General features: G+C 51.6%; 2 protein-coding genes across 3 annotated transcripts; both read left to right on the top strand.

The window, feature by feature from the left end:
• Positions 1–13,242: 13,242 nt before the first annotated feature.
• LRRC15 (leucine rich repeat containing 15) lies at positions 13,243–18,953 on the top strand. Its single transcript, XM_036114390.2, has one exon. The coding sequence runs from the start codon at positions 13,243–13,245 to the stop codon at positions 14,983–14,985; it is 1,743 nt and encodes a 580-aa protein (XP_035970283.1). The 3' UTR covers positions 14,986–18,953.
• A 2,449-nt stretch (positions 18,954–21,402) lies between these two features.
• CPN2 (carboxypeptidase N subunit 2) lies at positions 21,403–30,037 on the top strand. 2 transcript variants are annotated; one of them, XM_036114388.2, is made up of 2 exons: positions 21,403–21,494; positions 28,114–30,037. In XM_036114388.2, the coding sequence occupies exon 2, from the start codon at positions 28,117–28,119 to the stop codon at positions 29,758–29,760; it is 1,644 nt and encodes a 547-aa protein (XP_035970281.2). In that variant the 5' UTR covers positions 21,403–21,494; positions 28,114–28,116; the 3' UTR covers positions 29,761–30,037. The 2 variants fall into 2 exon arrangements, with proteins under 2 accessions (XP_035970281.2, XP_035970282.2); XM_036114389.2 differs by having other exon boundaries at positions 21,435–21,494; positions 28,117–30,037.
• Positions 30,038–70,459: the final 40,422 nt, after the last annotated feature.

Raw genomic sequence — 70,459 nt, forward strand, 5'->3', positions numbered from 1 at the left:
TCATGTCTGTGTATGTGGCACAGACCCTGGTGAATGGGTTTACACATTTTGAATTTTGATAGTTACTGCTCTACCAGTTTATATTCCCAACAGCAGTGCGTGAGACCACCCACATCCTTAGCAGCCCATCTTCTTTATCCTGCCAATCTACCCAGGGGATTTCACTGTGTGGTCCTGGCTTCCCCATCCCTGAAGTGAATCAAGCAGGGCCACAACTCTGTCTCTCAAGGGTGCCAGGGAGGGATTACATGACCTCCAATTCCCTGGACTCTATGCTTATTAACTAAACTCAAGAAACATGCATGGGTGAGAAAGACTGGACTTCTCTGAAGCCCGGGGGCAACCTGGCCCTTCTGGTTCTCCCAGGAGGGCTGGAAAGTGAGCCCTGAGGTTTACAGGGCCTGTGGTTGGTGAATCAAGGTTTTACTTTCACCAACAGATCTCGCTTCTGGGGACTCACTGGGGCCATCTTGTTTTCTCTGTAGCAGAGAGTGTGCTTCCCTGTGAAAGAGGCGGCCTCAGAGAGCTAAAGCTCAGAGGTTCTGTCGCTGGGGAACTGGTCCTTCCTGCATGGACTGGGTGGCTGTATTGAAGCCCATGTCCCGTCATGAAGCCCAAAGAGGATGGTAGGAGTGCTTTGAGAACCGGATGCCTTGTGGACAGCCAAGGGTCCAACATGAAACCTGGAACTCCTGCCACCCTGTGCTTCCTGTGCTGTGCCTCTACTCTCCTCCAAACCCGCAGGGTCTCCCTGTTGCCGGCAAGGACAATCACGCCCCGCAGGGAGGCGTCCCAGCTCTCTCCAGAGAGATCTGCCCCACCCCCGGGGTTCCTGCCAAACTCAGTGTTGGTGGAAAACCTTCTCTCTTTGGTCTGATTCGATGATTTTCCTTAACTCACTGCCCCCACCCTTCCAGATCCTGCTCATCATTTAAGGCCACCTTCTGCATGAAACTCAAGCCCCATCCCTTCAAATGCACCCACATTTATCCACCTTATTCTGAGGACTTCACTCCCGTGGACTTCTCAAAGTCCCTACTCTACACCAATTTAAACACAGCCACACTTCTATCTGTAGCAGTTAGGTGCATATGAGCACACAGTGCTGGGAAGAGCACACAACCCACAGTCCAGGGTTTGAATTTTGTTTCTGTCACTTAGCATGTGATCTCGAGGAAATTAGTTAACTGCTCTGGGCCTTAGTTTTCCTATTTGTAAAATGGGGGCAATTACTCCCACTCTCAGGATTATTGGTAGATCAGTAGTTCTCAACTGTGTATGTGTGTGTGTGTGTGTGTGTGTGTGTTCACAACTTGTAGAGACATTTTTGGTTGTCACAACTTGGGAGGGATGCCAGTGGTATCTAGTGGGTAGAGCTCAGGGATGCTTTAAGCATCCTACAATACAGGCACACGTCACTTTTTTGCACTTTGCTTTACTGCACTTCACAGATACTGCATTTCTTACAAATTGAAGGTTTATGGCAACCCTGTGTTGAGCAAGTCTATTGGCACCATTTTCCCAACAGCATTTGCTCACGTCATGTCTCTGTGTCACGTTTTGGTAATTCTCACAATATTTCAAATTTTTTCATTATGATTACATTTGTTAAGGAGATCTGTAATCAGTGATCTTTGATGTTACTATGGTAATTGCTTTGGAGCGTCACAAACCACACCCATATAAGACAATAGATCAATGGTCTTGATCCATTAAGTGTCCTGAATGCTCCACTGACCAGCTATTCCCCCGTCTCTCTCCCTCTCCTGGGTCCTCCCTATTCCCTGGCACAGCAATATTGAAATTAGGTCAACTAATAGCCTCCACAATGGCCTCTAAGTGTCCAAGTGAAAGGAAGAGTTACATGTCTCTCTAAATCAAAAGCTAGAAATGATTAAGCTTCATGAGGAAGGCATGTCAAAAACTAAGACAAGCCAAAAGCTAGGCCTCTTGTACCAAACAGTTAGCCAAGTTGTGAATGCAAAGGAAGAGTTCTTGAAGGAAATAAAAAGCGCTACTCCAGTGAACACATGAATAAGATAGTGAAGCAGCCTTACCACTGATACCGAGTAAGTGTTAGCGCTCAGGATAGAAGGTCAAACCAAACACAACACTCCCTTAAACCAAAGCCTAATCCACAGCAAGGCCCTAATTCTCTTCAATTTTATGAAGGCTGAGAGAGGTGAGGAAGCTGCAGAAGAAAAGTTGGAAGCTAGCAGAGGTGGGTTCATGAGGTTTAAGGAAAGAAGCCTTCTCCATAACATAAAAGTGTAAGGGGAAGCAGCAAGTGCTGATGGAGAAGCTGCAGCAAGTCCTCCAGAAGATCTAGCTCAGGTAATTAATAAATGTGGCTACACTAAATAACAGACTTTCAATGTAGACAAAACCACGTTCTGTTGGAAGAAGATGCATCTAGGAAATTCATAGCTAGAGAGGAGAAGCCAGTGCCCAGCTTCAAAGGTTCCAAGGACAGGCTGACTATCTTGGTAGGAGCTAAAGCACCTGGTGACTTGAAGTTGAAGCCAATGCTCATTTACCATTCTGAAAATCCTAGGGCCTTTAAGAATTATGCTAAATCTACTCTGCCAGTGCTCTATAAATGGAATAACAACACCTGGATGACAGCCCATCCATCCATTTACAACATGTTTACTGAATATTTTAAGCCCACTGTTGAGACCTACTGCTCAGAAAAAATGACTCCTTTAAAAATATTACTGATCACTGACAAAGGACCTGGTCCCCCAACAGCTCTGATGGGGATGGACAATGAGGTTTTCCTGCCTGCTAGCATAACATCCATTCCACAGCTCGTGGATCAAAGAGTCATTTCTACTTTCAAGTCTTATTATTTAAGGAATATATTTCATAAGGCTATAGCTACTATAGATAGTAATTCCTCTGATGGCTCTGGGCAAAGTAAAAAGAAAATTTTTTAAGTAGTATTTTTTAAGTAATTTTTAATGTGGGGCTTGAACTCATGACCTTGAGATTAAGAGTCACGTGCTCTACTGACTGAGCCAGCCAGGTACCCCCAGGCAAAGTAAATTGAAAACCTTCTGGAACGGATTCACCATTCTAGGTGCCATTAATAACATTTGTGATTCCACATTCACAGGAGTTTGGAAGAAGTTGATTCCAACCCTTATGGATGACTTTGAGGGTCCAAGACTCCAGGAGAGGCAGTAGGTGCAGATGTGGGGGAAATAGCAAGAGAACTAGAATTAGAAGTGGAGCCTGAAGATGTGGCTGAATTGCTGCAATGGATGAGGAGTTGCTTCTTATGGATGAGCACAGAGAGTTGTTTCTTGAGATGGAAACTACTCCTGGTGCAGATGCTGTGAGGATTGTTGAAAGGACAACAAAGGATTCAGAATATGACATAAACTTAGTTGATAAAGCAGAGGCAGGGTTTGAGAGAATTGGCTCCAGTTTTGAACGAAGTTCTGCTGTGGGTAAAATGCTATCAAACAGCACTGCATGCTGCAGAGGAATTGTCCCTAAAAGGAAGAGTCAATCAATGCGGCAGACTTCATTGTTGCTTTATTTGAAGAAATTGCCACAGCCGGCCCCAACCTGCAGCAGCCACCACCTCATCAGTCAACAGCCACCAACATCCCGAAGCTAGACCTTCCACCAGCAAAAAGATCGTGACTTGCTGAGAGCTCGGATGATGGTTAGTATTTTTTAGCAATAAAGTATTTTTAATTAAGGTCTGTACACTGTTCTAGGCATAATGCTATTGCACACTTAATAGACTACAGTATAGCGTAAACACAACTTTTATATGCACTGGGAGACAAAAACAAATTCATTTGCCTGGCTTTATTGTGAGACTTGCTTTATTGTGGTGGTCTGAAACTGAACCTGCATTATCTTCAAGGAATGCCTGTACCTAGGACAGCTCCCCGCAACCAAGAATCCTCTGGCCCCAAATATCAATAGTGGTGAGGTTGAGAAACTTGGTATAGATAGAATACTGTATAGATGTAACAAGGTGATTGTGGGCTCTCTGATTCACAGCAGGTGCTTCATAAATGTCCATTCTTCCTCTCTCCACCCTGAGTATCAGCTCCTCATGGGCCAAAGAAAGTATGATTCATACCTGCTTTCCACAACTCCCAGTGCAGAGTGGCTGAATGTTAGAATCAGGAAGGAAGGAAAGAAGGTAAAGGGGGTGTGTGTGGTATTCTTATTTGAGCAGGTTCTATGGAAAGGCAATTGACACCCCCATTGTGCAGATGCAGAGGTGCCAGGGTAGTAAGAGGGAGGGAGTGCTCCACGTAGAATATTATTTGGAAGGGAGGCTGGTGGTTGAAGAGCTGGGGCTGGGCATTGTGTGGAGACCCCTCCAAGCAGTGCTTGCCCCTCTTGGGATCATGGTCACTTAATGGACTGGGTGCATTTTGTTGCTGACTCTGAATCATGGTGCCTCCAATGAGGAAGAATGTGCCATGATTCAGGCGGTAGGGCTTGACCACTGCAAGCCACCCAAGTGACTATTTCTGTAATAACACTACGCGCTTTTATGTCTGCCTTTCATCGCAGATCTCAAAGCACAGTGCAAACATTAATTAAAGCTCTTGGCATTCCATGAGGCATGGTGTGTAAATATCACTCTCTCCACTTGGCTGAGAGGGTAAACTGAGCCAGGGAAGGGCAGGTGGCTCAGCCCAGTGCAGCTCTTGCCTTATTGAGGCTGCCTCTTGGAGGACAAGCTGGGGTTTGGCAGCCTCCTCACCCCACCAACTACCACTTCTTCCTCTTCTTCCCCAGGGCCCCTTGGTGATACCAAGAACAGAAATGGTTTCTTGTCCCCCACTAGGGCGGCAGGGAGTGAGCTCCAATGCAGAGGTGAAAGACACAGGGAGCCTCTCATTCTTAAATATGCCCCATGACTGCATCCACCTGTGGGAGGGGGAGGCGAGGGAACAGAGGACCATGTCCGAGGGAATTGAAACATTGTTTTTAGGCAGAACTTGCTTGGGGGGGGGGGTAAACTTATCTTTCTTTGGAACTTAAAATAAGTGCTTTTTGCCAAAATGTTAACAATAGGTAAATTGGGTTAGGCAAACAAGAGCGTTCCTTGTATCATTGTTGTCAATTTTCCGGCAATTACATCCCAATAAAAAGTTTGAATGAAAAAGGAAAGAGTCAATGCTTTTCCACAAGCCACGGCGCTTTCCTAGAGCCAAGATGGCCAGCGCAGCGCCTTTGGGACTGCACTGGAGGAAAGGGGGAAAGAGGAAAATGTGTCGTTGGAAAGCCCCGCGGCGGAAGAGCAGCCGGGCACGCGAGCGGGGCAAGCTGTGGCCCCCCGCCCGGCCGCGCGGCCGCCCCTCCCGCCCCGCGCCGGCTCGGCCCCCGGCGCTGACTCACGCCCGCCCCGGTTAAATACGGCGAGCGCCGGCCCGCCGTACTCATGCTGCAGCCGTGAGCTGGCCGCGTCCTGCTCTCGCGCACCCTCTGGTCCACGGCGGGCGGGCGCCCAGCTGCTGGTAAGTGGGGAGGCCGGCCTCCGCCTCCTCCCTCCCTGCCTCCCATCAGCCCGCCAGCGCTGGCTCGCCCCTCCACCCCGCTGCCCGCGGACCCCGCTGCCCGCGGACCCCGCTGCCCGCGGACCCCGCTGCCCAGGGCTGGTGGGGACCGGGATGCTCTCAGGAGGGGGCCAAGTGGAACGGCGCTGGAGGGGTGCTGGGCCGGGCCTCCCACCGCCCACCCAGCCTGGGGCCACCAGCCCCCCACCCCCTCGGCGGCTGGCTCCCTGACCAGCCTCCTGCCCCATGAGGTCAATCTGGGGGTGCTGCCCAGACGTTCTGCAGGGGGCAAGTTGCCCTGAAAGTTGACTAAGTTAGCACCCCAGTGACCCCTGGAGGTTACCTCTTTCGGGAACTAGCTCCACTGGGGGAAGAGTTTCTCTTGTTCAAAGATTCAGGTTCTTTGACCCCTCCTTTTGCTAGCACTCACTGTGGTGGCCACAGGTGGCCAGCGCTGCGTGTGGGTCTGTCCAGGACCCATGGAGGGGTTCCCAGAAGACAGATCTGTCCTCTTTTTGCGGACTTAAGAGTTGCTGCAAGAGTGAATTCAGCCGACGTACCCTGCCTGGTTGGGATTTCCAGTTTGGACCTCAGCTGTGGACTCAAGAGTTGTTTCGGGTTCTAAATTTGTGTGTGGCTTAGGCGACCCCATTCGGGCAGCTTTGCCCTCTCGCCAGCCGGAAGTGTCCGGTGTGGCCAGGGCTGTCGGTTCTGAGCCGGGGCTCAGGGCCACAGATGGATTTGTGCTGAGGGTGGGGTGCATTTAAAATTGTGACTCTGGTAGCTTTATGGGCATCTCTGCTCAAAGGTGGAGGCAGGGGCAAGGCCCAGGAATGAGCTGTGGAAAACCAGAACTTTCCTAGAGCTTTCCCACCTGTGCCAGAGTGTGAGCAAGCCAGGGCCAAATGTGTTACCTCAGGGCAGGCTGCCGTGCTCTTGGAGAAGGTGTCCCTCAGGCTGAAGGTGCTGGATGCCCGTCTGTCATTTCCGGCTTCCCTGGGATTATCTGGGATTCCATCCCCATCCATTGCCTCCAGAATTTAGAACTCCTCTAACGGCTGTCACGTCTTTCATTCTGCACTGATTGGACATCTGGGGTACATTCGGGGCCAGACAGTCCCATTTGCCTGTGGTCTTGAGTCAGCGGGCGGGCTCGGCCGTGAGAGACCAGCCTGTGAGTGAGGTCGGGGCCAGGGGGAGCGTTCTGAACATGCCCCGCAGAAATTTGGGGCACCCCAGGCTCCCCCAGGGCTGGTGGACGCTTGGTGGGGCTTGCTCTGTAACTGGAGGGGGTGGGGGCTGCAGGTGGGAATAGATCCAGATGTGGAGAAATAGGGAGAGATGGGGGAGAAGCTCAGTCCCAATTCGTCCCAACTCGGTCCTGCCAGCAAACACTCCCAAGGCTGTCATTACACAAGGCAAACTGCTTCCCAGAATCCTGACCACGAAGGAACGACTGTGGCTTCTGGTTTCATGGCTTCTTGGGCTTTGGGGACACAGGATTTAGAAAATGTCTCCAAGATGCTTTGTGGAGAGGTTCATGCATTTCTATTTGAGGTCCCCTAGGTGTCAGCCCGAGGAGAGGGCTGTAGCTTCTTTCATTCAAGCCCTGAGTGGGAGCCTCTCCCAGCTCTGCTGGCAAGTTTGTCCATATCTCCTGCTGCTTTTGCCAAGCTAATTACAGCCCTGCTCTGGCCTCTGCAGGAAGCCCTACCTCCCCAAACCCTGGGGCTGGAAAGGACTTGCTTTTTCTTACTCATTTTCTTTTTTAAACAAATGAACAATATGTTGGCTTTGAAGGTCCAGGAGAGATGGGGTCAGCAACTGAGCTGGGTGGGGAATGACGGTGTGGCCGTGTGGCCAGTCTTCCCTTGGGGCTCCAGGATGCATTGTGTTTGGGGTAGAGCATTCCTAATTCGGGTAAATCCCTGAAGGGGCTGTGTGTTGAGATTACGGGATTAACCTCTTCTGGCAACCCCTTCTGTTCCTTCCTTCGACTCTTCCAGGCCACTCAGGTGAAACTGAGCTCACATGAGCTAGCTGAGGTCGTGGCTCGAAGTTCAGCCTCCCTGATCCTGAGTTCAGGCTCTCTGTTCTTGGCAGTAAATGACACAGGTCAGGAGCATGTGTTTATGCTGGGCTAGACTCCCAGGGGTGCTTCTGAGTGCAGACCATAGGCACCTACATCAGAGTCATTTGGGGAATTTGTTAAACAGTGCAGAGTCCTGGTCCCACCCAGACCTGGGAATCAGGATCTCTGTGCGTGGAGCCTCCGGAGATCCTGATTTTACTCAACAGCAGAAGGAACAGGAATTGTCGTTGACATTTTTCTTTTTAAAGATTTTATTTATTTATTTGAAAGAGAGAGAAAATGAGAGAGAGAGAGAGCACATGAGAGGGGGGAGGGTCAGAGGGAGAAGCAGACTCCCCGCTGAGCAGGGAGCCCGATGCGGGACTCGATCCTGGGACTCCAGGATCATGACCTGAGCCGAAGGCAGTCACTTAACCAACTGAGCCACCCAGGCGCCCCTGTCATTGACATTTATTGGGTAGTCATATTGTGCCAAGAAGGACTCTAAGTGCTTCGAAGGGAGCACTCACTTAATCCTCATGGCTGCAATGCTGTGAGGTCAGGTCTATGAAACAAGCGTCCCAGGATCTTCTAGGTGATTTTTATGTACTGATTTGGGGTATAGGGTGGGTACCCCCTGTTTAGTGAGATGGGCACACGTCTGGATGCACTGAGCCTCTCATTCGGTGACTTCGGACCCGTTGGATCGAGCACTGATGAGCAGCCTGATGGAGGCGGATACTGGCCGGAGGGAGTAGCCGAGGTGCTGCTGTGGGTGGTACAGAAGCCATCAGCAGCTGCAAGCCTGCCACCTCCCTCGGCTGGATGGGGCAACCTGTCACTGCAGACGGCGCCATGTTTAGGGAGAGGGCGCAGGCCAGGGAGGGAGATCGTCTCTCTGGGCCTCAGTTTCCCCAGGTGCACTGGACAGGGGCAGGACCAGACGCTCCCTAATCCCATGAAATGGCTCTTGGCTATTTGAAGATGCACTGATGAACAAGTGGGTTTGCCCTGCCTGGAAAGCCTTTGAAACAAGGTCAATGGGTCTGAGTTCCTCCGGGCTCGGCATGAAGGGGGTGGCCAGGCCAGGTGGCGTTGTCGGCCGTCCGGGGTGACCTATGTGGAAGGGAGGATGAAGAGAATGGTGGGGCTTCAGGCCAGATTTCCTTTCTGTCTCCGGTCAGAAGATGTCAGAGCTATCCAGGGCCTTTGGAAGTCTTTACGGGAGGGGAAATTAAGGTCTGGAGAATTTACCCAAACTCACCCTCCAATTTAGTGTCAAGACCAGAGTAGCACATCTGTCTGCCAGGCTCTTTCCAGAAGCTTTGCTCCGTGGCATGGACATAAGAAGGCATCTCCTTCCCAGGGAGCGTCATGTTTAGGGGATGTGAATGATGGTAATAAACCAAAAAAGCGCCAACCCGCCAACCAACCAACCAAGCCCAGGGTTTCCAGGCTAATTATGTGTTCAGTCATGAATGACAGGTAGTTCTCGCTGAAGAGACTCACAGCCAAGGTGCCTGGGCCAAGTGCTTCTACCCCTGGGGAGGGACCGCGTCAGACTGTCCAGGTGAGCTGTCTGTCTGTCCGCTTGGCTCACTGAATTCCTGGGCCAGTGACAGACCCCGGGCTGGCCCTCCTCCCAGGGCAGCGGCCGGACTGAGTTGCTGCAGTGACGGGGAACGCGTTCGGCCGCCCCGGGGGAGGAGAGTATAATTAGGGTAGCTTTGTGGGTCTTTAACTGGCATTTGTCACGGCTGCCAAGCAGCCCTGGGCAGCGTGGGCTATTAGGCTGCTGTATGCCGGGCTGCTGAGGGCCAGGGGCTGCTGAGTACGCCTGCCTCGCTTGCTCAAGATCCCAGGGCCCGGCTGGCCATCCAGCCCCGCTTCTGCGGGCCCTCCCTCCCCTGAGGGCTCTGCAGCTGCGCTTGAGGTGGGCTCTTTGGAGGTCCTTTGGAGCGGTGAGTGCCTTGTGGCAGTAACAAGTGCCGGAAAACAGGAAACCGCCGCATGTGGTGCTGGGGTAGACTCTGCAGACATAAGGATTTATAAAAAGGAAAATCTGCAAATTCTTGCAATATTTCTCAAGCTGAGTGTGGTCCATTTTAAACAATAGTGGCTCTGTTCCAATAAGGGGATTATCTTTTCGCTCTTTCTCCCAGGCCATGAGGCACCCTCCCCTGGCTCTGAGCCCTTCCTGGGGCTGGCTTGATGCCCCCACCCCAGCTGGGGAGTGCAGACGCAGAGAAGGCTCGGGGTGGGTCATCGGAGGGCACCTCAGCCCACGCCCTCACTGACAGATGGGGCAATTTGACAGAGACTGCCTTGGGCTTGCCACGTTATGGACACTTAATTTAGTCTCTGACATTTGGGCTACAACACCATCTTGAAGCATGCTGGGCATAGGAGTAGACATTAAAGATAAACATGTACTAGCTAGTACATCACCAGGCGCCCCAGAGCTCCACCTTTTGAAAGTCAGTCCAGGGGGTAAGTCTCTCACACATGCATTTACCAAGAGGATGGGCAAACACCCCCACCTACCCACACAGACCCCTGGGAGCACAGGCACGATCGTCTTGGTAGATGGCTCTCATACCCTGGCTCTGGGACTCAGCCTTAGAATCCCGAAGTCTTGGGGATAGACAGGCCATCAGCCATCATCCAGTTCAGTATCGAGCAGGTGTAGGCATCTTCTGTCCAGCTTCTTTTTTAGACAGTTGCTCAGCCTTTGCTTGAACACTTCCAGTGATGGGGAGCTTACTACCTCCATGGGTTGTCCATTCTGACTCAGACAAGCTCTCTTCGGTGGTGAACTGAAATATGCTGCCCCATAGCTTCGGCGCACCACTTTTGACCTCTGGAGCCGCAGTGAGTCCCAGGGCAATCCTTCATGTATCCTTGGAAAGTGCTAGTAGCTTCCTTCACAGATGCTCTTCTTCTAGCTATCCATGCACAGTTCCTTCAACGGATGCTCAGATATTCTGGTTTCTGGGTCCCCTGATGGTCCCCTTACCCTTCTCTACCAGGCCTTCAAGAGACTGGTTTGTTATTAGTCTTCTTTAAGTTCAGGGTGGGACTGGGCCCAGCAGTACAGGCGTGATCTGATCAGGGCAGAGCAGAGGAAGACCATCACTTCCTTTGTTCCACACTTCATGCTTCTACTGGTGGAAGCTAAGATCACATTCATTTTTCTGGGCAGTCTCCTTTCTCTGTTATTAGCAATAAAAAGCCGTAAGTCTTTCTCCTGGGGTGGGTGTTGAGTCACTTTTTCTGTGCTCCCTGTTTAGGCTGTTCATTTTCCACTCTCAAGCTCTGAACCTGACTTTTGTCTATGTAAGTTCGTCCTTCTAGATGTGTCCATAGCTTCATCTGGCCCCATGCCTCTGCATCTAGACTCTGTTGGCCAAGTTATTATTCATTCGTTCCTCCATCATTTTATGTACTTATTCAAGTCCTTAATGCAAAAGTACAACTGGTCAGGGCTTGGATGGCTGTGAATAAATAAAAAATCAAGGTCTCGGTGGGTGGGGATGAACTTGGGTTCTGTCCTCAGAGCAGGCTTGTTGGTGGGGGGTGGGGTGTCAGGAAAAAGGTGCACTGAGTTAAGGCCAGGCTGGGAAGCCTGGATTATTCTGAGTTATGGGCCGGGCCTAGGACGCTGAGTTCAGGAAGAGAGGCCAGAGAAATACCTTCTCCACCCAGCCAGTTTATTATGCCCTATATGCCATCATTTGAAATTCCTTCTTCTGACTCAGGATTTTTGCTTATTAAAAGGAGAGGCATTGCATTAACACTCAAAGTACTCACCCAAGAATCTGGAGCTCCAGGCCTTAAGCTCTGAGCCTCAGTTTCCCTGCTTCGTTCATCCCCATAAAATAGTGGGAATGTATGATCAGCAGTTCTTAGCCCTTTGGAAGTTAGAGACTCCTTTGAACCTCAGATGGAAGTGACAGATGCTGCTCTACACACAGAAATCCTTAGTCCCTGGAGTAAGAATGTCAAGATTAAAATACACTTTGAGGCCTTCCCTACCTCCAAGAGTCTACACAGTCCGTGTTGCGGATGAACTTGAACACTTGCACACATTTAAACGGCACTGTGTGGGACACCCTCAAATCTGTTCTCCTGTTTGCTCTGCTCAGTGGCCTCAAGAGGCGGCAGAAGTTATCATCCCAATTTAACACATGAGGAAGCTGAGCTTGAAGGCTCCAAGTTTCCTTCAAGGTCAAACAGCTAGCTAGTGGTTCTTTTTTTTTTTTTAAAGATTTTATTTATTTATTTGACAGAGAGAGACACAGTGAGAGAGGGAACACAAGCAGGGGGAGTGGGAGAGGGAGAAGCAGGCCTCCCGCAGAGCAGGGAGCCCGATGCAGGGCTCGATCTCAGGACCCTGGGATCATGACCTGAGCCGAAGGCAGACGCTTAACCACTGAGCCACCCAGGCGACCCTAGCTAGTGGTTCTTAACTATTCATGTAGGTAGGGCTCCGTGCATACCTCATGTCCCCACCACATTGTATACGTTATCTGTAATTATGTAGATAGATAATTCTCATCACCCCTGACCTCAAACATCGAACCTTTCGTGAATTTGGCTCCATCCCCAGATCAGCACCATGCCTGCGGGAGCATCTGGCCCTACCACCTTTGAGCTCGAAGGGCATCTTAAGTTTTCTGGGTCTTACTCGAGGTCACTCAATGTTTCTTTGTGGAAACTGGAACTAGGACCCAGAAGGGCCACAACAGCCCCTTCCAGTGAGACAGGAAGTGGCACAGATAATTTTCTTTCATTGGGAAGGTGGTTTGAATTAAGCCTCCATGAAGCACCCGTGAACGGGTTCAGGAAGGGCCAGGTTGTCAGTCACGGTGATGGGGCTGGGCAGGGCGGTGCTGGGCATGGCCCAGGCGGGGGAAGAGCGGAGCTTGCCTTGTAGCCTTTTCCGCCAGATGGGCAGTGCATCCCACCTTTGCTGGCTGCCACTGCTTTCCCAGCTGACCTCCAAGTGCGTGCTCTCAGCATCTTCTCCCAGGCTCAGGCCCCATGTATTTGGTCTCATTTCCTATCTGTTCCTCCTGAGGAGATCATGTTCAACCAGCAAATTCAGGTGCTATGGGGGATACACAGATGTATCTGATCCGGGGGTTTTGTATCCAGACAAGATACTGTTCCTGCCTTAAGAAACCTATAGGGATGAAAGATGAACATCCCTGCCCTTGAAAAGCTTATTGACTAGAGAAGGACACAGACAGGAACACAACAAATGCCATACGGAGCTGGCATGGCCCCAGTGGACGCTGGGAAGACGACCTGCATGGGAGGGCAACTAATGCTGACTCACGGTATCTGGGGAAGCTTCCTAGAGGTGATTGCATTTGAGCTGGACTTGGAAGTATGGGAAAGATTTCGATGAGGACAAAGAGTACTCTGGGTGGGGGGAATTGCTTGGGCAAAGGCATGGGGAGAAGGTGGAAGAGGCTGGCTGACCAGATCATAGTTAGCATAAGTCAGGGTATGTGATGATGGAGTTCAAAGGCAAGCCAGTGTTCAACACCAAAGATGTTGACTTAAATATAACCGCAGTGTCGGTGAGATAACCCTGAATCACGTGTGCTCTCTCCCTTTGCAGAGGCCATGCCACTGAAACATTATCTTCTTTTGCTGGTGGGCTGCCAAGCCTGGAGTGCGGGGCTGGCCTACTATGGCTGCCCAAGTGAGTGTACCTGCTCTAGGGCCTCCCAGGTGGAATGCACCGGGGCACGCATCGTGGCGGTGCCCACTCCCCTGCCCTGGAATGCCATGAGCCTGCAGATCCTCAACACGCACATCACTGAACTCAACGAGTCCCCATTCCTCAACATCTCCGCCCTCATTGCCCTGAGGATTGAGAAGAATGAGCTGTCCCACATCATGCCCGGCGCCTTCCGAAACCTAGGCTCACTGCGTTACCTCAGCCTCGCCAACAACAAGCTTCAGGTTCTGCCTATTGGCCTCTTCCAGGGCCTGAACAACCTCGAGTCGCTCCTTCTGTCTAGCAACCAGCTGGTGCAGATCCAGCCGGCACACTTCTCCCAGTTCAGCAACCTCAGAGAGCTGCAGCTGCACGGCAACCACCTGGAATACATCCCTGACGGTGTCTTCGACCACCTGGTGGGCCTCACGAAGCTCAATCTAGGCAAGAATAGCCTCACCCACCTCTCGCCCAGGATCTTCCAGCGTCTGGGCAACCTCCAGGTCCTCCGGCTGTATGAGAACAGGATCTCAGAAATCCCTATGGGCACTTTTGATGGGTGTGGAAACCTCCAGGAGCTGGCCTTACAGCAGAACCAGATTGGTATGCTCTCCCCTGGCCTCTTCCACAACAACCGTAACCTCCAGAAGCTCTATCTGTCCAACAACCACATCTCCCAGTTGCCCCCTGGCATCTTCATGCAGCTGCCCCAGCTCAACCGTCTCACGCTTTTTGGGAATTCCCTGAAGGAGCTCTCGCCGGGGATCTTTGGGCCGATGCACAACCTGCGTGAGCTTTGGCTCTATGACAACCACATCACTTCTCTACCTGACAACGTCTTCAGTGACCTCCGCCAGCTGCAGGTCCTGATCCTCAGTCGTAACCAGATCAACTACATCTCCCCAGACGCCTTCAATGGGCTGGCGGAGCTTCGGGAGCTGTCCCTCCACACCAATGCGCTGCAAGAGCTGGACGGGAGCGTCTTCCGCATGTTGGTCAGCCTGCAGAACATCTCCTTGCAGAACAACCGCCTCAGACAGCTCCCAGGGAATATCTTCGCCAATGTCAATGGCCTCATGACCATCCAGCTGCAGAACAACCAGCTGGAGAACCTGCCCATGGGCATCTTTGACCACCTGGGGAACCTGTGTGAGCTGAGGCTCTATGACAACCCCTGGAGGTGTGACTCCGACATCCTTCCACTCCACAACTGGCTCCTGCTCAACAAGCCCAGGTTGGGGACAGATGCTCTCCCGGTATGTTTCAGCCCACCCAGTGTCCGAGGCCAGTCCCTCATCATCATCAACATCAACGCTGCTCTCCCCAGTGTCCATGTCCCAGTGATGCCCAGCTACCCGGGAACACCACAGTACCCGGACACACCCAGCTACCCTGACACCACCTCCATCTCCACTACTGACTTCACCAGCCCTGTGGGGGACTACACCGATCTGACCACCATTGAGGTCACCGATGACCGCAGCACGTGGGGCATGACCCAGGCCCAGAGTGGGCTGGCCATTGCCGCCATTGTCATTGGCATTATTGCCCTGGCCTGTTCCCTGGTTGCCTGCATCTGCTGTTGCTGTGGCAAGAAGAGGAACCATGCGGTCCTGATGCAGATGAAGGCACCCAATGAGTGTTGAAGAGGCGGGCTGGAGGCAGGGCTGGGGAAGAGTGGGAGCACTGGAGGATCTGGGAGTTTCATTATTGTGCCTCCACCCCTGGGTCCACAGAGCCATCCCCCACTCCCTCTCACTGGTCCCCAAGAGAAAGGCACCCCCAACTTTTCCTGACCTGTCTGGTTCTCCTCTAGAGAACTACAGGAGAACCAGCTCTTGCAGGGCTTCTTACCACCAGGGAGATCCAACCGGCCATGGCAAAAACCCCGTGGGGTTTCTAATTCACATCCCTGGGCTTCATTCGAGAAAGCCCTTCTCCACAGCCTTACCAGCTCTCCTCCAGCAAGCTTCCCTGCGCCCGCGGCCCTGCTGGCCTCTGTAGACTCAGTTACCACGCCGGCTCACTTTGTGGGAATAGTTCTCCACGGGGACAGCTTCTCTCCCAAGTAGAATGTAAGTTGATTTCCCTTCCTTCGCTCCACCCCCCTCTGTGGCATGCTCTCCCCTGTCCCCTTGAAAGGTCTCCCTTGATTTTCTGCTCCTGAAGGCAGGATGAGTTCTCTCCTCACAGAAGGCTTCCACCCACTCAGCTGGCTTCCTAGGAGCTGCCAAGCACCTGGTTTTTGGGTCGCTGTGCAAGAAGCCCCTTGGCTCCCGCAGAGAGAACCACTGTCAGTATCTCTCATGGGATCGTTATCTGGAAAAGGAAGACCGGCACCTGTGCAACAAGTCAGCCTTGTAGAGATTTCTGAACCACAAATTTTGTTTTGAAAATGTTGGTCCTTTGAGGGATAAGGTCACATAGAATGTCTGACCCCTAAAAACCTTGAAAATCAGCTTACTAGTACTGGATGGAGAAAGCACCCTGGTACCTGGGTGTCCTTCTGTTCATCCCTAGGGTTTTTCTCTTTTAACTTTTTATTGAAGTATAACACATACAGAAATGTGGGAGCGTGACCGTGTAGAGTTTGATGGGTCTTCACAAACAGTTCACACCCATGTAATCAGCATCCAGATCTAGAAACAGGACATCACTAGTATCCTCCATCGTGGGCTTTTACTGGAGAAGACAGGCTTGAGGAGATGGGTCCCCATGAGCCAGGATGGCCCCTCACCACCCCTGCCAGCCCGCCCTTGCCAAGGCCCAGCTGCTAGGGGTAGAGGAGACGATGTGGGTACGTTCCGGAGATGTGATCAAATCCCCACACCGGAGGCTCCCAGAACGGCCAGGTCAGAGGCCTCCCTACAGCAGAGGTCCCTGCAAGCGCACAGCTTTCTCCGCCAGCAAGCTGTCCCCTGCTCATCGGAGGCCCCTCCGCCTGGGCCTTTTATGGCCATGCTCTGCCTCTGTCTGTTTTTAATTTTCACTTTCCATTTGGGGGAAGCAAAATAGTTCGGAGATGAGATCCTTCAGTTGAATAGCTGAATGTAATGGAATCTGGTAATCCTTCTAGTGTGGTAAAATTCTCCATCGACGTTCCAGTCAGCTAGACACTGAAATTCAGAATGCTCACATACGGGAGGCAACATCAGGGTGCACAGATAAGTCACCCTGGGTCTGGGGGCTCTCTGGAGTTCCTTCTGCCTGTGGCCTGCTTATAAGAGTTAAGTGTTTGGTGCAGGGTTATCGTCCTCCTTGAGTGCTAGCCACAGAAATCCCTGCCTTCAGCACCTTTCTGCTACACACGTATTCACACTGGTAAAGAAATTGTGCTCGTGGCAACTCATGTCTTTGTCTGGACAACTGGTCTATCAGTTCAGAAATAAAAACAGTGAAATGGAGAATTTCAGCTGTCTGTGTCTGCCCAGGAAAGAGCTGCAGCCGGTGCTGTAAGGATTTGGAAATCCTGACTGGCTCTTACTAGTTTTCTCTGTCCCACAAGACAAATAAGAAATTGCCTCAGGCCTTAGTGGCATGATGCTGACAGGTCCCCAACAAAACAGGTCCAGGAAAGGATGTGTGTAAGAACTGGTACACTGTATAGTTTTTTTCTCTGTCCCAGAGAATCTGGGGAAGATGGGGCCTGTCAAAGGCAAAAGACATCTTCTCCCCAAGGTAAATCTGGGTCTCCAAAAGGTTTGCCAAAGATTTGTAGCAACTGGTGGACATGTACCAAGACTTGCCAGGGCCCAAAAGGAAGTGAGCCCAGAGCTTGGGGCATGAGCATTATTCCATTGATGGTGGCCTGCCTGATGATCCTGGGGCCATCGGGGGAAGCTGGGCTTGCTTTCCTCCAGATAGGAAGCATGGTTTAGCACTGTATTCGTCAAGGTGCTCCTTATGAGTAGGCTCCAATGTCTCATTGTGCAAGGGTGCAAGTGGGCCAGAGATGGCAGAGAGGTGAGGAAGGAGTCCTTTTCACCCAGTGTGTCCTGCCCTTCTGGACCCAGAACCCTTGGGTAGTCCTGGCATTGGCCATGACATTGGAGGTCCTTTCTCCCGAGCCCAGGATAGCAACATATTTCCCCAGCCCAAAGGTTGGCCCGAGGGCATCTGTCCTCAGATGTCTCCATGCAGGAGCACCCCCGGGTGGGGCTGGTGAACTCTTTACATGATGCTCGGAGCTTGCCTGGTCCTTTCTCCCATCAGAGTGGATTGGATGGAGCCATTGGACCTCCTCTTTCATGGCAGGCCTTTTGGCCTCTCTGAACCATGTTGTCTGGCCAGGGAGCTACCAGGAAAGCTGGATGGAGTTTCCTTTCCAACAAGACATTGCATTTGCTCACTTTCCAGGGCTGGAGTGAGCTGCTTGGTCCCCCCAAGTTGAGGTAGGGTACAGAGTCCGCTTTAATTTCCCCGTTTGCTCACTGGCCCCTAGGTCACCTTGCCAGGACCAGCAGCCTCCATTTGGAGTGAAGGGTCAATGTTGGAGCAAAGAGAATAAAAACCAGTTAGAACCACTGTTTTTCAAAAATGCTTACTGTGTGTAGATACCCTTTAAAGCACTGAACAAGCATTTTCTTTTTAAGCCTGACAGCACCTCTGTGCATGGGTACTACCGTTATGCCCTGGAAATGGGTCTAAACTCACTCTTTCTTCTGCAACATTATTCAGTGGGCCATGGGTTTTCTTTCTCTCTTCACACTTTTTTTTTTTTTTAAGGATTTTATTTATTTGACAGAGAGAGACACAGCAAGAGAGGGAACACAAGCAGGGGGAGTGGGAGAGGGAGAAGCAGGCCTCCCGCGGAGCAGGGAGCCTGATGTGGGGCTCGATCCCAGGACCCTGGGATCATGACCTGAGCCGAAGGCAGATGCTTAACGACTGAGCCACCCAGGGGCCCCTCTCTCTTCACACTTTGTACAAGACGTCATGGCCTGTCCTGGGCTTTCATCCGTAAAGAAAATGGGAGTCACTTTCCTTCTGCTTCCTACGGTCTTAGCCATTGGAACCTCACTTGCTACCGTGTGGATCAAAAGCTTTGTCAATACAGGGAACATTCAGCTCCCCCATCCACTAAAGAAAAAGAGCAGTTTCAGGAATCTGTTTCCACCCTCAGGAAGCTGATGGAGAGCAGACAGCTGGGAGAGAACTAGATCCCTAGAGCTGGTAACCAGACACTGGTATGTCCAAGCCTTTAGCTACAAACCACTCACAGAGTGCAGCCCACGGATCTCGCAGTCAGAACTGAACCCAGGCTGTTGGGGAGGCAGTGGGCGGGGGGCTCGGGAAGGAAGCCCTCACTGTGGTTCAGAGGAGGGGGCAGGTGCTTCTCTAGGCCCAACTTCCGCCAGCTATGCTCTCTCCTTCACCTAAGGAGAGATCGTTCTCACCAACCCATTGCCTTCATGCTGCCTTCAAAAGTAGATCATGTTTGCCTCGCTTAGAGAATCATTGCAAATAGTCCCAGGTGCTTGGTGATGCATTTAGAGATTTCTAGGCCCCCAGGGTTTTATAGAGTGTGAGCCCTGGTGGGCAGGGTTGGGGGTCCATCTTTGCTGGATGCCGCCTATAACAAATTTGGTGTACAGAATCAACAATAAACAGTATACACAGGACACATGTGCGCTCGATGGACGTCTTGCCTAAGGAATCTCACACCTGTTGATTCTACTCTTGTTCATGCATGTGAGGCTGAGCCAGACAGACCCTCGTGGAGAACAGATTCTGAGCTGGGAAAAGGCCTTTGGAAAGTGAGTGGGGAACATAAATGCAATAACAAATGATATCTCTAGGCCACTGTGTCTGGAAGGAGCCTGAGGAATAGGTTCAACCCATTTTATAGATGAAGAACGTGAGATCAAGGCAGGAAATGAATTTCCTCGTGTAATTAATGCCTGAGCTCGCACTGCAGCAGGTCTCCAGACTCCCAGACTGGGGGTTCTTCTATGTCACCAGAAAGGCATTCATTTGACCTGTACGTGAGCACGCACTCGCACACGCACACAGTCTTAGGTGGGCGGACTCTTCCTGCACACCGCAGCATTCCTAGTGTGCCTCGCACCGGGCTCGGTGTGTCACAGGCTCTCAGAAGACACCATCTGAGTGAAGGCGACTCCCTCCAAAGTGTCCAGGCGTCCCCAGCACTTTTTCAGGTCTCCAGATCCCAGAGCCTGCCGTAGCTGCCAGCTCAGTGCTTGAGAGAGGGATGATCTTCTCTGCGGTTCCTTTATCCCACTGCTGTGCCAGGATAGGAGCTTCAAACTATTTTCCTGGGCTCTTTTAGCTCGTAGATCCTCTCTGCCAGGGGTAAGCTTGTCCCAGGAGTTTTGGCTAATGGGAAAAGGGTTTAGGGTCCTCATCCCATTTCCCAGAAGGTCCCTAGAGTTCTTAATGCAAATCTCCCCTCCACACATGCCCACATATGCCCAGAGTTCTGACAGCCTGCTCCTATCTGAAGTTTTATTTCACACGTGTGTGTGTGGGCTCACGTGTGCACGCACGCACACATACACACACACACACACACACACACACAAAGGTCGGCTCTCTACCACACCCATTCCACAGATGGAGAGGCAAAGACTTGTAGAGATTAAATAATTTGTGTAAGGACTGGTTAGTTAGTTGAAGAGCCAGGATTCGAACCCGGATCCACTGAATCCCCAATTTCTCTGGCTCACTATGACATTGACAAACAGACAAGGTCTCTCTCTAGAGGTGTCAGTGCTTTAAGAAACCATTCAGAGCGCAGATGGGGCTGTTCCCCTAGCCTGGCTGTGGGTCTCCTCCAGAGGTGTGCCCCCTTCCCTCAGCCCCTGGTGAGTATACCATCCTGCCCCTGCCGGCCTGGGTGCCGTGGAGGGCGGGGTGGGGCGCATTCTGTTCCCAGCCCTTCTTCCCTCTGACATGCTCCCATGTTCCTCTGCCAAAGTGTGGATTTGTACTATGTCTCCATTGAAAAATGTTTCCTTGCTGCACTTTATCAGAACTTTGTGATTTAGCTGATGAAATCCACTCACATGCCAAAGAAATATTAGTTAAGTCATGAAAAAGAGTGAGATAGATATTAATACCATGCAACGAGTTTTAAAGCCATCAGTCTACTTTGAATGGTAGCCTCTGGACATTGAAAATGACCTGAGGCTGCTTATCTAGGTCATGCCTTCACACTGCACCCTTTAAAATATATACCTACCTATGCACACACATACACTCTTTACCTCATTCTGCAGCCCCTGGATGAACATCTCCAGACAGGAGAACCACTATTTTTTTTTTAAAGATTTTATTTATTTATTTGAGAGAGAGAGAGCACAAGCAGGGGGAGGGGCAGAGGGAGAGAGAGAGGGAGAAACAGGGAGCAGGGAGCGAGCTGAGCAGGGAGCCAGATGCGCGGGGCTTCGCGGGGCTCGATCCCAGGACCCCGGGATCATGACCTGAACTGAAGGCAGATGCTTAACCAACTGAGCTACCCAGGCACCCTAGGAAAACCACTCTTTTCCAAAGCAACTTCTTTCATCCTTGGCTAGCCCTATGGTGAAACTGTGCCTCTCCATATTGGGCCAAAATTCACCTCCTTCCATCTTCTCCCCTTTTAACTCAGAAAGGGTTTAGAAAGTTAGTTTATGAAACAAACCAATAAACCAAGGAACAAGCCCACAGCCCTCTTAGAATTCCTCCCAGCATTGAGAGCCCAGCAGGTGTCTGTGGCCAGGTGTTCACCTGTCAGGCTCCCAGCACCAGCCTGGCCTTTCACCGGGAGGGGATGTAAGTGGACTCCTGGCCGTGGTCCTCATCCCTGGATCAGCCTACTGGAAACTTTCTAGGACCTGCTGGGTGCCCCGGGGCCCTAAAGGTGCCAGGCCTGTGATCTTTGCTGGATTTTGGCCTCAGTGGGGATCTGTCCATGGAACAGTTCAGGGTCATTTTGTTAATCTTCAGAGGCCTTGCCCCAGATTCTCCTCTGCTGTCCTGTGACCCTGGTGACGTTCCGGGAACACTTGGTCCACGTGAGGGGAGGAACCACTGCCGGGAACTTTGATCAGCGCTGGGGCTGCTGGGCTCACACTGACCATAGACCACACCAGACACACTTCTGCTCCCCAGGAAGAGCCAGGTCGGCCTGTGCGTGTCCTCTCAGCCCCTCACGGTAGGTCTCCTGGGGTCTGTGGGGATGGGGGAGGACTCTGGCCTCGGTCCCAGCTGCGGGGCAGGAGAGGGGCAGTCACTCCTCCCAGGGTCAGAGCCTGTCCCCAGCTCCAAGCAGGATACACCATCCGGGTACTCTGCTATAGGAGAAGAAGCCCCCGTGGCCCCCTGCCAGGGTGGTGCTGGCCTGGGGCGGGAGGCAGGGGCGGCAGGGGGTCCTGAGATAAAGGTGACCTGGTCCCTGTGCTCTGGGAGTGCAGAGTGAATGGTGGGGATACGCAGGACGACCATATGTCCAGGTTCGCCTGGTTCCATCCTTGTTTATGCCATCCTGTGGCTCCCCTTTGAGTCCGGGTTTCGTTGATATAGTCACTCCGAGAATAAAATCCAAATATCGCTACCTTTTATCCAACACTTACTATTTGCCAGGTATTGTGTTAAATGCATTGTACTTGCTGTCTAATGTAAGCATATATATTATCCAGTTAGGTACTGATTTTAACCCTAAGGGATGAGGTTACAATCGTGCATGGGAAAATTAAGGCTTGGAGGGAAGGAGTGACCTGCCCGAGCCCACACAGCCTGTAGGTAACAGTGTCAGACTTTGAACCCAGGTCACAGCCCTGGCAGAGTTCAAGGGCTTCCCCACTCCGCCAAGCACGAGGAACGTAAGATGTGATACACAGGTGACCAAGAGCCACAGGCACATTCGCTTTAGTTCAGCACACCCCACCTGGTCTGCGCTCAGCTCTGGGCCGGGTGCTGGGGTGCACGGCCCGGTAGGACATGCTGCAGACAGCATCCCAGCCCCAGAAGCTCACAGGCAGACTGGGGCAGCTGACCAGAAGTTAGAGCAGAAGGACCCAAGCATTCATCTGAGGGTGGGAATGACCTGTGGCGTCCACAGTCAAGGACGGCTTCCTGGGGAAGGTGTGACTTGCGCGGGCTTGGGGTGCGGGTGGAGGTATGGGGGCATTCTAGAGCAGAAAGGGCTGTGTAAGCGGGAGTTGGGGTGGCACCCTGTGGGAAGCGTTTGAAGAAGGACAGTGCTCAGTTCACAGCTTTTTTTTTTTAAGATTTTATTTATTTATTTAAAAGAGAGAGAGCGCAGGTGCACAAGCGGGGGGAGGGGCAGAGGCAGAGGGAGAAGCAGGTTCCCCGCTGAGCATGGAGCCCGAAGGAGGGCTCCATCGACCCCAGGACCCGGGGATCATGACCCGAGCCGAAGGCAGACGCTTAACCGACTGAGCCACCCAGGCGCCCCACAGCTTCTCTTATTTCACCATGCTGGCTATCTCCCCGCAAGGCGGCTGGGAGACAAGCTCTTTTGAGCCTTTGCGATGTAATTGCAGGGGAGGAGAGCAGTCCAGGAAGCCCGCATTATGTGTTTGGAATGGGGCTGTGTGTTTTACATGATTATCTGAATTTTTATGACTTTCAACCTTCTTACAAACGTGACCTGTTTATTATTTTTTTAGAAACTGTAGACAATGTCTGATAAAGCAAAAGGAAAAAATTAAAGTCACCCACAATTCTGTTTTTCAGAGGTAACCACTGCAAATATTTTGTGTATAATCTGAAGCTTATCTAAGAGCCCATCGAGAGTCACTTCATTAATATAAATGAGTGAGTCGAAAGGGTCCTATTATGAATAACAAAAGATGCCCCTCTATTAACTCTCAGGAAATTTCAAGGGTTTTTGGAGCTCTGTGGTAAAAGCCAGGCAGGAAAAAGACTAAATATATATTTTTTACTCTACCACCATATCACAAACTCAACGCCAGTTATCTCAGTTGATTACCACAACTCTAACAAAGCTGTAATTTAGGTAGTAGTGTTACTATCATAATTGTTCTTAATTTACAAATGCAGAAACCAGGCTCTGAGGGGTTACTTCACTGCCTGGGACACAGTGGGCAGCAGGTTGGGGAGGGCCTGCCAGCTGGGGTGGGGGCGGGGAAGAGGTTGGAGCCTGGGAAAGGAGACGGGGTCCGGGGAGCAGTAGGACTTCCTGGGGGACCTGGATGAAGCCATCAGGGGCTCCAGATGAGCCTCTAAAGCCTCTCTTCCCGCTCTCAGATGTGCTGGGGCCCCTTGGCCATGCAGACTGCAATGGAGCCATCCCCGAGGAGAGCAGCAGTCCCCTGATGGGGCTCTGGGCTCCCGTCACCCTCTGGAAGGAGTGACGGTTGGCTCTGTGGTGGATGACAGACTGGCCTGTGGCCCACACAGACATGTATCAACCCAAAAGCAATTTGAGAAGAGAAAAAAGTCCATTTGCAACCAGTCAACCACCCCCTGCCCCCACCAGAGCCAGACTTCCCTGGCTTGCTGAAAGCATGGAACATTTTTTGTGGGCATGTGCTGGTCTCTGCAGAAATGCAGAGGTGGTTTCTCAGATGAGAAGCAGGAATCTTCTGGCTGCCTCTCCACAGTGCCCAGGCTGGGGCGCTTCCCCTCTCCAGAGCCCCCAGTGACCTGCTCTTGAGGGCACTTTGGAAAGGGGCCCACATCCAGGGCATCCTAGCCAAAGCCATCAGAATCTGCACTCTTCTAAACCAAGGGCAAAACAATTACCCGCTTCCCTTGGCTGTGAGGAAAGAGCCAGAAAAAGTGCTGTGGAGAGGCATCTTGCTGGTCCATAAATGGGGTGGTTGGATGATCTCATCAGGTTTTCCATAGCTAACCTCTGTGACGACTTTAGAACAAAGTTAGGGCTGGCCCGAACTCAAAATAATCAGGGTCATTAATGCTCTGTTGTTGAACGCTCACTGTGGGTCAGGCTCTGGGTTTGCAGCTTTCCACACATTTTCTCATTCAGTCCTCAGAACAACCCCGTGAGGAAGGTAGTATTGAAGCTTGCTGTTTTGAAGATAAGGAAATTGAAGCACAGAGAGGTTAAGCAATTCAGCCAAGGCCACACAGCTAATGAGGGATAGAGACAGGATTTGTACCCTTACTATCTGACTCCAGAGCACAAACTCTTAGCCATTCTAGAGTGATGTGAGAACAAGTCTTGGGCTGGGAGTGGATAGTTGGGAAACGGTCAGTGTTCCACGCCCTCACGGTGAGTACCATCTCCTGTTTCCTCCAACCCCATAGACCGGGGCTCTTTCTTCCCTGAACTTCAGAGGCCCTGTTCGGGTCCTCTTCCCACCTTGACACCTCCAAGGGGCGAGAAGTTTACAAAACCAAAGGGACATATCCGCCCGGAGGCTACGCCCCCATCTTCAATCATGCTTCAATCAGGTACCCAGGAGCCAGGACTGGCGTGGGTCGCCTCCCCAGGTCTATCTTCCCTCGGTTGACCAAGTCACAGTAGTGCATGCCCTTGGGCATGTGGGGACAGACAGTAGGTGAGGTCCCTTGTATATGTTCGCTCTAGGGCCCTCAGGTCCATTCTAGGGGAAGCTTTTCTGGAAACTGCCTTTGAGAACCAAGGACCAAAGGGGTTAGCAAGGAAGGGGACTGGCACATTATGCATTGTTATGCATTATGGCATCTTTAAAAGAAAAATTGCTCCCCTGTTACTCTCTGGAGGAGGAGGATTCGAGTCCACTCTCATGGTCTGGCTGGTGATCATTCACTGGGGCTTGAACCATGCTAGCTGTGGGAAGGTTAACTCTGTCTCCCACACTGCTCGCATCAGCTATGGAGACTTGAGCTGGACGAAGCCTAGCCCAGCCCGCGGTAGGTCAGCACTGGGCTGGACGCTGAGCACAGCGATGAGCACACTCATCTTCTCATGACGAGGACAGCCACGAAGAGCCACCATTTCGGGGAACTATGCTAGCTGCCGAGATCGAGGAGCATACCACCAGGCACCGTATTCCTGGGGTCAGGGAAGGCTTCTGTCAGGATCCCTAGGGGTTTTGTGTGGGATCCCCAGGGGCAGCCCAGCTGGCAGGTGGGGCTGGACAATGGCCACCTCGTCCATCTGCAGCCAGGGCCCTCTTCTTATCTGTAATAAGCCTCAGACAAGAGTGTGCCCCCTGGTTCTACAACTCCCTAGACAAGTGGTTACGGAGTTCAGCTTTAGCACAAGACTATTCTCTGAGGCTGTATGTAGAGGCTACGGACTCAGGTGTTGTGAGGGGCAGGCAGGTGCAGCTCCTAGAAGAGCCCTCCCCTGCCACCTCCGGGGGCATACTCAGCACCTATGCAAGCGACAGAGGAGCCTCGAGGGAGGCATGCACTTTCTGTGGGGGAAGTGGTCCCTTCTCTATTGATTAGGCAGAAAAATTCCTGGAAAAACTGGACTATTGAGTGTCTGAATGGGAGGAGGGTACAGGGAGATTTTGCAAGCGCTGTGTTTGCTTATGGGGAGCCCTTTGGCCTGAAGTGGAACCTTGGGAGGGAGGAGGCAGCCAGCAGAGGGCAGCAGAGAGGCGGCCAGCAAAAAGGGTTTGGGGCCAAGATACCCCAACACGGAGCCGATTGTCAGTGCTTACTAGGGGCAGATAATTGAGAAAAATTAAGATTATGTTGTTCAAGGGTTTTTTCTTTCTGTCTTCCTTTCTTTCTTCTCCCCTCTCTCTTTTCTTCCTTCCTCTCTCTATCTCCCCTCCCTCCCTCCCTCCCTCCCTCCCTTCCTTCCTTCCTTCCTTCCTGTCTGTCTTTTCCTGGTAAAGCCAAATGTATTCTATCTAAAGGGCATTCTGTTCTTCCTACTTTTTTGGTGTTCAAATAACCTTTCTGTTATGATGGTGGCTTACAACCTTTAACAATAATTAACATAATTTATTAATTTCTCACTCTACATCAGAGATTGACCTAAAACTTTGGCTCTGTTTTCTCATTCAAGCCTCACAATCACCCTGACCTGGTAGACACTATCCCTGTTTTACAGTTAAGGAAAGTGAAGCTCAGCCGGGTTAAGTAACACGCCCAAGGTCACATAGCTAGAATGAGCTAGAATGTGGTGGAGCCAGTATTTGAACTCATGGAACCTGCCCCGCTACAGGCCCTGTAAATGACAGGTGGGGCTATGGCGACCTGGGAGGTGCACACCCCCATGGGGCAACTAAGCCCCAATTCCAATTGGTCTTGTCATGCGGGAATGTGAGCCCACTTCTCCTAAATCATCCTGAAATCTGGACTTTTTAATGTGAGATTTCTCAATTTTTACATTTTGGCTAGTGGTTCATATAGAAAAAAGACTGAGCCATGAGACACATCTGTGAATTGCAGCACCAACCTGTGACCTGGGGTTGGATGCTGGCATTTAAAACAATTTCTTTAGGGATGCCTGGGTGGCTCAGTTGTTAAGCATCTGCCTTCGGCTCAGGTCATGATCCCAGGGTCCTGGGATTGAGCCCCGCATCGGGCTCCCTGCTTGGAGGGGAGCCTGCTTCTCCCTCTCCCACTCCCCTTGCTTGTGTTCCCTCTCGCTGTGTTTCTCTCTGTCAAATAAATAAATAAATAAAATCTTAAAAAAATTTTTTTTTTAGTTAACTAAAAACTCAGTCCTCTTTCCTTATTTAAAAACAAAACCCAAAAAACAAAAATCTGCTGGTCTGTGGAATCCCTGCATCTGGGATCCTCCTGTCCACACAATGCTGGAAAGTTCTGTGGGCTCCAACATGGTGGGGGAGGCGGGTGGGCAGGGGGAGAGCATTTGACAGCAGCAGCAAGGAGCAGGCGACTCATTCAAGATAAGAGCCCGTCTTATCGGGGTGCCTGGGTGGCTCAGTCCTTTGGGTGTCTGCCTTCGGCTCAGGTCATGATCCCAGGGTCCTGGGATCGAGCCCCGCATTTGGGCTCCTTGCTCAGCGGGAGCCTGCTTCTCCCTCTCCCACTCCCCCTGCTTATGCTCTCTCTCTCTCTCTTTCTCTCTCTGTGTCAAATAAAATCTTAAAAAAAAAAAAAAAGAGCCCATCTTGTCCCTGCAGCTACTCTCACCCCCAGTGGATGTACAAGAGCAGATGGTCGAGTCTCCTCATCATTAGGCTCTGCAATGTGCTGAGATTTGGAAACCCAGGAAGAGTTATGGGTTAAAAATTCCCCGCACACTAATAACCTACCCAGATATTACACATAACCTTAAAAATTCCATAATACCCATGGTCTCCTCCTTTCCCTCTCTTCCATGCCTTTTTTTTTTTTTTTTTTAAGATTTTATTTATTTGACAGAGAGAGCACAAGCAGAGGGAGAGAGAGAGAGAAGCAGGCTCCCTGCTGAGCAAGGAGCCCGATGTGGGACTCGATCCCAGGACCCTGGGATCATGACCCGGGCCGAAGGCAGCCGCTTAACCGACTAAGCCACCCAGGCGTCCCTCCATGCCTTTTTATCTCACTTCCACCCTTTCTCCCCACCTGGAAAGCACACGGGAAGTCCAGGAGACCTGGGTCTTGGTCCTGCCACTAACCTGCCAGGTGGCTATGGACAGGCCACGTGACACCCTGTCAGGAGGTCCGAACCCGGGTCTCATGGATCTTGCAAGGCTGCCGCGAGGCAGTCTGAAAACAACCACTGAAAACACATACTGTCCCAACGGGGGGCCCCCCCGAGAGAGTTAATCCCCGTCTCCTGACTGCCCCCCCCCACCGGGCTCTGGCCCCTGTACCTCATTGCCCTCGAGAAAGGTGTCACCTCTGTTCTCTCTTCCTGCTGGGGTCAGGAGATGCTGCCCGGGGCCTGGCTGCGCTGGGCCGGCCTCCTGCTGCTGGCCAGGCCTGCCCGGCCCTGCCCTGCGGGCTGTGACTGCTTCATCCAGGAGGTGTTCTGCTCCGATGAGGGGCTGGCCGCCATCCCGCCGGACATCCCGCCCCACGCCACAGACATCATCTTCGTAGAGACCTCGCTCACCACGGTGGGAGCCAGGGCCTTCAGCGGCAGCCCCAACCTCACCAAGGTGGTCTTCCTCAACACCCAGCTCCACCACTTAGGGCCCGACGCCTTCGGGGGGCTGCCCAGGCTGGAGGACCTGGAGATCACTGGCGGCGCCTTTTCCAACCTCAGCACCGACACCTTCTCCAACCTGACCTCGCTGGGCAAGCTCACCCTCAACTTCAACATGCTGGAGGCTCTGCCTGAGGGCCTCTTCCACCAGATGGACGTCCTGGAGTCTCTCCAGCTGCAGGGCAACCGGCTCCAGAGCCTGTCTGGGAGGCTCTTCCGGCCTTTGGGGGGTCTGAAGACCCTCAACCTTGCTCAGAACCTGCTTGCCCAGCTGCCCGAGGAGCTGTTCGACGCCCTGGGCAGCCTGCAGACCCTGAGGCTGAGCAACAACGCGCTCTCCGGCCTGCCCCAGGGCGTGTTCGGCAAACTGGGCAGCCTGCGGGAGCTCTTCCTGGACAGCAACTTGATCTCGGAGCTGCCCCCGGGCGTGTTCTCAGGGCTCTTTCAGCTGGAGAAGCTGTGGCTACAGCACAATGCCATCCGCCATCTGCCCCTCTCCGTCTTCTCCTCCCTGGGCAACCTGACCTTCCTGAACCTGCAGGGGAACGCGCTGCGGGGGCTGCCCGCCGGCCTCTTCGCCCCTACCCCAGGCCTGGTGGGCCTGTCTCTGTCCTACAACCAGCTGGTGGCTGTCAGCGAGGGCGCCTTTGCCAACCTGTCCAGCCTCAGTTCCCTGACGCTCTCGCACAACGCCCTCACCCATCTCCCGGCTGGCGTCTTCAGAGACCTGGAGGGGCTGGTCAAGCTCTACCTGGGCAGCAACAACCTGACGGCCTTGCACCCAGCCCTCTTCCAGAACCTGTCCAAGCTGGAGCTGCTCAGCCTCTCCCGGAACCAACTGACCACGCTCCCTGAGGGCATCTTCGACACCAACTACAACCTGTTCAACCTGGCCCTGCACGGCAACCCCTGGCAGTGTGACTGCCACCTGGCCTACCTGTTCAGCTGGCTGAGCGAGTACAGCGACCGGCTCTTCAACACCCACACCTACTGCGCCGGCCCCGCCTACCTGAAGGGCCAGCTACTGGCCGCCTTGCAGGAGGAGCAGCTGGTGTGTCCCGTCCCCCGGCACCGCCTGGCCTTCCAGGCCCCGGGGCTGGAGGACAGGGAACCCGGGGGCAGCGGGGATCTGGCCGTGCAGGGGAGGGCCGTCTGGAGCCGGTGCACCTACAGCAACCCCGAGGGGACCGTGGTGCTCGCCTGTGACGAGGCCCGGTGTCGCTGGCTGAACATCCAGCTGTCTCCCCGGCTGGGCTCGGGCCCCCCGGGACTGACGTACAACGCCAGCCAGCACTGGGACTTGAAGTCCCGCTGCGGCTCCGTGAGGCTCACCGTGGCTATCGAGGCTTGGCCAGGGGGGCAGTAGGCGCGGGGCGTGCGGAGCCAGAAGCCTGCCTAGGTGGCCTCCGGGGCCTGGCCAGGCCAGAGGTGGGGGCAGAGGGAGAGCCAAAGCCTTGCTTGTGCAGATGCCAGGGACGGAGCTGAGTCCCTCGGGTGGAGGAGGTGGCTCGGTGGCCTCTACCCTCCTCCCCCTCTTCTGTTACTATCACCGAGGCTGGGCCCTACCTCGGCCCTCCTTGAGCTTTGCCAAGCAGCCCTTAAAGCTGCACCACAGTCTGGAGAATAAAAGAACATCTCCCTGGTGTTTCCGGATGATCTAATACCCACCCCACTCTCATCGCGCCCTGAGGTTCCAGGCCTCAGGCACCACCAGTCCAGGTCCTCTTCGGACTTCCAGCTCAAAGGCCAAACGTCCGTTTCGATCTCTCTCCCTGGGAATTTGGTTTCAATTGATATAGAGAAAAACAAAGCAGGTGGTAGAAGCAGAGGTGAGCAGAAGGATGAGGGGCAGAGGTCTGACTGGCGTGGGGGGGGGTGCTTGTGTCATTTGGGGCCACCTCCTGCGCTGTCGCCAGGGGAGACCAGGATGAATGGGGCCTGGGGAGGCAAACAGCAGCCGTTTGGACTCCCCCCCACGCCAAGTCCCTCTTCTCCCCCCCACGGACAACAGGGCTGCTCCCTGAGTGGGGAGGCGGGAGGGGCAGTGAGTGGGGCTTGGAGGCGCCTCAGCTCTCTGCTCTCTGATGGCATCTGACTCTGGGGCCGCTCGCTCCCTGCGATGGTTCTCCTCTGGTTTGCAGGACACCACTCTCACAGCCCGGCCACTCCTTCGGTCTCCCAGCCGCCCCTTCCATGCTGGGGAACCCCCCACCCTGTGCCCTCCTGTTCAGCCTCCCCGGGGTATCTCATGCGTGTCCCTGGGGTCGGATGCATGATGACCCGCATCTCCATCTCGGGCTCAGGTCTTCTTTGGCTCCGTGATGAGCTATCTGCCTCCTCAGCAGCCCCGTGTTCGATCATTCCGCCTCGAACATCTGTAAAGCAAACCCATCCCTGGTTCCTCCAGGATTCCTCTCCAGCAGATTCCCAAGCCCAGGAGCTGGGTGTGTTCTCCAGTCTCTCCTCCCCCTTGAACGTCATGACCCACCCATCCAGGAACACTTCTGAGCACCCCTTTATCCATTTCCCCCTTCCCATTCCCAGCCCCGGGAGGCTCTTTGTCTCCCTGGACCGGACCATGTGCAGCCTCCTACCTGGTTCTCCTGCCTGCAGTGTGGACCGGTCTGGGTGAAATGCTGGGGTTGGGGAGGGAGACACGAATCTGACGTCTGGAAGGCCCTCCGGGAACTCACTCACAGTCTGGCAGGAGAGATCAGACAAGGGTGCAGGTCTTGGTGGTGGGCGGGGAGGAGACTGAAGCCAAGAACCAAGGGCAGGGACAGGCTTGGGGGAAGGCAGGAGCGTGATGTCAGCTTCAGACAAGGAAGTGCAACTCCCCCATTGTGTCCAGGGATGCCCTTTTAAAAAACATGCTTCCCGAGGCTCAAATCAAAATCACCACAAATTCTAAGGTGATGGAAGGTAGTTGACCAGATTCGCCAAAGGAACAGACTCCCAAATTCATTGGGTTCAATTCCCAGAAGCATTATGGATTAATAATCTTTTTAAAAAAGATTTTATTTATTCATTTGAGAGAGAGAGCACGAGATGAGGGGGGAGGGGCAGAGGCAGAGGGAGAAGCAGACTCCCCTGCTGAGCAGGGAGCCCGCTGTGAGGCTCCATCCCAGGACCCTGGGATCATGACCTGAGCCGAAGGCAGATGCTTAACTGACTGAGCCACCCAGGCGCCCCTGGATTAATACTCTTAATCGGTCCTCCAAGGTTGGGGAACTGTACCACCTCTGGGAGGCCGAGGTCCCGAGTGTCTGAGGGTCCAGGCTTGTGCTCTCCTGACCCTGGCCAAAGGCCGGCTGCTTTAGGCTGCTGGCTTCCCTCTGGGGGTGATGCGCACTGTCTGGGGAGGGCGTCGCTGCCCCAGCACATCCAGGAGCTTCACAAGCCTCTACCCAGTGAATGCTGGTCTGAACTACAGCTCGCAGTCCGAATAGTCGTGCCCCCACTGCCGGAGATAAAGGAACAAGATCATCGAGGAGACATTTCTCTTAATTATATTCTCCCCCAAACTCTAACTCTTCATTACATTGAAATACAGTCATTTCTCTCTGTGCTGAATGACGCTGGGGAAAGAGCCTTGGCTGACGGCCAGGGGCTATGTCATCCAGGCAAGCTGCTTTTCCTCCCTTTCCAGTTGGCTCAATGAGACCAGAGTCACTGTGCTCTTTCGGGTAGCATGGCCAGATTTTGCAGATCAACATATACATGTTGCATGGGACATCCTTATAGCACAAAACTGTGTGTAGTTTATCTGAAACCCAAGTTTACTTGGGTATTTATCTGGCAACCGAACCACCTGGTGAACGTTGGGGAACTGGCGTCTGCGGTGGTAGAAGTCCTGACCTCTGAGGGGGCCACAGGGTCTTGAGGGGAAGCAGGAGGTGCTGAGCAGTCCTCCGGCTCAGACTGAGGGCAGTAGAGAAGAGACTCTGAGTGTGCCCCACACTCCAGGAGTCCTCACCTCCTGCTACCTGTCTCCTTCTGGAGGTGGCCCAGTCTTTTGATGGGTTCTGGGATAGAAATCAGGACACTTGACTCCCCCCCTTCCTTAACATTCTGCCTCTGGCAAATCATGGCTCCTCTCCCGGCCTTTCCTCAGCTATATAAAAAGGAGTTTTGTTTTTTTCTTTTCTTTTTTTTTTTTAAGATTTAAAAAGAGATTTGAGAGAGAGAGAAAGCACAAGCAGACAGAGAGAGAGAGAGAGAGAAGCAGGCTTCCCACTGAGCAGGGAGCCCGACCCTGGGCTCGATCCCAGGACCTTGAGATTATGACCTGAGCGGAAGGCAGATGCTTAACTGACTGAGCCACCCAGGCGTCCCAGGAGTTTGGTTCTTGATGCTGATCAAACCTCAGAATCACTGGGGAGGTGAAGCAAACCGTAACAACAGGTACCTGGGTGGGCCCTGCTTCCTGAGATTCTGATTCAATCGGCCTGGGGCAGACCCAGATAGCAGTTTTATCTTTAACTCCTGCAGGGACGCTAATGCTGAGCCAAGGTTGAAAACTTGGGCTCTATCTTGTCCCGTGCTGGGTCTCATAGCCATTTGTAGCTAGACCCAGGGCAGTGGAGTGAATGGTCCGACCCACCTGCTGTAGTACTCTGGATGAATTCATGAATGAAATGAGCCACAAAACTGCATATAAAAAGATTTCGTAGGGTTTCTTTTTTCTTGTTGGTGTTTTTTATTTTACCACCCTCATGCCCTCAGGAGATTTTGAAGAAACAAGCTGGATGCACACTGGCTTGTTTTCTTGCAGCATAAGGATTGCTAAGGCATCCCAAAGCACCTCCTTCCAACAGGTGCAGGGGCTCCTTGCCCTGATGTCCTGCATGTTCCGCAGTCCGGTGGTTTCCTGCCATTTACCAGCAGTGGTAACTAACTTGCCAGCAGTAACCTGGGCCGGGTACTGTAGCTCTTTGTGCCTCAGTTTCCTCATGCATACCGTTGATCACGGGCATGGTGGTGCCCACTTCACAGTACTGTTGGTGAAGGGGAAATGCGTGCATTCATGTAACAATGACACATGGGTTCTCAGAAATGTTATCTATTATTATTTCTAGAGAAGCGCGATGGGTGTGGCAAGCAGGAAGCAAGAACTGACCAACTGCTTGGCCACTGCACTGGTGTTATCATTGGTGTTTCTGGGAGGATATTAAAGTTGTTCTTTATATATGAAAATTGTATCATTTGGGAGGATTGGAAATGCCATTGACAAAACAGTTCAGTACCTACCGTGGATATTGGAGAGCTGCAGGCGCTTCCAAAAATCAGACAATTTAGCACAATGTAAGCCTATCAAAGAATTCTTTCTCACACTGTTTTCAACTCGCCCCCACTTCTGCATCCGCAGACGGTTCAACATTTCCGAAACCTGCAAACGGGCCGATTCGGCGGCCCAGGGCGCCCCCTTGTGGCACGCTGGAGGGACGGCTCCCCTGACGGGGCGCGGCGCTTTCCTCGCTGGAAGTCACAACCCGCCCCCCGGCGAAGGGACAGCCGAGCACGTTGACTCGGTGGCGCGGGGGCCGCTCCCGGGCAGGCGGAGAGAGCTGCCGAGGCTTCTGTCTCCTGCGGCTCTGGGCAAGTGCCAGGCCGCTGGGTGCCCGCGCCTGAGGTTCCAGGGCGGCACCACCACCTCCCGGCGCGTGCTAGTCCGTCCCGGGGATGCTGCGCGTCCTGCACCGTGGGACAGCCCTGCACGACAGTGAGCTGTCAGGCGTCGCCCATGACTCGCAAACGGGCCTCCAGGCACTGCTGTGTGAAATGCTGCAGTGAGCTCAGCCTGCCCCTGTGACACAGGAGAACCCGAAGTTGTCCTTCTAGCTTGGACACTTTCAGTTTTCCAGGACCGCAACTTAGCATGACCTGCTGGCAAGACTGTGCTTTGCCTTCTTTGCAATTTTATCAGAGTTGTTCAGCATTTTGGAAAATATCCCTGCACGACCCCCCGCCCCCAACCCTTATTTCAAAAACTCAAATATAAACAGAAAGCAGCTTCTCTTAAATTCCTCCTTTCCTCATTATCTAGTAGGTGAAAGCCTCTGACGATTTCAGCAGATCTCTGGTGAGGTCGAACCCAAACATTTTCACATGGCGATAAATATTATTTTATCATAAACTACCTTTTATTTCTAATTTATTATAGTTAGAACATTTAATTTTTAAATTCTCTGTGAGATCTGATTATACTATCTGTGAAATTTATTTCAGGAGACTGAAGGGGCTGTTAAGAATCATTTGCTATGGGGCGCCTGGGTGGCTCAGATGGTTGGGCGTCTGCCTTCGGCTTGGGTCATGATCTCGGGGTCCTGGCATTGAGTCCCACATCGGGCTGCTTGCTTAGCAGGGAGCCTGCTTCTCCCTCTGTCTGCCGCTCCCCCTGCTTGTACTCTCCCTCTCTCTCTTTCTGGCAAATAAATAAATAAAATCTTTAAAAAAAAATCATTTGCTATAACAGGGGTGTTGGATCTGTCAGTGATGAAATCCACTGTTCCAAGGTAATGGAAGGAGCAAAAGTTGGATGTCAGGGTCTCTAGAGAAACAGACCCCAGTAGGACCCTCCCCCCACACACCTGAGAAGTCCCACAATCTGCCACCTGCAAGCTGAGAAGCAGGAAAGTCCGTGGTGTAATTCAGAGTCCGAAGGTTGGAGAACCAGCACCTCTGATGTCCAAGGGCAGAAGACGGATGTCCCAGCTTAAGCAAAGGGAGCACATTCTCGCTTCTTCCAACTTTTTGTTCTATTCTATTGGATGATGTCCACCCACCCTGGTGAAGGGGGATCTTCCCTGCTCAGTCTACTGATTCGAATGCTCATCTCCTCTGGAAACACCCTCAAGGACATACCCAGAAGTCATGTTTTACCAGCTACCTGAGCATCCCCTAGCCCAGTCAAGGGGACACATGAAATGAACCATCACTGTCTTCACTGATTAAGGTGATTTCTCGGCACTTCTTTCCTTATGAGGTGGAGGTGGTGGTCCTGGGTCCCTGCCCATGTTTCCCCTTCCCTTGCCAGGTGAGAGCACGTGTCACTTCCACTTTACCTGAGAGGCTTTGTAAATGGGAACAGAGGTTCAGGTTGGGCTTGGAGGGAAATAAAAGATTAGGACACCTGATTTGTGGCATCAGTTCTGCCTCGACTTTGCTCTGTGACTCCGGGCCTCTGAATCTTCATCGGGTAAGCAGGTGCTGAAAGCTTTGAGCACACACGTTCTCTTCAGTTGGGTGTGTGGAGGGTCCCACGTCCTGCCCCCTCCCTCCCAGGGCTGCTCACCTGGCCTGGGGGATGATGGGCACTGGGGGGAGGGCCCAGCCACAGTCTAAACTCCCAGACCTGTGGGAGCAGCCAGACTCCTTGGCCACAGCTGATGAGCACACCTCTCTTCCCACCCAGGAGAGGGGACATGGGACTTCTCGGGAGAAGAAAAGGGGCCTCTGAATTAGACTTGGAGGCTGGATGGGGAGATTTGTATTCAATCCCTGGACTGATTCTATTTTTGCTCTCAAATCTGTGTGTCAACCACTGTTCTTTGGTGTATGATATTGTTTTGACATCTGTGAAGCTGGCAAACTCTTGAAGTCTCCCGGAGTCTTAAAAATTGGATCTATGAAATTGGCATATCCTAATAAATGACAAATCAAAAGCCTTAGGGCATTTGCAATAAGTATTATTAGACCCACTGCATTGGCTCACAAACACATCCCATATTTAAATTGAAATATAAGAAGTCATTCATGCAAAATTTTACTACCCAACTTCTACCCTCCCCGAGTTAAAGCTCTCAACCAGGAAAAACTAAAAACATCTCCCAAGCAGCGAAAAGAAGTTTCCAGTGCCTTAGATGAAAGCTCATGCATTGCTCCGAGGAACATTCCTCCGCTCGGACTCAGTTCACTTTTATGTCAGACACAAAGCTATCAAGTTTGATCATATGGTTTCCAGACTGGAGTAGATTAAAGGCAAAAATCACAGATTGGGAGGAGGGTGGTGGTCCTGCTGGAGACTTGCTAGCAACAAAGAAAGAGATGGACACAAGGCAAAATCAGACAGAAACTCCCAAAGAAGAGCAGCCTGGGCTGTTCAGTGGAAGGCTCCTCCAAAGCTCCCGAGGCAACACGTTAGTCCAGCACAGAGCTGGAGGTAAATAATGAGCCGAGGTAGATAACGATGACCCTGAGCTGCCCGGAAAAAGTGGACATTCTGTATAACAGGGTCTTCGTTTGCACGCTCATGAAAGCAGAGCTGGGGGCGAGGACTTGGATGTGGTTTAATTGGGAGGTAATCCCAGGAGGCAGCGCCATGAGAAAGAAGCAGGAGACGCCAACACGAGGATGTTCTGTGGAAGGTGCTGTTGCCCACGGGGCTCGGTTCCGTAAGGACTGCCTGAACGTCCCAGAGCTGCCCTGACCTGCCCCCTCCTACCGCCAGCTTCCATTCACCCCCTGCTTCTGGAAGCGGGGCTGGGGAAGGCCCAGGGGCAGAGAGACAGGGAAAGCCAGGTGTGAGGCGGGCGGAAGGCACCTGCTGCCAGCATCCTCTGTGGGCAGCAGCTGTAAATTCTAAGGGGGTGACGTTAGAGGTTTTAATCAATAGTAGGCCGAGTCCTCAGTTATCAGTAGGGCGAGTACGAGCCAACCCAGAATGGTCATTCGACAGGGCTCTGGGAATGTCGGAAGAACCCGTGCTTGTGGAGACGCCCATGGGGGTGCTGGGGGTGCGGTACCCTCCGTGAGCTGGTGTCAGTGGAGGCACTAGGGGGCTTTACTTAATCCGGGCTTCAGCCCTCAGGACACGCAATTAAAGCAGCTCTCCTGCCCCCCTCTTTCGGTCAGGGCTGCTTGTCTAGTGTGACGTTATCCTCTAGCCACATTTACCCCTCTCTTGGGCTGGTATTAGGGTACGATCCCTTCATTCACTCCACAAATGTTTCCCGGTGTCTTAGGTCAGGCTCCCCAGAAGCAGACCTCGATGATGTGATGAGCACTGGGTATTATAGAAGACTGATGAATCACAGCCCTGTACCTCTGAAACCAATAATACATTATGTGTTAATTAAAAAAAATAAAAATAAAACTTCAAAAAAATTAAAAAAAAAAAAGCAGACCTTGAGATGAGGGTCCAGATGTAGTTTTATTTATTTATTTATTTATTTATTTATTTATTTATTTATTTATTTACTAGAGGGGTTGGGGGAGCAGAGGGAGATGGAGAGAGAGCATCTTAAGCAGGCTTCATGCCCAGCATGGAGCCCGACACGGGGCTCGATCTCACAACCCTGAGATCATGACCTGAGCCGAAATGAAGAGTCGGACACTTAACTGACCCAGTCACCCAGGTGCCCCGAGATGTAGGTGATTTCTTAAAAGGAAGTGATCCCAGGAGAAACTGGTGAGGGAGTGGGAGAAGCAGGACGGGGACAGGAAGCCAGGCAGCCTGTGATTTCAGGGGGAGAACCAGCCCCTGCCTGGTCCAGCAGGAAAGCTCTGGAGTGTAAATTGTTTCTCACTTTGCCCCAACTCAAGGCAAGGAGCTGGGCTTTACATGCCTCATCAGTCAGCCACTGCTAAGGGCCAGTCCCCTGCATCCCTGCTGCTCCTCAGGAGGCAAAGCAGCCCCAGTAGCTTGGGGACAGCACTCCAAAGAGTCACAGGTGCTCGGGTGAGGAGTGAAAACACCCAGAGGCTGAGCAAGGGCACACAGAATAAGAAAAGGGGACGCTGGGGGTCTGGAGGAGTGTGTTGCCCGTGTCCTACAGTTAGTCTTTACTCTGAGCCCGGCACTAGCCTAAGGGTGTGGCTTTACCAGAACTCTAGGAAGAACTGGCTTGGGCCATTCCTGCCCCCAAGGGCACTAGACCCTAGGAGACATGGGTCCTCTATCCAGCCCTGTAACTTTAAGGGCCTTGGTTTCCCATATATAAGTGAGGGGGTTTGACTCTCTAAGCACCCCCCATCCCACTTCTACCCTCACAAGTTGGGTGGTCACAGAGGCTTAACATTAGGGCGCGTATGCACCGACAGAGGGTACACTTCTCAGCAATCATATACCATCTTATTTTTTGTAGAGGTATGTGATGAAAATTCTATTATAAGGCTGTTGGTGAGACAGCCGAATTTGTTTTATTTGGCGGGAGGATAGAATCATCTGAGCATTTTACTTAGGCAAATTCAATCATAAGTGCTCAGGAGAGGGAGAGACAGAGAGACAGAGAGGAAGTCGGGCTGGGTATGTGATTTTAGGTGGATATGTTTAGGGTGTTGAGGTAGTTGAGGCAAACCCGGGTTTAAGAACAAAAGGTACAAATAAAAGAATAAAAAGGTAATTGCCACTTGAGGCCAGGACAAAAGGAGGATAAACAGTTGAGCTACAGTATCATCTGGCTTTTGCCCACCCACAGAGCATGGAGCACAGAGACCAGCTTCCTCCGTGGAGGGAGCAGCTGTTACAGGTGCCCGGTAGCTGGGATCGCTGCGTGGGGTCATTTGTGGTGGAGGATCTACCAGGACCAGATCCACCATGTGGGCGTGGAAGGGGCTGTAGGTCTGCTTTCTGGAGCGCATCTCGGAAAGTGTGGCGTTTTGAGTGATGAGAGCCTTCCCGCCTGTCTCCGGCATCCATAAAGTAGATGGGCAGGACACGGGGCCGGCTCAAAGCCGTGTGCTCCCGGCTGAGCCAGTCCGTGCCTGGGAAGGGACGCTGCGCCCCCAGGAATGCTCGGGGCCGGGGTCGGGTGGCGGCGGAAGCCTGAATGCCAAGCAGTCAATAGAGGAGATTGATGGGCTGTGGTGCCTTGCCGGGGAGGCCCCGGGCAGCCGGCTGCCCTTTCCTTGTGGTTATTTATGGCCTAGCTGGGGCGTCCGAAACCAGGCTGACAGCTCCCAGGAACCTGACCCGGCTGGTGCACCACCTGCAGCCTTCTGCCGACTCATCCCTCAACTGGAGGAATGTCAGCCTCGCAGACAGTGACCAGACCCGGTAGGTGTGGAAGGAAGGATTCCAGAACACATCCTAACCCGGAGACCTCTTTATCCAGAGAAATGTGTGTGTGCATGTGTGCACGCGGGACCCATGGCTGTACGCCCTAAATATTTACAGAAGCAGACATTTGTGAACTAGACCTAGGGCAGCTAAACTGATTCTTGCTTTTGGCACAGGGCAAGGGAGCTCAAGCCGTCCCGAACAGTAAGTAATCCAAAAACAGTTCTTTGTAATTGGGGAACGTACACCAAAGGTTTGGGTTTGTTTGTCTCCTTGTTTGTTTGGTTTTGCCGTGTGTGTGCGTGCGTGTGTGCGTGTGTGTGTTTGTCTTTTGGTAACAGAAGTACAAGTCTAATCCTATTTCATTTACCTGACAGGTCAAGGAGGTCTAGACATGTTCTGGGTGCTAAGGGCTGAGCTGGGCTGGGCAGACAGCTGTGGATGACTCAGTCCCCCTGGGGCACGTGCAGCGGAAACCCCACCCCACCCCACCCCCTGTGACTAGGAGCAGCCCGGCTGACAGTGGCCAGAACGGGGTGAGAGACGGTGTGTGAGGGCAGAAGTCCAGGCTGGAGTGCTGGAGGCACCACTTCCTTTTAGAAAATGGGCCTCGTCATTCCTGCTGAGTCGGTCTCCATGACAGTGTGGAAATCAGGTGAAATGAGGCAGGAGCAAATGCTCCCCAAACTGCAAACCGTTCCTGGGGAGGTCTGTATAGTGAAATGGCTGGCGGCTTGGCCCCGGGAGCTCGCGGTCTAGGGGGGCCAGGCGCGGTCAGCCCACCGGGCCGACTCGGGGATGGAGCGCGCGGGCAGAGAGAGGCCCGGGCGTCACGGACTCCAGACCAGGGTTTTTGTCAATTGCCGCACAGCACATCACCCTCCGACGTAGTGGTTTCCACCAGCGGTGATCATTTGCTCTCCCTGGGTTTCTGTGGGTCGGCTCGCAGACAGGCATGGCGGGAACAGTTCGTCTGGGCGCCGTCATGGGGCGCCAACTGTGGGCCCCGGGCTTCCTGAGCATGGGGGCTGGGGTCCAAGGGCAGGTGTTGGGAGAGCCAGAGCCAGAGAATGAACATGAATACGAGTGAGAATCAAGTGGAAGGGCTGACCTTTTCTGACCTAGCCTTGGAAGTCACAACGCCTCACTGTCCCTACACCCCATTGGTCAGGGTAGTCAGCAGATGCACCCAGATCCAAGGCGAGGGCATGAGACCCTCCCTCCGGGAGAGCAGAGTCCGGCACACTGCCAGGAGGTCCTGCGGGATGCGATAAGTGCACGGGAGTGGCCATCTTTGGGAAGTACCGTCTGCCGTGCTGTATGGGATGGGGGTGGGGGCGCGGCGATGCTTGCTCTGAGTCTTAAAGGCTGGGGAAACTAAGCTGTGTGGCAAGGCGGGGAGGAGAGGGGTTCCAGGTGGAGAGGTAGCACCCCTAAGCACCAGGGTGCTGAAGAAACGTGGACACTTTGGGCAACCAAAGCAGTTCCGTGTGCCGGAACCAGTCGTGGGAGACGGGGATGGCAGGGGATGGGGCTGCCCAGTGGAAGGCTTAACCTGGAGCTCACGTCCCCCTGGGTCCGCCTGTTCCCGTCACAACCAGGAGAAAGCTATGGCCCCTCACTCAGGAGAAAGTGCCCAGAGGATACTGTGCACCGTGTCAGGGACCCGGGCAAGGCCCTCAAAGATCCCTTCCTGCCCTGCGTTCTGTGGAGCCAGCTCAGACCCCACAGTCGCCAGGGGCCGTGAGCGGGGCTCTAAGGGGAGGGGCTTAGAAGTCACCTCCCACTGCATCAGGAAAGGAAGAGTCTGAACTTTGTCTGGGGGACATGTGCTTGGGCCAGGGCCTGCCGCGGGAAGGCCCCCTTCGGGATCCTGTCCCCGGTCATCCCAGGTGAGTGGCAGGGCTGGGGACATGGTGCGTTACGCTGAGCTGGGACAGCGTGTGTGCGCTCCGGCGCAGGGCTCCCGAGGGCAGGCCTTCGGGATGGACCAGGCCTACCTGTGAGCAGGGCTCAGTCAGTCCCCATCCGGGGGACTCGTGTGAAGGTGGGTGGAGGTGACATTTGAGGTCAGTGTTTCAACACTTAGGTTCACTGTCTAGCAAAACAAAACAAAACAAAACAAGACAAAAAGTGCAGGTTTACTTCGTCAGTTACGGACATCAGCCGTCCCCGTCTGCAGGCGGTTGTGAGAGCGCTGGCCCTGGTGCGGACGCACACATGTAGCCGCGCGCTGTGCTGTCCCACGGCCTCATCTCTCCTGTCTCTCCCTGGTGCGCTCGCGGCCTGGCCCCCGTCTGCAGAGCCCCCCGCTTCCGTGGTGTTGAGGGTACCTACTCTCTGCTCGGTCGCCTCCCTGCTGCCAGTGATGGGGTCACAGGCCGAAGCCTCGCAGGGACGGGACAGTCTGGCCGTATTTAGGGCCTGCCTCTCTGCCTTCTCAGTCATTTAGAATATGGGGGGCTGTCCTAACAGGCCAGAGAGGTGGCCAGGCAGCTAAAACTCACCCGGAACTAGCCTTCGAGGACAGTTGTCAGCAGCAGGCCCGTGGCACCGGGCTCTCTGCAGGTGTAGGTAATCCCATGGGGCCCCAGGAGCCTATCAGACTCAACCCAGCCCTCGTCCCAAAGGCCTCAGGGGCATCGCCGAGCCCTGCCTGGGCCTGGCATCTGCATGGCATCCTTGTTCTTCCTAGAGTGGATAGAGCATCACTGTTCACAAAGTGCCTCTATGTGGTTTCGATTCTCCCGATCGGGAGTGGAGCGGCCTCCCCAGGGCAGCCCCGTCCTGTTCCCCTGAGCAGAGGGCCTGGGAGATGGCTGAGCCTCCTGGTCCCACCTCGCCCCGCCGCACCCCTGAGGCTCAGCCCTGGACACTGTGGCTCAGGCGCCATCAGCTTCCGGCTCAGCTGGGAGAGCCTCCGACAGAGCCAAGCCGACCCTTCCCCATCCCGGCCCATGTCTTCACGGCCAGCTGCCTCTTCTTCTAGGCGGGCGCCTCATGCTTCCCGTGTCCCAGGGCGGACTCACCGCGCCTCCTCAGCTGCCTGCTCTCTTCTGCCCCGTGTGAACACTGGCCGGTTGCTTTCACATGGCGCCGCAGCCTTCTCCGCCCGCTGTCTGTGCTGGGGGGCATTTCCCAGGTGCCTGGGTCTCCGGGCTTTCAAGCAGGCTTGGCCAGTAGCAGGTGCAAGGTGGGAAGGCGGGCGGGGACAGAAGCCGGAGCATTTCTTCCCCTGGCCCTGCGCTGGGCCCCCTCCATGGCCTCCCCTCCACGGCCTCTGTTCCACCTGCACAGGCCTGCAGGGCTTTGTGTGGGGCCGGGCAGCTCCCGGCTCTAGAAACACTGCCTCCCTTTTTTGTCCTGCTGCCCTAGAGGATGCTTGTGGCTTCTTGCCATCGCTAACCTCTGTGCTGCCTCAACATCCCGTTCAGCTTCTTAGCTTTTACAAAGCTATGCAGCCGACCCTCTGTATTAAACTCCCTCCGTCTGAAGTGCTAACGTGCTTCCTGCTACCCACCGGACCGCTGACTGATGCATCCCTTTCTCAGAGGATGACGCCACGTCAGGGTGTTCAGGCCCCGACATCGCCTCCCCCCATCCAGTTTAGTCACTGGGTCAGAGGACTGTGTTTCTGGAATGCCTCCTGAGCCCGTCCCTCCCCACGGTGCAGCCCGGGGCAAGTCCTGATCATTCCTGGCCCGGATGAGCCCAGCAGCCTCCCACCATGGCCCCCTGCCAGCCCACCCTCCCCACAGTGGCCCAGAGGCTTCGGACGAGGCCCCAGAACCTTCCCAGCCAAGCCTGCCCTTTAGAGCTAGGCTTTCCAATCTGACCCAAGCTGCCTTCCAGCCCTGGCCATCTCCCTGACACGCCACACCAGATTAGTCACTTCCCAAACACTGCCCCCCACCCTTTGTCCACCTGTCTCTGCCTGGACTGCCCTTTCTTTCTTACTATGAAACCTATTGATTCTTGAAGACCTGCCGCGGATGATGCCTCCTCTGGGGTGACACACGTTAGTCCCCATTCTGCCTTCCATGGTCCCCGGGGGTACCTCCTTAAGAGCCCTTCTCCTGCGTGATGTGGCATCCTTGGTCATCCCAGGGACCTAGCTAGGGCCATGGCCAGCCCTCAGACGGGAATTCAGCAAATGTTTGTTGGTGGGAATGGAGAGTGCTGGCTGGAATCAGCTGGCCTCCCAATCCCCTGCAGATGGGGCCCACCCCCAGGTCCCTGGCCTCTTTGAACAATCCACCAGAGAGGCCCGGGCCTCTCTCTCCTCACACCCGGCCTTGTCATTTCATTGACATTCTCAATGATCCTGGTTAATGTTTAATTTCGATTTCTTTGTTTTCTGTGAAGCTGGGAACAGGGGGCTGTAGCTGGGAGTGTAAAACACCACAAGAGGAAAACAAATACTCACCCGTTTTTACTTTACAATTACAAATTGGTTATTTGCCAAGCTTTTTGGGAAGGAGTGGAAATGAATGCCAAACGGTAAGATGTAGCCCTCCCAAATGCTATAACCTTGTCAAGGATGTTAGAGACTCTCTCACTACGAACCCCTGGAGCTGGGGCAGTGAGCATCAGCAGTGTACTGGGCTCTAAAAAGACTCCATCTTCACAAAACTTCCATCAAAGTCACTTTCCCGCATCACCACTGGGATTCCAGTAGGATCCTGGATAAAGCCTGAACTCACCAACTTTAAATTCAAGCCCCACCTCCCACCCCTCCCTCTCTGTTCAGCCTCAGCTGCCCCTTTTCCAGCCAGACATCCTGTTTATAGACTCTGGACAGGCCACAAGGTGGGTCTCATTCTGCACCTTTTGAGGACAGTGTAGGTGAGTGGTTAGAAGTGAGGTCCCCTGAGCTTGGGTGGCTCAGTCGGTTGGGTGTCTGCCTTCAGCTCAGGTCATGATCTCAGGGTCCTGGGATCGAGTCCTGCATTGGGCTCCCTGCTCAGCGGGGAGAAGCCTGCTTCTCCCTCTGTCCTACCCCTCCCCCCCACCACTTGCACATGCTCTCTCTCTCTTTCTTTCTCTCTCGCAAATGAATAAATAAAATCTTTAAAAAAAAAAAGAAGTTTGAGGTCTAAATTCGGACAGGCCAGAGGTCACATCCAAGCTCCATCATGCCCCAGTTGGGATGGCCACACAGCCTCCAGGAAGCTCTCTGGTTTCCCTGACCTATGTTGTGCATCTGTCAGTGTCCACTTGTTCCAAATGCCATCCTTCCCCTCACTCTCCTGGACATCAAAACCTCTAGTCTTGTGATAGGTATTTCATTGTCATTTATTCATGTGTTTGTCTAGTCTCTCCACCTGGACTCTGCATGCCCCTCAAACTGCCGGCATGAATAGTGACATAAAAAGATGGAAACCCACTGTGAGCTTTGGCTAGAGCTGACCATTGAGCCCACTTTGGGGACAGGCTGCTCAGCATGTGAGATTTGTCTGTAAGACAGGTGCTGTAAAACAGGCCCCTGATGTCTCTTCCTTGACAATTCAGAAGAAGAATCATGAACGAAAAATTGGCACGAGTCTCAACACTTAGGGTCAGTGGCTGACCCTCAAATCTCAAACCTGTCCTCCGGGGTCATCTTGTACAGGCCACCTCCCACTGTGCTCTCTGTGGCACTTCTCCTGTGTACTCGCTACCTCAGTGCACTCCAAGCAGACAGGACAGGAAGGACCTGGACCTCCACAGGCCCCGGTGAGTTCACGAGGTGCCTGACCGGTGGATGAAGATCAGAACTTATGGGGAGAAGAAGGGGATGTTCATGAGTATATGACATTTGAGGTGCTCCGGATGACTGACTGGGGACAAGTTCCTTCCCTTCTTTGGGTCTCAGTTTCCCCCATCTGTCATGCAAGAGAATTGGATCAGATAGAACGTTCCACCAAGTTCTCTGGTCCAGAGGTTTTGCTAGCCCTCAACGCAGCCTGATCATGTGAGGCTTGCCCAAACGGTGTTTAGAGCAGCTCTTCTCAACCTTCACGTCATGCGAATCATCTGCATCTAGGGAAAGTGTAGATTCTGATTCAGTGGATCCCAGGCGGGACCCCCAGGTGGCCGCGTATCTAACCAGCTCCCAGGTGATGTCAATGCTGCGTCCCGTGGCCCACTCTTGGAACAGAAGTGTAGCCCGAGTTCTCAAGGTGTGACCCCAGCCATGGCAGCACCGTCTCACCCGGGAACCTCCTGGGGCTAGTAAGGCCCCACCACGCACCTGCTGGATCAGAAACTCGGGGTGGCGCCTGGCAGTCTGTATTAACGGGCCCTCCAGGTGATTCTGATGAAGCCTCGAGCCTCAACCACTGCTTTTAAGGAAACTTGTTCTGAACATGATGGTACAGAGCAAACACCTAGAGAGGGTTGTTTTTTTTTCCCTTTAGTTGTCTATTTATTTATTTTTCGTCCGTATGTGTATTTATAGAGCTCCTATGTCAAAAACTTGACGAATGAATACCTTTAGCCTCTGAGCCAGCCACCCCTGTAGAGTTTTTAAAAATACTGGCGCCTCGGTCCTGCTTCCAGGGCTTCTAATTTAATTGCGATGGGGTGCCTCCTGGGCATTCAGATTTTTAAAAGCTTCCCAAGTGATTCTAACGTGAGGCTGAGGAATGTTAGATTGTCTTATAGAGGCGAGGGGCCCCACGCCTAGGCCTGCGGGGCTTCTAGACGCGCTCTCCGAGCCGTGGCCACTAGAGTGCGCTGTCGCACCGCCTGCGAGGCCGGCCGGCGGGCGGATCGCACTCCTCCCCGCCTGGGGCCGGAGCAGCGCGGGGACTTGGGGGCCGGCGCCGGCGCCGGCGGGAGCGGCTCCTGGCCGAGGTCTCCTCCCCCGTACGTCTGTACCTAGTTAGTGCTGGCCGTGGTCCCGCTGCGCTTGACGTCACTGATGTGCTTCGTGCTGGGGAGACTTGGCCTTTGCGGCTGCCCGGGACGGGCTGCCTCACGCGACCAGCCCTGCTGCCCGCCTCCTCCAGGCAGGATGCCCGGCTCACTCTGGGTACTGAGCCTTTGTTCACGCTCCGACGACTCGGTCTGAGACACAGCGCCCTTCCCCATCTTCCCAGCAGCTTCCTGCCTCTCGTCTGCCTTGTCAGGACCCCGAGGGTCCTAGGAAATCCCCCAGGCCTGAGTCAGATTTGCCAGGTCAGCTGCAGGAACCAACTCTTACCTTTCTTTCCCCTTGTGAGTTTCTCTTCTCCTTGGCTCTCCTCTGCTGAGTTCTTTCCCTGCTGCCTGCTCTTGAGCTGTGTGGATCAGATATTCCAGCTCATGTGTTTTCATAGGCAGGAGTGGAAGAGATGGGGCCAGATCGCCAGGGTTTAATGTGACAGATAAGGCAGTGAGCCATTGGGAAGGAACATTGTCTATTTTGGTGGGTAGGAGCGGGGTGAGTTCTGGCTGCTGATGAAACGTCTATTAAAAAAAAAAAAGACCCCCTTTAGGCAAAGGTGGGAGTTTATTCTGGAGATGAGAGCCCAGTCAAGTAGTGATGTTCTCCTATCTAGCTTCCCTCACCAGCTGAAGACCTTCCTTCTCCTGGAGTTGCTTCTCCCAGTGGGCCAGCCAGTGTTGCTTTTATCATAAATGTTCCATTTCATCCCTGCTCCCCCCACCCCCCTCCCCGCAAAATCTCTTTGCTCTCTGGGCCTCACTGGTGTGAGATTTCATCTGGTGAAAGTCTATGCGGGTAAAAGCGGCTTGAATACCTCTGGTGTGGGTGGTGCCTGATGACCCTCCTGGCTTGCACAGCTCACCGTTTAAGAGAAGAAGTAACTCTGGGAAGCAGGAAGCAGGCTTCATTCCTGCTTCTGACCTTGACTTCAAGTACCTGTTCCTGGTTTCTCTTGTGTGAATCCCACCCCCTCCACCCCCAACCATGACCAGCCAGTGAGGTGGGCATCCCTGCAGCCCCACAGGAGGGAGGCTGCTCCCATGTGGGAGAGGGACACAATGTCAACACTGGGCAGATGACAGAGAGCCAGGCCAGCCCGAGGGGAAAAAAGAGGCCCAGAAAGGGGAAGGGAGTTGCTCAAGGTCACACAACTGGTTCTTGGCAGATGCCGTTTAAGCTAATTCCTCCGAAGCCCCTGCCAAGGCCCTTTAGAGCTCCTACTAGGTGCTGGGTGTGACATTCTAGGCAGTGTTGAGAGAGTGGCGGCTGGGTTCCAAAGGGAACTGGTTTGGTTTCATTTGAAGAATACCAGTTTCTGGGGCGCCTGGGTGGCTCAGTCGTTGAGTGTCTGCCTTCGGCTCAGGTCATGATCCCGGGGTCCTGGGATCGAGCCCCGCATCGGGCTCCCTGCTCAGCGGGAAGCCTGCTTCTCCCTCTCCCACTCCCCCTGCTTGTGTTCCCTCTCTCGCTGTGTCTCTCTCTGTCAAATAAATAAAAATTTAAGAAAAAAAAAAAAAAAGAATACCAGGTTCTCCTTGAGTCCAGATGAGTGACCCCTTATCAGGGCAGATGTCATTCCAGGGCTCAGCCTGAACCTGGGGCAACACCAAGTCACAGATCCAGCAGGGGCTGCGCATGGAAACAGCCTCCCCAGGACTCAGGGAATTTCGCCTGTCCGGCAGCGGGCTTCACGGGGGACAGGAGGCCAGGGAAGAGGCATGGGAGGTCACTACACGTCCTGCACCTGCCAGTGTAGCTTCAGAAAGGAAAGGCCCGAGCCTCGAATTGGATCGAAGGTGGGCTGGGGTGGGGGGGCAGGACCATCCAGGCAGCGGTGCCTTTGGGCTGGTGTCCCTGCTGCCACAGCAGAGCGTCTGGCATCGGGGGCTCCTGTGCCGCTTGTGTGGGGGAGGACCGCAGAGACTTGTGCTCAGGGCGCCTGGGGGAGAGATTCAAGTGGGGCAGGAGAGGCGCTGCCCCAGGTCAGCGAACAATCCGCCAAGCGGGCGCTTACACACCGGCTCTGGGCTCTGAGTCCTGTGTCCCACTGTCCTGTTTTCCATATGGAAAGAGGCCCTGACCCCACTCTACGGGGGCCGCCTCTTTTCCTCTCTTTGCGGTGTGTAGCGTATGTATCCGAGGGCACGCACACGTGCGCAGACATTTCCTGTTTTCTGTGTCTCTGCCTCCGGATCCTATCTGTTTCATGACACGCGGAGGAAAAAGGATTCTACCACCTTAGTCACCGATTCCAGGATCACCTCTCCCAAACCTCCCATGCTCTAGTGTACGTTCCTCCAGGTGGGGCTGGCAGAGTCTGGGACGTGGTCCAAGCGCCGCAGGGAACTGGGCGGGGCTGTTTCCCCGAGGAATGCCTCCTTGGGGTGTCCACCTTGCTGTATCCGGCATGGGCTCTCTCTGCCTGGGATCTTGGATGATACTGTTTCTGTGGTTGCTGATCCCAGCTAGTGATTTATTGTCTGCTTCCCCAGAAACCGCTCGTTCATTTCTGCTGGCGAGAAGGGATGGGGGACGGAGGGCGGAGGGGGTGAGCCTGCATCCTCTGGGCTACCGAGGGAGCCAGCGGGGGTGACTTATCACCTCCCCGGGCAGGGACCTCCATGCACTCCTCCCTGCCTCTCTCCACCTGGTGAAAAGCAGAATGAGCTCCCCTCCCACCTGGAAGCTTCAGGCACATTTTCTGCTCAGAGGACATTGAACGCAAAATTCCACCCAGGGGATGAAGAAGGAGGAAGGAAGTATTGAGGGGAGTGCTGCTCTGTGCCTCGTTAGCTCACTGGGTCCTTGGGTTGCAACCCAAAGATTCCAGTATTGTCTTCATTTTACAGATGAGAGAACTGATGCTCAGGGGGCTTCAATTGTCTGAAGTCATACAGAAGTGAGTAGAGCTGGAATGCAAACTCTCGTCGGGCCAGTACCAAAGTGGGAGCTCTTCCTTGAGCAGGGTTTCTCGAGCGTGTGTCGTGGGCCACCTGCATGGGAATCCCTTCTTCCTTCAACCCATCCTGTTAAACCCGAGAGGACCAAGCCAGGCACGATTCTAGGCTCTTGTGATTCAGCAGTGGACAAGACTGGTCCTCCCTTCAGGGAGCTTCCAGTATGGGAAGACCAAAACCAAGTCTAAGAAACAAGTCAGTTATATAGCTGTCTTAGCTTGGGCTGCTATAACGAAATATTGTAAGGGCCCTCTTCCTGGTTTGCAGATGGCTTCCTTCTTGCTGTGTCCTCAGGGGGCAGAGAGAGCGGGCTCTGATCTCCTCCCCTTCTCATAAGGGCGCTAATTCCATCATGGGGGCTCCACCCTCATAACGTCATTTAAACTTAATCACGCCCCAAAGGCCCTGCCTCCAAACACCATCACCTGTGGAGAACTTCAACATAGGGATTTGTAGGGAGGACACAAACATGTGGTCCCTAGCAGTGGTATGAAAGAAGGTGTCATATTGTGAGGGGAAGGAGCAGGGGAGGGGATGGGGACCAGGGAGGTGGTATATCGGTTGTGATTTTATTTTTTATTTTTTTTTAAAGATTTTATTTATTTATTCATTTGAGACACACACAGAGAGAGAGAGAGAGAAAGAGCACAAGCAGGGGGAGAGGCAGAGGGAGAGGGAGAAGCAGGCTCCCTGCTGAGTCAGGAGCCCGATGCGGGACTCAATCCCAGGACCCTGGCATCATGACCTGAGCCAGAGGCAGACGCCCAACCATCTGAGCCACTCAGGTGCCCCTCGGTTGTGATTTTAAATATAATGGTGAGGAGAGGCCTTATGGAGAAGGTGACACTTCAGAGATCAGAGATCAGTGTTTTGCTATTGAACTGTGTTCCCTGTATCCACTGAGACCTGCTCACTCAGAGCCTCCCAGAACGGGGCCTGGGAGTGTGTATTTTGACAAGTCACTCATACACATCCAAACTGGGAAATTCCTGCTCTGCACCCTGGTGCTTCCTCTCCATGCAAAAGACTCTGACCTAACAGTTCAGGAAATACTTGCCCAAATCTGGGTGTGACTATAGGAGTTCACGAATGCAGCTGGAATCCAGGGTCCTGGTGACAATTTCCTTTGTGACTTGATAATTGGCTAATACTTAGTAACTCAAGCAGGCAAGATGTACTCCTGACCACGACTGGGTCTGGAGAGCCCTGTGTCAGTGCAGGGCAAGATGCTGATGTCGTCCCATCGAGGTGCAGCCCAGTTTATTGGAGCAACAGGCTCGTGTCATGAGAGGGCATGACCTGGAAGGCTTGGGGTCTAGCCTGGGCTCAGCAGTGCTGAGCTTGGGTGGGTCATTTGCCTTGAGGAGCTTCAGCTTCCAGGTTTATGAAACGGAGCTGCCGAAGCTTCCCCTATATGTCACAATGCTGCTCCACCTTTGCCCCCAGCCAGTCTGCGTATCCATCCATCCATCCATCCATCCATCCATCCACCTGCTCACCAGCCTTCTCCCTCAGTTTCCTTATTTACTTATTATCTGCATTTCTACTGTGGGCTGTTCCACGCCCAGAACTTCTTATAAAGCAATCTGGCCTGAGAAATTAATGAAGAAAAATCGTATGGAGAGAAATTAACTGGGATACCGAGATCTTTAATCTCGGAAGATCTGTTCAATGAGGTCCAAAGGTGGGGTTCGTGCTCTCGTCTGGGGGAAGCAGGCAAGTGCCTTATAAGTTGGGTTGCAGTGAAAGCGTCTGCAAAGGCAGCCTCAGATCTCCCCTGATGGCGGGGAGCCCGGCCTCAGTGCCCAACCCCATTAACTGTTGGCTTCCCAGGTGCTGAATCCAGCCAAAAACCTCCTTCGCTGTTTGAAGTGCTTATTGGAAAAGCAGATTTCATCTTGGCTGGAGCTGCGTGCGGCTCCTTCTGTGGGGTGCTCCCCAGGGCTGTAATTGAACACAAGAAAGCATCGGCCTCCTTTTGGCATTCTTGCTTTCATCTCAAAGTCACATTTTAAAATTTATATTTAAAAAAAGTCAGGGAAAGGGGCCAGGCAAGCACAGCTCACGAGGCCCCTGGTGCCAGAACCCCCAGCACGGCAGCTCCAGGGAGGAAGCCTGGGGAGGATTAGAGGAGAGAATCAGGACTACATGGCATGGCGATGCCTCACGCCAGCCTTCCTGGAGCTCACAGCCGGCTTTTGCGGCTGGGCTTCACAGAGCAGGAGTCCTGAGGGGTCAGACCAGGCCCCACTCACACCAGTCCGGATGCGTGACGATTTTCTGAAAGCCCCGGAGAACAGGAGAATCTAGAGCCTTCGGACACCCACCCCGGGGCTGACCAGCCTGCTCAGCAGGAAATGCGGCTGGGGAACCAGCTTTCAGAAGACTTTATCTACACTGGTGACCACGGGTGGGGGAAAACCTTTGAGGAAGAGGCCTGGACTCTTTTCTTTGCCCTCCTGATGATCCTTTTTCCAGAGCTTGAGCAGGATTCTGACAACAGTAGGTGTCTAATGGGTGTTTGTTAGACAAGCCTTCCTATGCAGAAGGATTGCAGTTAAGCATGACACGACCTTTTCCTACAAGTCTTAGTAAGACCGTTATCTTCTCCAGAGGCCAATGTGAGACAAACACCAAGCTTCATGGAGAAATGAAAGAAAGTAGTGGTCTAGAGAAGGAGTAACCCCCTGGCACAAGATTATTGTTGCATCATTGGCTTGTGCCCCACTCTGACCCCTTAATTGTTTTCAGGAATTTTTGCTTATGGGAAATAATTTTTTTTTAAAGCAGCTGGTTTCTTCTCTGAGAGTAGGATCTTGCATTTATTACTCTCTGTTTTATATGAAGATCATTGATAAACTTGAATTTAGCTAAAAATAAAACATGAAAAAAATTGGGTGCTTTCGACCAAAGAACACACATTCAGTAAGATTATTAAAATTATCAGCCTATTTCAGGACCACAGGAAGGAGGAGGGGAGTAAATGTACAAAACCTAAAACTATTAATAAATTGAACGCCGAGGCTCCTAGTGGCCAAGAAAAGAAAAGGAAGTAGACTCGTTCCTTAGGGGACATAAAGTTTATCTTGTCTTTGAGTTCTAATATTTGGAGGGGCTCCTGTAGAGTGCTACAGTGGACCAGTGTGTCAACAACTGTTTTATGCTGAATGAATGGATATTTTCTGTCATGATCTTGGCCAGGATTTAGGACATCACTGAGACTAGTCTGGGAAGTGGAAGGCGATCTTGAGGTACAATGGAATGTGGGACATTCTAAGAGGACTGGTAAACTCATCTGGCCTGTACATCATGCAATCCTACTTAAGGGCACTTTGAGTTGGAACTGGGGCAAAAAAAAGAAGAAAGGCAAGCTACCGAAGGTGTAAGGCAGAGTCTACCTCCAGGAAATCACTAACTCCACACTCTCTCCCCGTGCCCCCACCAGAGAGCAGAACATGAATCATCTGGTTAAACAGCTAATACCTTGGTTTTGGTGTTGACGTCTATGGACATGTCTGTATGTGAGTGGGTGTGAATCCAAGCATACGAGCCCTTGTCCCCCCGGCACTTCTCCACCGCCCAACATACATACCACCACAGAGAAGACTCTCGGCATCCTGGAATCAGCTCCTCTGTTGGTAATTTTGATAACCAGCCCAAATAGAGGATCTTTTCAAGGTCTGAAGATCTTCTTGGGAAGAACAACAGGACAGTTTCTGAATGCTCAGGGTGACAGCCTGTGGGGGATAGTCTTAAATACTCCAATGACTAAATGTTTGGGAATGGAGGGAGGGGAGCCAACAGCCTCAGGAGAAGGAATCTCTGCTCGGTGACTGCAGGATTCCTTGTTAGACTGGACTGAGCCCCCCTGAGCTGAACACAATTCCCAGGCCCCCACAGGTCTGCCCTGTAATGCTATTTTTCCCCCTTTGGGAGGCGTTGACTTGTAAACCAAATTTAAGGGCTTCATTCATTTATCTTTCACCGAGGACCTAGTGGAGTCCAGGCACTGTGGTAGGCCCCGGAGATGCTGACATGTGGTCCCCAGCCCTGGAGGAAGTGGAAAAATCCACTCCCCACTCCCCACTCCCCTCATATTGTTAGGAGCTCATACAACCCCTATGTGTTGAGAACACAATAGGAGATAAAAGTAAATTCTAAAAAATTCTTTTTCCAGATTGTGGTTTTCCTTCTATGGAACCATAGGCCATCTTCCTTTGTATGTCATGATTGGGACCACTACTGACCCTTGGGGTTAATGGCATGACTTTGCCTTAAAAGCTGTAAGTTTGGTGGCCACAAAGTCCCTTCTGAATTCTGAGAATGGGGCCTTCACCTCTGAAGGCTGCTGCACCAGCCTGAGGACTGATCCCCAAGAGGCCCCTCACCGTGGCCGCAGGACAAGCCGAGCCTCTTGGTCCCCATGGGGGTGGCATCTGTGCCCTATTCTCCTCACGTCCAAGCTCCAGCCAAAAGGGCAGCTGGTGCCTCCCAGCCTTGTTTCAGCCCGTGACCGGCGGGGAACTTTCCAGTCAGACTGTGGTCTGCAGTTGGCACTGATCGGGCTGGAGCCTGGGTCATGTGCTCATCTCAAAGCCATTGCCCCCCCCCCCCAACATCTTAGAGTGGAGTCGCCTTGTAAGCAACAAGAGAAGCGATAGGGAAGTTTGATCTTGCTCCTTTGCAATAAACAGCAAATGGTTTCTTCTCCAAACCAGGTGTCAGACACGCACCTTCTGGACCCCAGGTCCGAGTGACGAAATCAGAAACTCCGGGGGGTGGGCTGAATGGTTTGTGTTTGACCAGACCCTCCGTGCTTCCGGAGCCCCTCATGTCCGCGAGCCCCTGAGCCCTGTGTTAGCCCCTCCAGAACTGGGAGTGGGGGGGGCATAGATGGTTTGAAAAAGCCCCTAGAAAGATGGTGCTATCTTTCCCCTACCTTACCCTACCCGACTTGAAAATCCTTGATCTAGAACTAATCATGCATTGGAAGACGCAACTCTTTGTATTTTGCTGATTTTTTTTTAAGCTTCAGAAATTTTCTCGTATCACAGAGTGACTTTGTGCTCAGTCTGGAACTCTCCCTCCGTAGCTCTAGGCAAGGACTGAACTTACACGTGCTGAGTCTGAAAGAAGAGTTTGGTCAGAGGAGTTTGGGAAAATCCGGGTGAGTAGCTTGCAGATGAGGGGTTGTTGCAGCAACAGCCCACCCCCCCCACTCCCCCCACCCCCCCACCCCCCCGCCACTGGAGACCCGCCCTGGAGGCTGCTCCTGCCTCCCCAGCCCTGGGAACACAGGGACTGTGGCACCAGGCCCGGGGGACAGTGGGCTGTTGCTGATCCTCAAGCCCGCATGCACGCCTGCCCTGGGTTTCTGACAGGCTCCCTAAAGAGAACAGATGTCAGGCGCCTCTTTTTATTGCCCTTGACAGGGAGAAGATGTACCCTTGGTTGTTTGGAGCTTGCAAACAGTGGTAGACCTGAGTTTGTTTTCTTTTTCTTGAAAAATGTTTTATTTGGGAGGTGGCTCCGGATTTGAAGAGATGGAGGGTGTTTAAGACGTAAGGAGAGTTTCCTTTAATCCACGCATCTCCTTGCTCTCTGCAGGTGTTCGAGCTGCTTCTACTCATCAGGAAAACAGCCAGAAGAGAGGCAGCTTCTCAACAAGTGGGTTTTCCTGTTGAAGGGGTGGCGCCGGCCGCGGCTTATCTGGGTGACAGGCTCTACGTCCTCAGAAGGCGGTGTTTCCCTTGTGGCTACTGAGGCAGGAAGCAGGCAGCAGGGAGCTGAGCCCACAGATTCCCCCAGAGCAGGCGGGGGTTTGCCACCAACCGTGGACGGCACTGATCTCACTGATTGCCAGTGGCTTTGATCCTCTCTAAGGAGATGGCATCGGCTGATGTCCCCGGCAGATCTGCGGCTAGGCCGCGGCTGGGAGGCATCTGGGCCTCTGTCAGGGGACAGGCGGGGCCGCAAGGATCCGAAGCTGCTGCTCACTCTCAGCAGATGGGGGAGGAATCCGGGCCCAGCTTGGACCCAGAGCCAGTTTTGTAATGACGCTGTGCCTGAGTCCTGGCCTCCCCTCCTATTCGGATGCAAGTTCCACAGGCATGAATTTTATTGGTTTTGTTCCTCACATATCCTAAGCACATAGAACAGTGCCTGGCACACAGTGGTTCTTAGTAAATATGTGTTGACTGAATAATTGAATTCCCCCCTCCCCCACCAAGCCTCCCCTCAGGCCTGTTGGGGAAGGAATTTAAGGGCTTGTCCCTGGGTTATCAGCTGTTCTTCTGCTGCCCCAGTGGCAAAGAAGGGATCTTCTGGGGAGACTGTCACCTTTCTGCAGAGCTTTCCAAGTGGCTGCTAGGGAGAAGTGAGTTCCCAGGATGCAAACACTGAGCCATGGTGTTCCGTGTTTATAAGATGACAGGCCAGCCCTCTCCCTCGTCCGCCCTCCCCTAAGGCCTATGGACTGACGTCCAGCATGCGAAGTCAGGACAGACAAGGGACTGAGACACACAGGCCTTTATAGCCCCTGGAGGCAACTGCTTCTCTAGCAGATTGCTTTTATTTTTTTTTTTAATTTTTTATTGTTATGTTAATCCCCATACATTACATCATTAGTTTTAGATATAGTGTTCCATGATTCATTGTTTGTGCATAACACCCAGTGCTCCATGCAGAACGTGCCCTCCTCAATACCCATCTAGCAGATTGCTTTTAAACCCACAGTCCATCCCGAAGGTGGAGACCAGCTGACCACCTGACCACATAAGCTGTTCTGCGTAGGAGGGGGTTGGGCTAGACAACATGGCCCAGCCCCGGGACTCCCTCGAGTGTGTGACGGGTGGCCTGCAGGCTCCAGGCTGTGTGGTCCCTGGCTGAGGACCCAGACGCTTAGGCTTGAAGGACCCTGTAGGATGGCCATACTACCCCAGCCCAGGCAGGACCCTGTCCTCCAGAGCCCACAGCTTGGCCTTGGACGCAAATATTCCAAATAGTTTAAACTCTTAGTGATATTAATAGAATATTAGTGATATTAATAGAATATTAGTAATATTAATAGAAAGGCATTCCCTGGGGCTTGACGAAGCCACTGAATTTTAATGTGTCTATAAAAACAAATGGGTCATGTGTTGTGGTTTTCGAACTTTCCCTTCTACTGACAGGTGGCAAGACTGGTCCCACAGCGTCCTCCTAGGTGGGCTTGGCAACAAATACGACAATGTGAGAGTGACCAAGAAGGAGAAAAAGAGCAAGAAATGGAGACAAACACGATATGCTCCACTAATCTTCAATGAGATAAAACTGGTCGTTTTACCAGGAGGCCTAGGCCAACCCCTTCTAGTTCAGCAGCGAGAGAGGGAAGAGCAGGGACTTGCGGCAGTCCCCTGGTGGCCCAGACAGCCCTGGGCTTTGACGGCTATGGATGCCAGTGTGCTGGGATGGCACCGGGCTTCTGGCTGGAGACCACTGAGGAAAAGGCTCACGGGTTCCAGGGTCTGTGATAATTGGCCCATTTTACACATTCATTTAATTAGTCAATCATTCATCCTCCAGGAAGTGCCTTCTGAACGCGTGCTGGGCTGGTACCAGGGAAACTATGGGGACCAGAGACAAGGTTCCTGCTCCCATGAGCTTACAATCCCTCTTCCTACCCTCCTGTATTTCACTGAGAGGATAGAGCAATGAGGGGATGGGCATGGGCTTTAGTCCCCCCCACCCGCCCCATGCCCGCATCCGTGCCCTTGTCCCTGCCTCTGTCCTGCTCCTATGGATGAACGTTCCACGCTGGCCAAGGCCAGCCCCTCCCCCGGCGCCAACCCTCCCATGCCCTCCTGGCTGCGCAGGGACACTGCTCCGGCCCCTCCCTTCTCTCTGCTGCGACACCAGTCTCTCCCTCTTTATTGTGTCTCTCCTAACAGGGGGACCACACTGTTATTTCTTCCACCCAAATATACCTTCTCTTACCCCACTTCCTCCCCCAGAAAAGGGACCCCAATGCTCTTCTCTTTATAGCTAAGCTCTTAAGATAGCCGCCTGTATTTGTACCTCTAAACCCTCTCCTGCCATTCTACTCTGAATCTACTCCTGTCATCCTGTCACTCATGAAACCCTCTTGTCAACGTCATCAATGTCCTTATTTTGCTAAATCCAATGGACATTTCTTGGTCCTCACCGTGCCTGACCCTTCAGCAGCATTAGACATAGTCGGCCCTCCCTTCCTGTTGCTCAGTTTCTAGGACACCACCCTCTGGGGTTTCCCTTCTGCTTCGGGCTGCACCGTCTGCCTCTTTGGCTAGCTTCTCCACAGCTTCCTGAGAAAGGAGGTACAAAGAAGAACATCCAGCCTCAGTCCTGGAACTCTCCTCTATCCATCCTCACTCATCCAGCTCATGGCTTTAAATGACCATTGCGTGCTGACTCCCAAGGGCTCCTTGGCGCCCACTGTGTATGAGACATCTCTGCTGGGCGGCTAAATACATGTGTCTTCCAGAACTGAGCTCCTGTCACCCCCACCCACCCCCACACAAACCCCTTCTTGACTGCAGTTTTCCCCATCTCAGCTAACAGCACGTCTAAAAAAACCTTTGTGTCCTCTTTGAGTCTTCTTTTAGGCTCACTGAGTGACTCATCCAATCTGAAGCTCTGTCTCCAAGATCTGACACTTCTCATCACCTTTACTGCTATCACCCTGGTCTTGGCTCGAGCATTACAGTAGACTCCTAACTGGTTCTGCCTGCCTCCACCCTTCCCCATCACCCCCTCCCTGCCTTCAGTCTGTTCTGCACACAGCTTCCAGAATAACCCTTTCAAAAGCAAAAGAGATCATATCTCTTCCTTCCCATCGCAGGCACTCCGAGTGTCAACCAAATTCATCCCAAGGCCTGTAGAACCCTATATAGTCTGTCCTCCCATTACCTCTCTGACTGCCTCGCACTACTCTCCCTTCTGCTCACTCTCTCCTGCCTCAGGACCTTTGCACATACAGTTTCTTTTGCTGGAACTCTTTTCTTCCAAGCTCTTGCCTCAAATGTCATTTTGGTAAGTCCCTTCCTGATCATCCCATTTAAAATTTCCACCTATCCCACTCTCATTCCCCATCCCATATCCCTGCTCTATTTTCTACATTGTATTTCTTATTCTTTGATTCCCTGCCATACCAATTCAGTGGTGGGGTGGGGGTGGGGAACCCGCCCTGGGTCCAGGGCACAAGGAGATGCATCATCTGTAGAAAATGTAACAATAATCATGACATGTACTAAAGGTTGGTCAGCTCTTCGTTAGCACCATGTATTGGCGCTTGTAAACAATGTTATAGGATGCTCCTCCCCACCAAGACGGGCAGCTCCCACTAACTCTCTCCTGTTTAATGCACTGCATTTCCCTTATTGTTCTTTTCCCTCCACTCGAATGTTAAGCTCCTTGGGGGCAGGATGTCTTGTGTTTTGTTCACTGCTGTTTCTCTCATGTTTGCCGCATGGTAAATGCTCAGGGAGCTTTAGTGAAACGAATGAATGAGGGAGAGGGTGACATGAGCAGCCACAGATGAGGGTTGTCAGGAGGGTTTCCTGGATGAATCCATGGCTAAGTGGTCTAGGCAGAAGGACAAAAAACCTGGAGCAACTTCACTGTCAGGATCACCAAACCAAGAGTAGGAGTCAGAATTCATGAAATTCATGAGTGTCTTCACTGTAAGTGTTTCCTTCACAATGTTAATGTTGAGTAAATAAATGTGTTCCTTTTTTTTTTTTAAAAAAAGATTCCATTCATTTATTTGAGAGAGAGAGAGGGAGAGGAAGAGAGAGAGGGAGAGCACGGAGGGAGAAGCAGACTCCCCGCTGAGCAGGGAGCCTGACATGGGGCTCAATCCCAGGACCCTGAGATCATGACCTGACCAGAAGGCAAATGCTTAACTGTTTCTTTATTACTAGTTGGTCGAGGGTCCATGGTGACGTCTTGCGGAGGGCTGGCTGTCACTTTTAATGAGAACAGCTATTCTCCACTCCTGCTGAAGAACTGCAGGCCTGGGGCCTCCTCCACATTCTCAGAGCCTTCATTTATCCCTTGTGTTAAGTGTGGACTCTGGGAGACAACTCAGGAGGAATAGTCCCAGAGAGTGACGATGAGAGCCAGGAGACACTCTCAATGCCACCTCCTTTGGGAAGTCTCCCTTACTTTCTCTTCCCTCTTCTGGGTGGAGTTTGTATCTTCTTCCTTTTGGCTCCTTGTTCACTTCTTTATTTTATGTTATTTGTTATTTTTTTTAGAGATTTATTTACCCATTCTACAGAGAGAGAGAAAGAGGGCACAGGCTTGTGAGTCCGGGGAGGAACAGAGGGAGAGGAGAGAATCCCAAGCAGACTCTGCACTGAGTGGGGAGCCCTACTCAGGGCTCGGTCCCATGACCCTGAGATCATGACCTGAGCCTAAAACAAGAGTCGGATGCTCAACCCATTGCCCACCCAGGCACCCCTCACTTCTTTAACATTTATAACATGTTACTATCTTTATTTGCTTCCATGTTTTCATCTTCTGAATGTGACTCCAGACCAGAAATGATGCCCATTCATTTCAGTTCCTGGTCCCTAGCATAGCACCGGGCACATTGGAGGAAATGAATAAATGTTTGTTGCATGCATAAATAACAAAGCAGATATTTACTAAAGAGATATAACAATATCAAATGAATATAATGGTTATTGTGAGGATGTTTTTGAATGCCAATCATAATAACGAGAGTGACTAGTCCATGGTGATTATATAAAATATAGAATGTAGGTATACATTTTTTCTGCAAAGGTGATATGTCACTTAACTCTGTTCTTTAAAGTTCCAGAGGCCCATTATCATCCACAATTACTCAAACATTATGAATGCAGAGTGCCTATTAAGCATCAACTATGTTATGGCTTCCAAAAAGAGTGAATTAGACTGAAGACCAATTTTTTTTTTTTAAACTAAATGGTGTTATCCTAAAATGCTGGTTTTATGTATGTACCCAGTCTGAGATGTGGAGGCCAGCTCATATGCCAGCACACTGATTCAACCCCGATTGGCAGGTAGGCCCTACCCCACTAGAGAGAAATCTTACAGGTTTCAGAAATCAGTCTAATGAAATAAGATTTTTCACTAGTTCAAAATCAGAGTTCAAAAACAGTTCAGTTAATATTCAAGTATCCAGTTAAGACAGGAGATTGAACAAAATTAATTTCTAAACTTTCATAGACTTTTAAAAAAGCAAAACTTTAGACTTTAAAATCGACTTTTCATTATAGGCAATGCATTTGAGTATTAAATATATGTTAAATTTCATTTAGCAGATTCCTCCCCAGACTTTTAAAACCACCACCAATAAATATTGACATATTTCCCCCCTCCCCAACACATCTCCCCAGGTACACACAAATACCACTCATTTTGAGGTCCTGTTGCTCCAGATTAAACAGATTCTCCTTCCAAGAGAGCAGCCCATAGCCTTCTGCTCCAGCCAGAGCAAGGTTTCTGGCCCTTGGATAATTTCGCCGCTCTTGGTTGACGGAGCAGGGCTGGGATTCTCATTATCGAAGCCTTCCACCTCTTTCCCAAGCCAGCCTGGGAGAGGGGGCCAGGACTGCATCATCCATCCTGGGCCCCAGCCCACCTTGCTTGAGGCCAGCTCACCATAAGTGTTTTAAGAGCATTCCAACAATGGAACCACCATTTGCTTCCCTATCCCAGATGGGGGAAAAACTTGTTTGGCACGTTTTCCTCAGGAAGACTGCAATTGTCCTCCTTGTGCTTCTGGGACAGTATCCCTTCACACTGGACAGACTGGATGGTAGTCATCAGTCTGGGAGGCTTCGGGAGGTTCACTCTCAGGAAGGAGAGGACACAAGCGGAGACAGCGCATAAGCCTGGGGTCTGGGGCTGGGGGCGCCCGCCTTCCTCATCCGTACCCCACACGTGATGCTACACAAGTACCCACACACCTCAACATCTTTGGGTAGTTTTGAAGTCTATTTCAGTCTCAACTAGGAGTTGCATTCACTGCAATATGTAAGCTCTCAGCCTCTCCAATCAGTTCTTGTTTCTTTTTTAAAAATTAAAAAAAAAATTCACAATTAATTCATGATCATTGTAGAGAAATAGGAGGAAATGTGAAAATATTAAAAATAAATACTGGAAGGTTAAAATTTATACACAGCCAAGAAGGAGACACATCCGGACTGGGTACTCGGCAGGTCTGCCAGAAATCAATCAAGCAAGCAGAAGATGGTGTGCTTTGGACCCTCCACTCCACTGCTCCTCCCCTGTTTTCCTTTGGGGACCTCAGCACAACTGGCAGGCCTCGAACGGTGGCCATCACTGGTGCCCGGTATGAACAGCACTGAGGAGCAGGCACGCACTAACCCCCCTGAAGGCCTACTGCGCTACATTCTCCCTCGAGGCTCCCAGCGAGTGGTCCCAATGAGGCTGGGATCTGGGATCTGGGATTCGGCTTTCTGATCCCCAGCCTGAACTGCTCTCTGCTCCACTCTGCAACAAACCACCTTCTTCGTGGCCCACTGCAAGTAAGAAGGAGCAAAGGGTCTTCTGTTGGGACGGTGGCAGGATATGTAGCTGTCCTCAGGTGCTTGTGGGTTCATGCTTCTCACCTGTCCTTACCAAGCCCACCGGGCAATGTCATCACCACCCGTTCTGTGTGTAGGCCCCCAGGAGGCAGCCTTCTAACTAAACGGAGGACAGCACTGAGAAGCTGGAGTGGAGGGCTCTTTGGTCGTTTGGGAGAAGGGTGGGAATCGGGGGCAAGCTTTCTCTCAGGGAAAGGGCATCCACTGGGACCTGCCCGCCTGCTGTTGGCCCTCCATCCCCCTGGACCTCGTCCCTTCAGAGTCCCCTTCGCAAGGGGCTGCTGTGGGAGGCAGTCTGTTCCCTGCTCTAATGACATTGTCATTATGATGTCCGCAGCACCTACTAGAAAGTGGAGCACCACAGACTTTATTGCTCACCCTCAAAACTGCCTCTCTCCGTTTTGCCCAACGAGAGGCCCGGAGAACGTTTGGGGTCATCCATATGCCTATTTTAGGTCAGAATCCTGGCCCTCGGATGCCAGGCTGGTGGTGGTTCCGGTCAGCCACGTCTGCCCGGCCACGGTGGCAGAGGAGGGTCAGAGAGCGGTCAGGCCCAGTCGTGTTCACCAGGGCCGGCATCTCAGACCCGCGTCCCCTCGGGCGGCTGGGCTTCTCTCAGCCCAGGTGGCTCGGGCTTCTCGGCCGCGACCCGGACGCGCCGGGAGGCAGGTGCAGAGCGCCAGGACGGGTTTTCCCGGTGGGCCCCGCGTTTATCCCGCAGCTAGGAGCCTGGCGGGCTGGGGGCTGGGGGCTGGGGGGGGGGGCGGGCGAAGGCTCTCCGAGGGGTGGGAGGCCAGAGTGGGGAGGAGGAGGAGGAGAGGGAGGGGAGAAGGGGGAGGCCGAGGGGAGGAGGGGCAAGGAGGGAAGGAAGGCGTCTAGGAGGGAAGGAGGGGAACGGGAGGGAGAGGGGGAGAACGAGGGCGCAGGGGGAGGGCTGCGCTGGGCCGGGCCCGGAAAGTGGGCGGCTGCCGGGCGCTGCGGGCGGCCGTGCGGACGAGGGGCGGGCCCGCTGGTGTGGCCGATGAGCCCGTAATGAAGCCGGGCGCCTGGGCCCCCTTTGTTCCCGGGAAACCATTTAAAAAGCCCCTTCCTCAGCCCCCGTGCGGGCCGAGCGGGGACAATGGCCGGCGGCGCAGTGGGCCGAGCGGAACGCCCCCTTTAGAGAGGCCTTTCCAGCCGCGGGGCCCGGGCTCGGAGGCTCGGGGCGCAGCGAGACCGGGGCTCAGCCCGCGGGCGCGCCCTGCCCTTAGGGGGCCATGAGACCGCCGCTAAAACAACAGCCAGGCTTGGAAAAAAAAATTGCGCCGTGGCGGGAAGGTTTGGGCCCTGTGGGTCCTTAGCAGATGGCCGGAGCGGCTTCCCGGTCGCCCACCTGGCACCAGGGGACTGAGGCGCGCACGCCACCGTGGGACGCATCGTTGCGTTTCCCTGAATGCCACTGTGGCACATTCCTGGCCTTTGCAATTATTGGGAAATCAGAGCATCTTTTTTTTTTTTTTTTTTCCTACCGTTCTTCCCCCTTCCCCCTGCCTTCGTTTTTCTTCCAGGCATGGAATTATCTACTTTAGCAGTTCAAAAGACATTCCATTCCCATGACAGAAACAGAAACGGTGGTGCTGGCACACCGGACCCCTCTCTCTTAATGGGAGATTCAGGCAATAAATCATAATGAATGAAAATTTAAAATAGCATTTCTTTAGCTTTTAAGGTGTACTTATTTTCAAAGTGCCAATAACAGCTCTGTTTCTTGTCCTTCGGGAAAGAACCCATATCAGACGTGGAATAACAATGGTGAATTTTATTCCTTTACAATATTCCTTAAAAAAAAAAAAGGAATTGAGACTCGTTTTGAACCCCCTCTCAGCTCTAAAGTTCCTTAAGTCTATCAGTGTACAGAGGCTGACAAATTTTAAAACAGTGGGGAAATCCTATCACCATGACAAACCATAGATCTATCAGCTATCCATGCTATTCTGTGTGGTACTCTGCTTCCCCAGACCCACACCTTACATCTGTTCCAGAAGCAATGAGGTACACATATTGGCTCACCCAAGGCAGATGTATATCAGTGTGTGCCAGAGTAAGTGGAAAAGTTTGATCAAAAACACTCTCAATAATCTGTAGTCCAACAGGAGACACTAAACTGGAAAAGGATGGAAGATCAGGGGATATATTTCCACCAGAGAACAAAATATTCTACAAGTCTGAACTCATCTTTAAACAAAACCATCTCAGGCTTTCATCCCTAAGTGTGTTGCAATTTACACCCAGGCTGGAGGATGGAAGGGTATCTTAACAAGTAATTTTTTCCAGTAAGGGTCATTTTGGGCCTCTCAAATCATGACTCTGGTATGTCACATTGCACAGGTATTTTTCATAGTTCACTGGGTCTGATGGGTCTGAGAGTATTTAAGTCTGCCCTAGAGAGGAGCCCAGGACATGGTGATTAGGGGGCTTCTGTAGGAAGTGCAGTGGAAGGGACAATGGGCCAATTACCAGCAAAGCCAGCGGTCTCCCTTGGAGAGGTTAAGGAGGAGAGCACATGGCCTTTGAGCTACCATGTCATCTGTCCTGGGGCTTAATCAAGTTATCATATCACCCCGGTGCCTCCAGGCCTCCATCCATCGATTTGAATGAAGACAAAAATTTGCAGACAAATTTCTAGCAGCAGGAAGTTGGTGCTCTCCTGCAAGGCTGGATGAAAAGCACCTGTAACCTTGTCGGCCTCGTCCGGCTCCTGCTGGGAGCTGCTTCTGGCTGCAGCCTGCTGGCTTCAGAGCCTGCCGATCAGCAGGGGATGCTATTATGTGCTTCAAGAGAATGCCCTGGAGCAGACTCCGCTGTGGCCAGGACAACACAATGTGGCCAGCTACCCATAAATGGGTAGGTAGACACTGTCCCCTTCCTTTTTATACTGGCCTGGAGTCATATTTAAGTTAAGACGGGGCTGGCATGCAACAACAGTCATGATGGCACGAAGGGGGCATTTGTGTTTCTCCCTCTCTGTGGGGAGCGCCAGAGATAGGGAGCGCTCCAGAATGCCATCAAGGCCAGACCTCTGCTTTACTCCGAGCTGCATGTCCCTGTCTGTGAAATTCACAGATGTAATTTACATGGAGTCTGCAGGGGGGAAGGGAGAGGAGTTGGATGTAGTAGGTGGAATGTTGGTAGGTGTGGTGAGATTTGTCCTTCAGGCTTAGCTCTATGACTTGGGGGAAGTGGCTTGGCTTCTTTTTTGTGATAGTTATTTCACTTGTAAGATGGGAATAATGATCCGGGCAGTTACCCACTTGGCAAGTTACAGGCCAATGTGACAATAGATGCTGATCAGTAATGAAAAAACTTTAATATCACATTATTAGTGCCTCTAAAGCCCTTCCAGCATCGATGCCCTATGATTTGATGTTCCAAAGAGGAATAGGAGAAGAGGAGCGTTATTAATTAGTCTTAATATAAGAGCAGTCCATCCCGAGAGTAAGTGGATCACTAAATGTGAATTTCATAGTCATTAGTAGGAAACGCCAGAGGCTATGACTTAACACTCTGTGGGCCTTGTTGATCTGATCAAAATCAACTTTTCTGAAATCCACAGAAAACTGGACTTTTTTTGACATTTTGATGGAGGGCTAATAGCTTTACAAAGTATTGTGGCCAATAAATCACTCTTTCCCCTGTCTTTCAGACTGTGTTTATATTCTGTAGCCACTTTGTGACAGGAGATATCAACCTTGAACCCAGTGGCAGCTCCAGCCTCTTTCCTCATTTATAAAATGGGGCACACTTCTCTACCTCTCTAACTCATGGGAGCATTGGTAGAATCAACTGGTTAACAGGTGAGAAGATGCTTTGTAAATAAAGTGGAAGGTGCTAGATGGGTTTATACTGCCCATACACACACACACACACACACTCATAAAAGACTGTTATTGTAGACCTGACTCCCTAGATCCAGTGTCATAGATGATCTGGCTTAAAAGATTCTTCATTCGGAGTTAACAATTGCCGGCTCCCTTGGAACCAACAGATACAAGGTGCCTCTCTGATTCCCATCTCCTGAGGAATGGCCCTGCGGGCGTAGACAGGGCTGGGGCACTAGTGCCCAAACACAGAGTTACTCAGAGAGCAAAAAGCTAAAATACAGACTGAATGCTCGTCATTCTTTACTTTCCAGTTTGTCTGCCCAAACATCACATGAGGTCCTGCCCCATGATTTTGCTTCTGCCATTTCCTCTGTCATCATCTGTCCATCTTCTCTGCCTATGAAATCTGTCTCATCCTTCGAGGTCCTATGCACTGTCACCTTTGTGAAGCCCCAGTTTTCAGACTCTTAGCCCAGTCTGAGCTGACTGTCCCCACTGTGAAACATGTCTTGTCCTTTGCCCCATCCGTCTGTTTTGTATTAGCGTTCCCTGTGTGCACACCACTCTCCCTGCTTACTCGGAGCTTCTCAGGGGCAGAAACCATGCCTGATTCCTCTTGGGGTCCCTGTCCCTAATACAGCTGCTAATGCACGGTAATTTACGCATTCCATGTGGAATTGCACTTTCTCCACTCACCGTGTCAGAGAGTGACATGAAGGGATTGTGGAAGGGGAGAACAAGATGAACTCTTTCCATGCTTTTTAAAACCAAATCCATTTTTGGTTTTGCCTTGAATCCAGCTGATTTAGAAATCTGGAAAATTGCTTTGATATAGTGGGCAATTTAAGTGTAAGTTTAATTATGATTCCTTTTGTAAGTGTTTTCATCATGCCCAATATGGCATTCCTTTGCTGCCTCTTAAGTGACTTAAGGAAATCCTTTCAGACATGGTTCCTGGCCAAGTGGTCAGGAAGGCAGCTCTGCTCAGGGCCTCAGCCTCACCAAATGCCCCTTATGCACGAATCCACAGTACGGTACAAGCTTTGACATTCTGGCAAGGACCCCGTGGCGATAGTCCTGTTTCTCAATTCCATATTTACACATTTAGTCCAAGAATGCTGTGGCCAGGAGACCATCTCTTCCTGTAGTTCTTAGTGTGGGGTCCCTGGACCACCAGGATTCATAAAAGTAGTAAACAAGGCTCTTTGACACTTTTCAATATTTCAAAAGCCTGAGAAAAGGGTGCAGGGCCTGCTACCATGTGAAGTTTCTCTGTCTTTTGTTCTTTTTTGATTTGGGCTCAGTTCAATATGGTAGCAGGGAATAGCTGATGATACTAAGAAGTTACCAAAAACTACATTTTTTTGTGGTGTCATTTACACAATAATATTTACATATTTTATGGGTGCAGTTTGATGAGTTTTTGGCAATTGTGTGCTGTCGTCTAGCTACTACTACCACAATCAAAATATAGGGCATTTCCATCATCCCCAAAAGTTCCCTCATGCCCCATCACAGTCAAAACCCTCCCTAGAGCCCCTGCTCCAAGCACCTGCTAATCTTGTCATTTTCATTTGGCCTGCCTAGAGTTTTATGTAAATGGAATGGTACAGTGTGTTGTCTTTTGTATCTGACTTCTTTCACTTACCATAAAGTTTTGAGATTCATCTATATTATATTTGTTTCTTTTTATTGCTGAGTGGTATTTTGTAGGGTAACTGTGATTTGTTTGTCCCTTCACCAGTTGATGGACATTTGGGTTGTTTACAGATGTGGACTCTTAAATATGTGGCTGTGAGTAATGTTGCTATGAACATTCACATACAAGTCTTTGTGTGGACATCCGTTTTCATTTCTCCTGGGTAAATAGCTAGGAGTGAAATTGCTGGGTTGTATGATGGGTATATGTTTAACTTTATAAGACACTGCTAAATATTTTTCCAAAGTGGCCGCACCACTGTACATTCCCACCAGCAGGTGTATGAGGGTCCAGTTTCTCTCCATCCACACTAACACCTGTTGTTAATGCTCTTTTCAGTGTTACCCAGGGTAGTGGGTATGTAGTGACATTTCATTGTGATTTTACTTCGTATTTCCCCGATGATTAGTCAGGTCCATATTGGCTAGTCATATCTCTTTGTTGAGGAGGTGTCTGTTCAAATCTTTTGCCCATTTTTTTTTTTTTTTTAAGATTTTACTTATTTGAGAGAGAGAGAATGAGTGAGAGAGAACGCGCACATGAGAGAGGGGAGGGTCAGAGGGAGAAGCAGACTCCCTGCTCAGCAGGGAGCCCGATGCGGGACTCGATCCCGGGACTCCAGGATCATGACCTGAGCCGAAGGCAGTCGCTTAACCAACTGAGCCACCCAGGCGTCCCTGCCCATTTTTTTTTTCTTAATAGCTTTTTATTTTAGAACAGTTCTGGATTTACAGAGTTATTGCAAAGATAGTACAAATGGTTTTCATATACCTCACATGCAATTTGCCCTATTATTAATATCTTACATTAGCATAGTACATTTTTCACAATTGGCGAACCAGTATTAATATATTATCATTAATATGTCCATCCTTTATTAAGATTTCCTTTGTTTCTACCTAATGTGCTTTTCTGTTCCAGGATCCCACCAGGGAACATTACATGTAGTAGTCATATCTCCTTGAGCATTTCTTGATGATGACAGTTTCTCAGATTTACCTTGATTTTGATAACCTTAACAGTTTTGAGGAGTACTGATCAGCTGTTTTGTAGAATGTCCTTCAGTTGTCTTTTGCTCATTTTTTAATTGCATTGTTTGCTTTCTTATTATTGTGGATACAAGCCCTTTATCAGATACGTATTTTGAAAATATTTCTCCCCAGTCTGTGGCTTGTCTTTTTACTTTCTTACATGTGTTCTTAGATGAACAAAAGATTTTAATTTTGATGAAGTCTATTTTATTTTATTTTATTTTTTAAAAGATTTTTTGATGTATTTATTTGATAAAGAGAGACACAGCGAGAGAAGGAACACAAGCAGGGGGAGTGGGAGAGGGAGAAGCAGGCTTCCCGCCGAGCAGGGAGCCCGATGGGGGCTCGATCCCAGGACCCTGGGATCATGACCTGAGCCGAAGGCAGACGCTTAACGACTGAGCCACCCAGGCGCCCCCTGTATCACTTTTTAAGAAGACTGCTCCTTCCTGGGTGTCTGGCTAGTTCAGTCTGTACAGCATGTGACTCTTGATCTCAGGGTCATGAGTTTGAGCCCCATCTTAGGCATGGAGCCTACTTAAAAAAAAAAAAAAGACTACTCATTCCCCATTAAAGAACTGTGGCACTTTTGTAAAAAATCAATTGACTACCACATAAGTGCAAGTCTATTCTTGGACCCTCTAGTCTGTTCTATAGGTCTATAATTATAATTATATAATATATATTATAATTGTAATTATGCCAATGCTATAGATTCTGATTACTTGAAATCAGGTAATGTAAATTCTTTAAAACTTGTTTATATTTTAAAGATTATTTTGGCCATTTTTGATTCTTTGCTTTTCCATATAATTTTAGAAGTGCTAGGATTTTGGGGCGCCTGGGTGGCTCAGTTGGTTAAGTGACTGCCTTCAGCTCAGGTCATAATCCTGGAGTTCTGGGATCGAGTCCCACATCAGGCTCCCTGCTCAGCAGGGAGTCTGCTTCTCCCTCTGACCCTCCGCCCTCTTGTGTGCTCTCTCTCTCTCTCATTCTCGCTCTCTCAAATAAATAAATAAATAAAATCTTAAAAAAAAAACTATAGAAGTGCTAGGATTTTGATTGGGATTGCATTAAATCTATAGATGGATTTGCATTGGAGAAAAAGAACATTTTATTTATTTATCATTTATTTTTTAAATTTTATTTAAATTCAATTAATTAACGTATAGTGTATGAAAAGGAACATTTTAACAATATTGAATCTTGAAATCTATGAACATGGTATACTTCTCTATTTATTTAAGTTTTCCTTAATTTCCTTTAATAATACTTTGTAGTTTTCAGAGTACAAGTCTGGCACATCTTTCTTTAAATTTATTCCTAAATATTTTTTACATTATTTGCAAATGGAGTTTTAAAAATTTTTATTTCCCAATTGTTCATTACTTGTATATAGAAATACAATGGATGTCTTATTAAACCTTTTATTTTGAAATAATTATAGATTCACTGGAAGTTACAAAGGTAGAAGACCCATATTACCCTTCACCCAGTTTCCTCCACTTGATCTTAGCCAAAAGGCCAAGAAGTGATCATCCAGTTTCCTCCAATGGTTACAGTACAATATTAAAACCAGACATTTGACATTGGTACAATATGTGTGTTTGTCATTAATGTATGAATGTATTCATGTAATCACCACCACAATCCAGATACAGAATTATTCCATCACCCCAAAGATCTTTTTTGTGCTACTTCTCCATAATCACACCCATCCCCCTTTCCCACCATCCCTGACCTCTGGCAACCACTAACCTGTTTTCTATCATTATAACTTTATCATTTCAAGAATGTTATATAAATGGAATCATACAGTATGTGACCTTTTGAGCTTGACTTTTCCCACTAAGCATAGGCTCTTGAGATCAATCTAAATGGTTGCATGTATCAATAGTTAATTTTTTTTTTATTGCTGAGCGGTATTCTATAGTATGAATATACCTCTGTTTGTTTAACCTTTCACCTGAGAGACATTTTTTTTGTTTTCAC

Source organism: Halichoerus grypus, chromosome 1 (genome assembly GCF_964656455.1).
Source record: "Halichoerus grypus chromosome 1, mHalGry1.hap1.1, whole genome shotgun sequence".
NCBI lineage: Eukaryota > Metazoa > Chordata > Mammalia > Carnivora > Phocidae > Halichoerus > Halichoerus grypus.

What these genes read in the sequence shown, in the direction of transcription:
- LRRC15 (XM_036114390.2), top strand. Translation starts at nt 13,243, where the DNA reads ATGCCACTGAAACATTATCTTCTTTTGCTGGTGGGCTGCCAAGCCTGG.
- CPN2 (XM_036114388.2), top strand. Translation starts at nt 28,117, where the DNA reads ATGCTGCCCGGGGCCTGGCTGCGCTGGGCCGGCCTCCTGCTGCTGGCC.